At 41.9% G+C, this 70741-nt stretch overlaps 7 protein-coding genes across 10 annotated transcripts; 2 read left to right on the top strand and 5 right to left on the bottom strand.

Annotated features, from left to right (window-relative positions):
- On the top strand, window positions 6906-10160 carry LOC8074867 (CBL-interacting protein kinase 15). Its single transcript, XM_002441770.2, has 2 exons — window positions 6906-7195; window positions 8273-10160. Exon 2 carries the CDS (start codon window positions 8567-8569, stop codon window positions 9902-9904), a length of 1338 nt encoding a protein of 445 aa, XP_002441815.1. The 5' UTR covers window positions 6906-7195; window positions 8273-8566; the 3' UTR covers window positions 9905-10160.
- On the bottom strand, window positions 14470-16275 carry LOC8074868. The gene is made up of 2 exons (XM_002442739.2): window positions 15644-16275; window positions 14470-14937 (listed from the first exon to the last, which is right to left on the bottom strand). The coding sequence occupies exons 1-2, from the start codon at window positions 15791-15793 to the stop codon at window positions 14821-14823; spliced, it is 267 nt and encodes an 88-aa protein (XP_002442784.1). The 5' UTR covers window positions 15794-16275; the 3' UTR covers window positions 14470-14820.
- On the bottom strand, window positions 21430-27237 carry LOC8066945. The gene is made up of 3 exons (XM_021446130.1): window positions 25510-27237; window positions 24464-25392; window positions 21430-21799 (listed from the first exon to the last, which is right to left on the bottom strand). Exons 1-3 carry the CDS (start codon window positions 26836-26838, stop codon window positions 21646-21648), a joined length of 2412 nt encoding a protein of 803 aa, XP_021301805.1. The 5' UTR covers window positions 26839-27237; the 3' UTR covers window positions 21430-21645.
- Window positions 31934-35012, top strand: LOC8066946 (phosphoglucan phosphatase LSF2, chloroplastic). 4 transcript variants are annotated; one of them, XM_002441771.2, is made up of 5 exons: window positions 31934-32548; window positions 33626-33831; window positions 34006-34176; window positions 34255-34492; window positions 34563-35012. In XM_002441771.2, exons 1-4 carry the CDS (start codon window positions 32287-32289, stop codon window positions 34456-34458), a joined length of 843 nt encoding a protein of 280 aa, XP_002441816.1. In that variant the 5' UTR covers window positions 31934-32286; the 3' UTR covers window positions 34459-34492; window positions 34563-35012. The 4 variants fall into 4 exon arrangements, with proteins under 4 accessions (XP_002441816.1, XP_021302397.1, XP_021302399.1 ...); XM_021446722.1 differs by having other exon boundaries at window positions 34568-35012; XM_021446724.1 differs by having other exon boundaries at window positions 34606-35012.
- Window positions 35878-37486, bottom strand: LOC8074869 (translation initiation factor IF-2). Its single transcript, XM_002442741.2, has 2 exons — window positions 36617-37486; window positions 35878-36510 (listed from the first exon to the last, which is right to left on the bottom strand). Exons 1-2 carry the CDS (start codon window positions 37329-37331, stop codon window positions 36434-36436), a joined length of 792 nt encoding a protein of 263 aa, XP_002442786.2. The 5' UTR covers window positions 37332-37486; the 3' UTR covers window positions 35878-36433.
- LOC8066947 lies at window positions 37639-44833 on the bottom strand. The gene is made up of 14 exons (XM_002442742.2): window positions 44503-44833; window positions 44248-44412; window positions 41576-41677; window positions 41287-41373; window positions 41129-41197; window positions 40933-41029; window positions 40741-40846; window positions 40208-40415; window positions 39983-40096; window positions 39690-39821; window positions 39212-39292; window positions 38601-38717; window positions 38108-38207; window positions 37639-38003 (listed from the first exon to the last, which is right to left on the bottom strand). The coding sequence occupies exons 1-13, from the start codon at window positions 44767-44769 to the stop codon at window positions 38112-38114; spliced, it is 1641 nt and encodes a 546-aa protein (XP_002442787.2). The 5' UTR covers window positions 44770-44833; the 3' UTR covers window positions 37639-38003; window positions 38108-38111.
- Window positions 44995-47627, bottom strand: LOC8066948 (proactivator polypeptide-like 1). The gene is made up of 6 exons (XM_002442743.2): window positions 47370-47627; window positions 46899-47057; window positions 46222-46430; window positions 45820-46017; window positions 45676-45735; window positions 44995-45438 (listed from the first exon to the last, which is right to left on the bottom strand). Exons 2-6 carry the CDS (start codon window positions 47014-47016, stop codon window positions 45280-45282), a joined length of 744 nt encoding a protein of 247 aa, XP_002442788.1. The 5' UTR covers window positions 47017-47057; window positions 47370-47627; the 3' UTR covers window positions 44995-45279.

The following is a 70741-nucleotide window of genomic DNA, read 5'->3' on the forward strand; positions in this document are numbered from 1 at the left end:
GAGCTAACCATTGGTTGAGTACTTGGCTAGTTAGCTGGCCTATTAGTCCACATGTTTGATTAGCTAAGGATATTTTTACGAGTTACTTCCTTCGTTTTTTGACTATAAATCGTTTTGGCTTTTTAAATATGTAATGTATATATCTAGATGTATAGCAGAAGCTTTGTATATAGCTGGAAAAGCTAAAACAATACACATTCGTGAAAACAGCCCTTGATTACTACTGAACCGTAGTGGACAAATAAGATCCAGCAGCACATTTGGTGTCCTTGGCCCATCCATTGCGTACATGAACCGACAGGTGTGTGGTGCCCCCTGCCTGACTCAGCTAAGGATGAGGATGATCAGGCTAGACTTGTCCTGCAGATAAAGTAGTGTTCCTGCCTAATCGAAACCATGCAAAATCACGTTGTTTAGTTTCCAAAATATTTTGCAAAATTTTTTACGTTCTCCATCATATCAAATCTTGCGGCACATACATGGAGCACTAAATATAGATAAAAGAAATAACTAATTACCCAGTTTATCTGTAATTTGCTACACGATTCTTTTTTAGCTTAGTTAGTATATGATTGGACTGTTCATATTTTGCAAAAATTTTGGAAAGTAAGGCCTTGTTTAGATATAAAAAGTTTTTGGATTTTGACACTGTAGCATTTTCATTTTTATTTGACAAACATGTAGAGTAACTATGCTTAAAAGATTTGTCTCATGATTTACAAGCAAACTGTGTAATTAGTTTTTGTTTTCATCAATATTTAATAGTCCATGCATATGCGTAAGATTCGATGTGATGGGGAATCTTAAAAAATTTTTGGTTTTGGGTGAACTAAAGAAGGCCTAAACAATGCCATTATCGCAGGGAAAGCCGCTCTCAACAAGCTAACAACCTCCTTAATTGTGGGCGCGCGGCCTGGATTGCGTCCAATAATACCGTGTGCTGACGTGCTGTGTACAGTGTACTGTATCCCGATGGACGGCGACATGACATGTCTAGCTGTTGCAGCATGTGTGATGAATTGAAAGCTCAATCATGCATGTACGGCCAAGCGATGCGCTTGCAGAGCATATATCCGGTCGTGTGATGCGGTGCGCAGGAAACGCAGCGGCGGCAGAGAATCATCATCATCAACAACAGCAACAACAGTCAGCCAGGGACATATATGATTAGGCAAGTTGGTGGGTGTGGTTGCGAGCCCACGAGTAGTAACAGTCTTTAACAGACCTGACAATGGGTCACGCCCGACCTAGCTGCTAGTAACCAATCTGTCAGTTGGGTGTGAGTTCAAAATTTGTGATCTTACGCTTTTGTTTTGTTTTGTTTTGTTTGCTTGACCTGAGTTCGACATTTGATCAGGTCTACTGGTCTTTAGTGTTGATTTCTCGCGGTTCTATGTCTTGGTTAAGTTGGCATGCATTAAGCTAGGTAGCTCAATTCGTTTCATTATCTTTTTCTCCAGTGGATATATGCATTCAACGTTCTTACACTAGTACAAAAAATTTAATGGAAGCATCACTTTTGATTATTGGAGGCGAACATATGCAACCACATTCAATGGAAGACCTTGGTTAATCAAAGATTAATGGAGGCGGTTGCTTTTGCTCACCTCCATAAATCAAATAAAATAAACAAAAAAAGAAGAAGCCCGCATAGGCCTGGATCTAAGCTGCACGGGCCTCGATTTGGGCCTCGCATCGTCCTGATCGAATGTGCCGCCGTCAATCCATGGTCGCCGCCTGGATCTGGATCTCGGCCACAGCCACCGGGAGGCCACGCCACGCCACCTTGCCCGCGCCTGAGAGGAGGGAGTTGGGCCTGCGTTGTCCTAGATCCGCCGCCGTCGATCCGCTGCCACCACCGTGGATCTCGATCACGGCCGCCTGGAGGAGGAGCTGGGCCCCACGCTGTCTTGGATCTGCTGCCGCCACCGTGGATCTCGGCCATGGCCACCGGGAGGAGGGAGCTGGGTCCCATGCTGTCCTGGATCTACAAGCGTCGCTGTGGAGGGAGGCCACGCCACGTCGCCTTGCCTGCACCACAACGAGCTCACACCATGGAGGGAGGCCATGCCATGCCACCTCACCCGTGCCGCAACAAGCCGGAGGAGGCCATGTCCCGCTCGTAGCCGCCGTCAGGACCGAATCTTGCTAGGGTTGTCAGGTTGACTTGCCATGGGAGAGAGAGGGAGAGGAAGAGACAAGTGAGGGGCCGACCGAGATGAGCAACATCGAGAAGCTGAGAGAGCGAAACCTAAGTTCGTCTTATATACTCGAAGATAGAAATCGGGCCACGCTAGGCTTGTTGGGCCACGAACTTTTCAGAGGCGGGCCTTATAGTGTGCAGACCTCCATAAATCGATTTATGGAGACAAAATTTTTAGCGTGTCCGCCTCCTTTAACATTTAACCGAGGCTTTCTATTTAGGGGTCGGTTATGGCTCGTTTGGTGGGTAATAATAGAGGCGGGCAAAAAGTGTGTCGGCCTCTAATCAAAAAACCTCAACGCCATGCAAAAGAAATCTTGTACTAGTGTTAGTTAGCGGCGGATCTAGCGGTGGGGCAGACTAGGCTCAAGCCCTCATACCGCTTTCGTGTCAATGAGACCCATCTTAATTTTTATAATTTTTGTAAACAAGGAAGAGAGAAAGAGAGGCATTGGAGCTTAAAATGACTTGAGCTACTTCTTCTATAAATTTCTAGATCTGCTATTGTTCTTAGTATTAAATTTCTAAGCTCATTGGTGGAGCATGCCCACGAAACGTGCAACGGAGATGGCACTTTGCGCAAGGGTAAACATGGTATTTCTATAGAACGGAGATGTTTTTGGGTACTATGGATCGCGCATAGACTAAAAATTAAAAATTCTTGGATTCACTATTTGTTGTACTTCTTTTCTTTTGTTCAAAATTGGAAATGGTTTTAGTTTTTCTATATATATATATATATATATATATATATATATATATATATATATATATATATATATATATATATATATAACCTTTTTCTAAACACCTAGGTATACATAATTCGCAGCGGCATGCATGACAACTTCACCTGGCTACTCCTCGTCCAGCAACCCCGCTCCATCACCATGAACCACCATCGTTGCCGCCATATTGCCGACCCCAGGTCAAGCTCGCTGATCTTTGCATACACCACACCTCTTGCCTCCCTGTCTCCTCCGTTGGCGCCACAAGAACCCATCACGGTTGCGTATCCACATCGTGGAGCTAATCCATGGCTACAACAGTGTCTCCCCGCTCGACAAAAGTGCTCTACTGGAGATCCCTGCTTCTACCTGGGTTGGCTACCACTGGCCCCTCTCTACCATCAAGAACTGCATTGACTTGCGCATAGTGCCTTGCTTATCGTCCTCAGTCGCTCGACAGCCATGGATGGGGGACAAAGCTAGAGGTGCCTGGCTCCCATCTAGGCGTTGGAGGTGGGAGACGAAGCTGACGAATGGGACCCACCTGGTAGTGGGAGAGAAGCTACATGACCCGATTGTCAAAGAGAGAGAAATCCGGTTAGTGCTGCTGAGGGCAGGGCAGGGTAGCTTTGTCTTTTTGCAAGACGCCTCCACACTGGTACCATGACGACATGGCATTCCACGCACTCAAAAAACACTCATTTTTGTCAAACTCATAAGATTTCTTCTCTTCGGTGGCAAATTTGTTTTGTGTAACATCCTAGAGAGTGGCTAAAAGTATAAAAGCCCATAGATATGTTAAGGATTACTTGACAGTTCTTATAGCCGACTATCTTGGCTCAAATCCATTCAAGGAACACGTTACTCAAACAGTCAAACTACTCACCATCTCGCTAAAAGAGCCACAAAGCCCACATTGGCTTGGTAAGTAGGACCACAGGTTGTTTCATGATTGATCTTTGCATGTGTCTCTAAGACATAAAATAGAGATGGATCAAGCCACAACTTGGGCTTACATGAGGCGTGATCGTGCAAGGAGATATACCACATGCATCCTAGGATGAATTATGCCACCACTCTGGACAAGATTCATCGTGCTACTGTATTCGTTGTGAAGGAAACATAATTGAATCATAAGCGGCCAAAATAAAGCAACATAGACTGCAGTAGATGAGATTGATTTCATTGTACCCATTTATGGTAGATGATGTACGAGTCCCTGTCACACCCGGTTTTAAAGAACAAAATCAGGCTAGCCATATATGTGCCCAGGAAGTCCACACATACAACAACAGAAGCAATAATATCAAAAACAATGTTATATAGCGGAAACATACTTATAATTAACACTTACATCAGAGAATCGTAACACAATAACTAATCTTCAGGCTCAATCTTCACAGGGACGGCTAACTAATCCAGTCCACCTGTTTAATGATCTAGAGATATTTTGAGCTCCTAGTCTCCTTTAGAATTGTAAATCTCATATAGCTTTTTCTATATATCTAAATACATACTATGTCTAGATACATAATAAAAACTATGTATTTAGACAAGTCAGAAGACAAACAATTTAAAACAGAAAAGGTCATTGAAATCCAGCAGCACATATGGTGTCATGGTCCATCCGTTGCATGGGACAAAAAGATGTGCGGTGCCCCCCTCCTGCCTGACTCAGCAAAGGATGGGGATCAGACTGGCCATGCATGCGCTGTTTGTGCCTAATCGAAACCATGCAAAATCACATTAACAAGTTAACAACAACTTCCTTAGTTGTTTTTTTAATTTTTTTGATGAATAACAACCTCCTTAGTTGTGTGGATGCCTGGACTAAGCCCTTGTTTAGTTCATTCAAAAACCAAAAAACTTTTAAAGATTTCTCGTCACATCGAATTTTGCGGCACATACATAAAGTATTAAATATAAATAAAATAAAAACTAATTACACAATTTACTTATAAATCGCGAGATAAATCTTTTAAACCTAGTTACTCACAATATTTATAAAAAAACGAAAATACTACCGTGTCGAAATAAAAAATTAAATCTAAACAAGGCCTAAGTCCAATACCGTGTGCCGTGTACCGTATCCCGACGGACGGCGACGTGACATGCCTAGCTGTTGCACAGTTGCAGCATGTGCCAATCATGCAATGTACGAGCACGACCAAAAGGCGATGCGCCTGCAGAGCATATCCGGTCGTGTGATGCGGTGCGTAGGAAACGCGGCGGCGGCAGAATCATCAACAGCAGCAGTCCAGTCAGCAAGTCAGGGACATTATTGCCAAATCAAATCATTTTAATTTTTAGATATATAACATTTTCTATATACCTAGGTGGAGTACGTAGACTATGTGTACATACGTAATTAAAATCAGTGAAAAACTAAAATGTTTTCTCCTTTCGTTCGGCCTTGTTTAGTTCCGAAAAGATTTCGGATTTCGATACTGTAGCATTTTCGTTTTTATTTGACAAATATTATTCAATCATGGATTAACTAGGCTCAAAAGATTCATCTCATGATTTACATGCAAACTGTGCAATTAGTTTTTGTTTTCGTCTATATTTAATGCTTCATGCATGTGCCTCAAGATTCGATGTGACGGAGAATCTTGAAAATTTTTTGGTTTTTGGGATGAACCTAAAACTTTACAAGATTTCTCATCACATCAAATCTTATGGCACACGCATGGAGCATTAAATATAAATAAAAAAGAATAACTAATTGCACAGTTTACCTGTAAATCGCGAAACGAATCTTTTAAGCCTAGTTACTCTATGATTGGACAATGTTTGTCAAATAAAAACGAAAGTGCTACAGTGTCAAAATCCAAAAACTTTTTCGATCTAAACAAGGCCTAAATTATAAGCCAATCTGACTTTTCTAGGGTATTTAGATATTATGCCTAGATATATAATAAAATTTAAGTATTAAAAAAGTCGGAACAACTTATAATTTAGAATGGGTGGGAAGAGTACTTTAGCCGCAATTACAAAAAAAATGATTAGAGAGGATGGCAATTGGCAAGTATACTTACTAGTCCCTCTGTTTCGAACTATAAGTTCGTTATGATTTTTTTGTTAGGTACATAGTTTTTTTTATATGCATCTAGACATAATGTATATGTAGATACGTAACAAAAGCTATGTATCTAGACAAGTTAGAACGTCTTGCAATTTTTTTCTTTTTTTGGAAGCAATTACGCCTTGCAAGAATGAAGGGTTACAAACAAGATCACTGAATGGCCATCGCAAGAGATCCAGCACACGTGGACATGAGTCATATGGGTGGACAGGACAAGTGGTCCAAGATAGTACATGGAACAGGCACAGCTCAGCAGTCGAGGATGAGGTCGTGAGACTGACGACCAGACCAACAATCTTTGCTCTGTTAATAGCACCCCTAATCTGAATAACCGAAACCAAACCTCCTTCATCAGAGAGGGGGAAAAAAAGAAAAAACAGTCTTTTTAACTACTGCCTTGATTGCAGGTGAAGAATCAAACGAAACTGGCTTGGCTAGGGCCTTGTTTAATTTCGAATTTTTTTTTTGTTTTATGTACTGTAGCATTCGTTTTTTATTTAACAAATATTATCTAATCTTAGACTAACTAAATTTAAAAGATTCATCTCATGATTTACTGATAAACTGTGCAATTAATTTTTCTTTCGTTTATATTTAATGCTTCATGCATGTGCTGCAAAATTCGATGTGACGATAAATCTTGAAAAGTTTTTAGTTTTTTTAGAGTGAACTAAACAAGGCCTAGGCTAGTTTTTTTTTTGTCTTTTGATTAGGAGAACTAGTTTAGCACTAGTAGTAGCTAGCTTGAGTTGGTCCAAGGCTCTTGTGTGGTGTAGTACCCGGATGGCGACATGATGGGCCTAGCTGTTGCCCAGGTGCCGAGTAGTACCGACTAGGACAAGTTTCTCGCAGCCACGGCGAATATCCGAGCGAACCTGACGTGCGATGCGGTGCGCAGCAAACGCAGCAGCGGCCAGGGTCATTATCGCCAAATCCTATGATGAACCCTGCTGCTTCCCCTGACTCCCCTTCCCTGTATAAAGAGGAGGCTCCTTCCTCCTCTCATTGTCGCCGCATCCCTCCCAAGTCCCCCAAGCTCAGAGGAACTCAGGCAACGGCCATACATTCCGGAGGCCAAAAAGAAAGAAAGAAAAAAAAAAGTGTAGCCTCCGCCCCCGCACAAAGCTTTGGCTTTCCTGTCCTCGTCCTCCTCGTCCTCGTGGCGTCGCAACTCGCAAGGTAACACAACCAATCCATGCCTCTGTCTCCGTATCTTTCTATACTTGCAGTTTCATTCCTAGTTCATGTTCATGCCAGCCGCCGGCCGCCACCGTGCGTTTCCAGTTGATCTGTTTGATGTTTCTTTTCTGTAGTGTAACTGAGTTTCAGTAGTTCGTGTTCATGCCCGCCGCCGGCCGCCACCATGCGTTTCCAGTTGATCTGTTTGAGGGTTCTTTTCTGTAGTGTCACTGTTGTGTAAGGGCGCACGGCGTCGATTGTCCGACGAAACCTCGCGCCTCCTTGTTAGCTGTGGTGCCTAGATTCAGGATTAAAAGAAAGGGAAAAAAAAAAGGAGGCGGCTTTTCCTTGGTCTGCATCCCGCGGTGCCTCTCCAATTTCGTCTTGATGCCAAACTGTGCTTTCAGTCGGATTCCCACAGGATATATGTCCCTGCAGCCTTATATTTCCAGGCGTTAGGTTTGTGAAAGGCCAATTTTTATGGCCCCTTCCCTCTATCCACATAGGCTGCGGATTTTTTTTTTCCCCTTCCGTCGCTGTTTGTTTCAGTTTCCTCTGAACTAGTATGTTGTTGTGCATGAGAATGAGTGAATGTTTGAATGCAGAGAGTTACATCTTGGTGGTTGTTGCCATGATGCACTATGCCCTTTGCCTTAGATTTCCTTTCAACTATTGCTACTATTACTGTGCTGTGGCTTGGATTCTTATTAGAAATCAGAAGAGCATTCTCTGGGGCCCAAATAGCCAGTGATAACTCTGCAGAAAAAAAAAAGTGCATTCAGATTCCCTAGATCCTGCTTTTACCTTCTTTAAGCCTTCTATAATAATGAATGATGGTGTCGTTTGTTGGACTCTTCTAACTTGTCTTATTCCATTATTACCTGACACTTTTATACTGTATTGTTGATGATATTGATATACATACACAGTCAGCATTTTTTATATTTTCCGTAAAGCCTTTACTTGGTTGATTTTGTTGTTATCCGGCTCTTACTACAGTAGCTAACAGAAAACTATTTAGCTTTTCATGTGGTCCTCAATTGCAGAATCTAATAGTGCTTCCTATCTTTTGTGCAGATCACTGTATCCATAACAAGAAGCTAAATCCTCAGGGGATGCTGAAAGATGTGCTTTCATAGAAGAGATTTCTGCTGCAACATCAAGGACCTAGCTGCTCTGCAAGGTCTGCTAGCCTGCTCGTCTCTTCATGTGAGTGATCGTCTCACCTGCATCTGCATCAACTCCACACCCTTCAGACTCCGGCACGACCAAGCCATAAGAATGCTGTTCACCGTCATGGACCATGACATGGGGGAGGAGGGCTAAATCTTTGCTGTCCACCTGATTGGCAACACAACTCAAGATAAAGATATGGAGATCAGAGGGAAGACTTTGATGGAGCGGTATGAGCTGGGGAGGTTGCTGGGGAAAGGCACATTTGGCAAGGTGCACTATGGAAGGAACCTTGAGTCCAACCAGAGCGTTGCTATCAAGATGATGGACAAGGACAAAGTGCTCAAGGTCGGGCTTTCAGAGCAGATTAAGCGTGAGATCAGAACAATGAGGTTAGTGGAACATAAGAACATTGTTCATCTTCATGAGGTCATGGCGACAAGAAACAAGATCTATATTGTCATGGAGTATGTGAAAGGTGGAGAGCTCTTTGACAAGATTGACAAGAGTGGCAAGCTCACAGAGGCTGCTGCACACAAGTACTTCCAGCAGCTCATTAGTGCAGTGGATCACTGCCACAGCCGAGGTGTGTATCACCGGGACTTGAAGCCTGAGAACCTGCTGCTGGATGAGAATGAGAACCTCAAGGTGTCGGATTTTGGACTGAGCGCGCTTTCAGAGTCAAAGAGGCAAGATGGGTTGCTCCATACTACCTGTGGAACGCCGGCATATGTAGCTCCAGAGGTGATCAGCAAGATAGGCTATGATGGTGCAAAATCAGACATCTGGTCTTGTGGTGTTGTCCTGTTTGTTCTTGCTGCTGGTTATCTCCCTTTCCAGGGCCCAAACTTGATGGAGATGTATCGGAAGATACAGCATGGTGATTTCAGGTGCCCAAGTTGGTTTTCACACAAACTCAAGAAGCTGTTGTACAAGATCCTGGACCCCAACCCGAGCACAAGAATTTCAATTCAGAAGATAAAAGAGTCTACTTGGTTCCGGAAGGGTCCTGGGGAGATCCGTGCAGTAAAGGAGAAAATTCTTAGCGAGAATGCCACCACAAATTCTGACCCAGTGCTTGCTACTAGGCGCAAGAAGATTGCTCAAGAAGATATGAAGCCCCTGGCTGCCACAAACCTAAATGCCTTTGAAATTATCTCATTCTCAACCGGGTTGGACCTGTCTGGTCTATTTGTCAAAAAGGAGTGCAGAAAGGAGACGAGGTTCACTTCAGATAAACCTGCCTTGGCCATCATCTCAAAGCTTCAAGAGGTTGCAAAAGCACTGAATCTCAGGATAAGGAAGAAAGAGAATGGCATTATCAAGATTCAAGGGAGGAAGGAGGGGAGGAATGGTGTCCTTCAGTTTGACACTGAGATCTTTGAGATTACAGCATCCTACCATCTCATTGAGATGAAACAAACAAGTGGTGATTCAGTTGAGTACCAGAAACTGTTGGAAGAGGACATCCGGCCAGGGCTGAAGGACATTGTCTGGTCCTGGCATGGAGATGATCTGCAGCAAAAGCAGGAGTAGCTTCGGATGTCTCACATAGATTTTGTTCTGAAAATTCGTTGGATTTTCAGCTCAGAGTGATTCTGTTCTACATTTGATGTCTTATTTTTTTAGCAGCTATATTCTTTTTATGTATTGGAGGAGCATGGTGTTGATGTGAACCATTAGGCTATATATATTTTGTTGAGTTGTTGTGTTACATTCCGAAGATTGTTCCAGTTTTGTAATGGCTGTAAATATCAATAATGAAATTAAATGTTGTTGATCCTTAAAAAAAGAGTCGAGCTTTCCATGAGATGCATTAGTAATCAAATTAGTTTCAGTAAACCAGTCATGATTATACCAGCAAGTTTGTACCATGATTAAGGGAATAAACTCTTTGGGTTCCTATAGTCTCTAACATAGATGCTTTTATTATACCAGCAAGTTGTACCATGATTAAGGGAATAAACTCTGGGTTCCTATAGTGTCCAACATAGATTCTTTTATCCAAGACGAGGTATCATGATGGATGCAATGTATCTCCATAAGCAAGAGATGAAACACTGATCGTATAAATCTTGCCTGTTCTCAACAGTTTACTTGTTATTTTTTCTTGGCTCATCTGTATCAGTTGGAACTGCGGGGATATGTTAAAGTGATCGACTGACAGCAGGTAAACATGCACGGCGAAGTGCAGTTAAAAGTTTCTATGCACGGGGACAGAAACTGTAGGGATAGGACATCCGGCCAGGGCTGAAGGACATAGTCTGAGCCTTGCATGCAGATGATCAGCAGCAAAAGAGCTTTAGATGTATCATATAGTTTTTGTTCCGAAAATTCGTTGGATTTTTCAGCTTAGAGTGATTCTGTTCTTCGTCCGTGTCTTGTTTGTTAGCAGCTATGTTCTTTTTTTTGTGTTGGTGGAGCACCAGGTGAATGGTAATGATCTGAAGCATTAGATTATATTTTCCTGAGCAATAGTTGCTGAGAAGCTGAGTTCTTGAGTGACATTGTGAAAATCTTTTCATTTGGTAAACGAAATACAATGTTGTTGACCCATAAAACAGGGTGAGTTTTCCTGTACTATTCTAATGGCTACTATTTCACCTTAGCACCTGCATATAGCATGGCCGTTGCAGCATTTGACCACAGGTGAACTTGGAGATCTGAAAGTGTACTATAATTCGAAATGTGGTGTGCTATCACGTAAGGCTGAGATGTCTTCTTTCCTGTTTGCTTGATTCCAAATGTAAAGCACTGAACCTTGTGCTTATTAGGATCTTTATGCTTCGTTTAGAGTTTGTTCAGAAAAATAAATATCAACCTTTTGGTCCTACCGACATTTAGTGATGTGCTTTGAACCTCAATTTTCTTATTACCAGACTAAGGGGGTGTTTGGGACTGCTCTGCTCCACGTTTTTCAGCTCCGCTCCACGTTTTTTAGCAAACGGTTTCAGCTGCACGCACTCAGTTCGAGGAAAAAGGGTGGAGTTGTGAGAGCACCTAAAGAGGTACTCCACAAACTCTAGTTTTTTGTGGAGCTGCTCCATGGTGGAGTTTGTGGAGCAGAGTTTGTGGAGCAGTCCAAACACCGCCTAACATTTCACAAGTGAGAGGAATCATAAAAAGTAACTGGGGTTAATGGGTACTAGCAGACTTAGGATGAAGTGGACCAACGGAATCAAGGTAATATGCTACACACAAAAAGAACATATATGAAAAGATGAAATATACATCACATGTTGATATGTTTAATCTTCAGGCAATATTTAAACTCCACTAACTAGTCCACTTGTTCTAAAAAAGAAACTGTCCCCATCATCCGGGATTCAGGATAGATCCAACAGCTCAGTTTTCACATTCCTAAATCGACCACCAGAAGTACTTTCCAAGAGATAACATTAGTAATTTGGCACGTCAAACGTCGATCCAATCAGATTAGTCCTAGCGGACCAATAGCGGTTATGCCAGGTTGTAGAATGATTAAGGGATAAACTCTTTAGGTTCCTAGTCTCCAGCATAGATGATTTTGCCCAAGATGAGGGTGCCATGGCATGATAGATGCCTGATGCAAAGCATCTCCAAAAACAAGAGACAAAACGCTGACGCTAGACATAAATCTTTTGCCTGTTTCCAACATGCAAATAATTTACTTGTTGATTTCTTTAATGGCCTGGAATCCTGGATCATTTGTAGCTGTTGGTTCTGTCAGTGACGAGGATATGCTTAGCTCTGACTATGATACTCAGCTTGCAAACGTGTACTACAAAGTGGAGGTGAAATTTTTCTTACTAAACCTCCTTCGGAGGAAAAAAAAAAAGAAAAAAAGGATATTACTCCTACTATTTTTTTTTTTGAGCAATCTGGAGGGACCAAGGCCCCTACAGTAAAAGTTTTATTGAAAAAAACACAGAGCAACGATCCTCAGCTGATAGAGTAGATTACTTGGCTCTCGTGTACATTATTTTATTGCATATGCATAGATGGTGAATAATGATTGGTGTGGGAGTTCCCGGGAGTAATCTTTGCATTGTACTGGAAATCTAGCAAAAAAAAATTTGTTTTGTGTGTAATAGTTAAATAGAAAGCCTTAGCTTGTGATTGTATTTGAACAAATGGAGTGTCTGTGTTGTACTGTGATTCGCAAAAGAAAATGAAAACTTTAGCTTGTACCCTCCAATGCACAAACTCTAGTTTGAGATCTATAGTATGGACCTATGGATCTGTAATCTTCCATCAAACAGTTCCTTTTTCAAACAATTAGATACGATACAGCAAGTGATACTCACGTTGGCTAATAGAGATATTTCTCTGAGCTATAAGAACGACTATAAACCCATTTGGATCCACCAACTAAACTTTAGCTGGTCTTTTAGCTAAAGTTAAGCTGAGTCTATTAGCTGGAGGATTCAAATAGCCCAGCTAAAGTTAAGCTGAGTCTATTAGTTGGGAGAACTTTTAGCTAGCTAAAGTTTAGCTTTGAAATTTTAGCTAGCTAAACTTTAGTTGGGTGGATCCAAACAGTCCTTGTAGATACAACCCAAAGAATAATTGAATATTATCCTCTTGCAACACGCATGTTACTGAAACACAATCTTCAGAAGTTGGGTCCATCCAAGCCCAACTTGAGATGCTTCTGGCCATCTGGGCCACATGAAAAACGGAGCTAGTTCAAAGGGAAGGAGGCAGCAGAGACTTCTGAAATCGCTGGTGGCGGCAGCATCTTCTCATCAGGTAGAAGTAGAAGCGCTGGTCATCGGCAACCTCAGAGCGATGATCCGATTGGTTTCAAGACTCGAGGGGGAGGAATTCATGCTTGCTCTGCTCTGCTCTGAATTGCACCTACATGTTGCACTCATGACTCATCGTTGTGACTGACAAAACTTGCTGTACAAATTCTGTTGTACAAGTCCAATTCACCCATCACAGCTCATCAAGAGTCAGTACTGCTCTGATGCGTTGAATACCAAGATGTAACCGATCCGATCCAATTTTGCTTGGAGTTGATTGACAGCCACAGCTTCTCCAAGTTAGATGCTTCTAACTGATGAGAATGAGACGCGTTCTGAACTTCTGATACCATGCAAGAGATGCAACCAAACTATATCATCCTCTTCCAGCACTGTGCAGTACTGCATGAAGCCTATAAATCTTCGATGCAAACAGAAGAGGCTGACTGAAATCATCGCTGAGTAGGGAGCATGTTATTACAGCAACACAACATTCAGAAGTTTGACCTGATCAGGGCACATGACCCAGCTTGAGATGCTTTGACGCCTCTGGTCTGAGGGAAGAGGAATAACATGATGTTCGGCTCACCCAGCCTGAAGGTAATGTTTCTGCCTAAAATTCTAGTACCTTGAGCTATAACAGCAATTCGCTTAAGATTTTGCTTCATTGTCCAGAGTATCATGGGCACTGGAGTTTTCAGATTCCAGCAGGTTCTGCACCAGGAAAGAAGCACACTACATGCACAAGTAATGAAATAATGACGTTTCAGGCTGCACCAGTAACAGTAGGCTCAGAACTTAAGGCCAAGGCACCAGGAAATGGTGTTTTACAGCTCCGAGGAGGCAAGGAGCTTAGTGATGCCATCTAGTCAGACATTTCACAATACTGATGCCAAAGGTTCCTTGTGCGGCCGGTGCCATTCAGGCCTCAAACAAGACTCTCCAGTATAGTTTTGCAATGTTTGCACCCACATTTCTGCGTCTGTGGATGAAAGCTGTTCTTCATCTCGGCATCCAGATTGTAAATCTATACCCCTATGTGTTAAATACACGAGAAATTTATCCAACATCTGTACACATCATTGGAAGTTATAGACCAGAGTACCAAACACAAATCCCAGATCATCTTTTAACGAAAAACAGGCATGTAATAAGGATGAAAAAGGATGTTCGTATGCAAGTAGAATCACAAATACCAAAAACCAACAAGTGAACTTACAAGCATGGTAACAAAATGGAGAACCAAACCGTTTCCTCCAAACAACGGTATGGACAACACATTGTTTCACAAAACAAGGGTACACTTGCATTCAACAAGCTTCTTTAACAAACTAGCATATTGCAATCCAAAAATCTTATTTTCAGAAATTTCCATATTCCAGGTACTCACTTGTATTCTATATTTCAAGTCCCACATTTAAGCGTGGGTTTAGTTGAAAGACAAAACCTGCAAACCTTGACCCAAATCTCATGGCCAAAGTACACATTTCCAGCATAGCACCCACTTCCAGTCTTACACAACACAAGGCTCAACACATGAAATTTTTTGCAAAGTTACTTTAATATATAATCCCCGTGTAACATCTTCCACCATCTCATATTACACACCAACACCATTATACCAATATGTAACAACAACAGGATTGTACCAGACTACCAGTCTTCACCTATGTGGCACTCCATCCGCGAGATGAGATAATTTATTTATGAACAATTGAGCATTCGTCACCGGGCCTTATCGGATTCCGATTTCGCAGGTTGGGCAACAAGGGTGCGCCAGAGGTACCGCCCACTTGCCATGTCCACCATCGTCCAGAACCCTGTTTTCACAGCCGATCCAACCTAGATTTGCACACACACACACAAAAAAAAAATCAGATTCTGATGTAATTGTTATTAAAGAAACAATAATATTGTGCCTTTGAAATTTGCACACAAGGGAGACAATGGACTGATGATTCAATATTAAAATCAAGTAAACAATACAACAAGTGACCATCTCGACTCATGTTTCTATGCAGCTGATATTGTAAATAAATAAACTCAGACTCTAGATCCAAAAGCTATGTGCACATGACAAAGAATGGTGGTTAGCTGAATTCAGGCGGGAGGATGGGGAGTGGGCTCCCACAAATCCCAATGGCTGACAAGTTCCACCCAAGTAGATTGCTCAGTGCTCAAATCAATAGTTACATTGAGTAAATTTAACCATGTTAATTAGGAAATACAGTACTGTGCAAGAAGAAGACCAAGGCTAGCTTATCGTCCATGGAATGTCTGTATGCAGTGATAACTGAAGTCGTTGAAATTAGCTCGAGACTATGATTAAGCAAGTAAGCATACTACGTTTGCAAAATCCCCTAAACTGAAGGCCATGGACCGGCAGCTCATTGTGGCTGGCTCCAAATTGGAGTGGCAGGGAGGGAGTAGGAGTATTACCCTTGTGCGCCAGCAAGAAGCTGCCTAAGAATAGGGGAGGACGGAGCCGGAGGGGGGGCGATCGACAGCCCACAGCGATAGGAGAGGAGAAGAGGCGTTGATTGGTTACCTTGGAATGCAGAGGCAGGGGCGCCCGGGGGGTTTCCGACTCGTCGGCGTCGGCGTCGAACTGGTCGGGCTCGGCGTTGAGCCCCCTGATGAGGAAGAAGCCGGCGATGGTGGCGGAGAGGAAGATGAGGATCACCCGCAGCGGGCACATCTCTCCGGACTCGTGTTCCTCTTCCTCCCCCGACAAAAGGAATCGAACAATCAATCAATCAATCTGGCGTGGGTGGAGGGAAACCACCGGAGTCAGGAAAGCCGGCGCCTTTGGCTACGGACGGAGGAGAAAAGGAAGAGCAATGGCGGATTCTGGGCTGGGTTGGTGGTGGGGGATTTCTTTTGACCTTCTCCCGAGGCGGAGCACGCAGCCGCCCACCTAACGCCTTCTCCCCACCCCCAACTTCTTCTCTTCCCTCCAATAAACTAACAATTGAAATCCAACCGAAACCAAAAGGGGAAAGAAACCAAGCTCCGAAATGGCAAGGCGAGGCGAGGCGAGGCGCGGCGCGGAGGTGGACGAGCGAAGGGGAGAGAGATCTGCGCTGTTGCTTGCCTTCGCCTGTTCGCCACAAGGACAGCAAGAGGAGGAGGAGGAGGAGGGATGGATCCGCGGAGGAAGACGCCGGCCGCGCCGCGCGTTCCCCATTTATATTTATTTTCCTTTCCCCTTTGTGGTGGTGGTTGTGGAAAAGCTGGCAGAGGTTGGCGGGGCCCACTTGTCAGTTGCCAGTTGCCACGGCTGCCGCAGAGGCCACGTCAAAGCGCGGTGGGTTGACGGCTTCCGCCTCCGGGGCCCACCTGTCAGTGGCACGTACCGTGACGACGGCCCTGATGCCATGCGGCGGAGACCCGGTTCGTGCGTGTGCTTGCCGTTTTCCGTTTTTAACAGGAAAAATAAAAAAAAAAAATGTTGTGGCGTGTATGGCAGTGTATGCATGTCAACATGTGTGTATGCACGATGTGATGCTGGGATTTATTTGCAAACCAGTTCAAGATGAAATGAACACTTGATTTGGCACGGACGAATTCCTGCAGATGAAATTTCAGACATGTGCAGGGGCGGAAATAATTCGGTTTGAATAGCTTGATGAAGCAAGTTTTTCATTTCTTGCATAGTTGCATTAGTTAGAGTTCAAGAATTAAAATATGAAAAGGGAAAAAAACTACAACTACAACTCTTGCTACGGTGCTTGCGTAGGTCGAGTAGGAATGATGCGGAATTAATTGCGGATAAATTAAACGGAATGTCTTTCGCCTCGTCCACCAATCGACAAGATAATTTGTGTATGTATCAAAGAAAATCCATTGGACTTTATCTTTAACCGTATCTTTGCTAGATTTTTTTTCTTTTTGAAAACAAAGACAGTAGCTTTGCCGCTCAATTAAGACGAAAGAAAATTATGTTACAAGAGTATCTTTGCTAGATAACCCCAAACATTTTTCATTTCATGTAACTTCTTCTCTTCCCTTCAAGACTGTTTCAGCTGTTAGTGGGACTCAACTTCTACTTCCACGCTTCCTCCTCCTATGGGTCATGCGTGTCAATGTCAAACCATAACAAAGTGGTCCGTTGTCACGCCTAAGCAATATGTTATTGCGCTTGCAGAAGATTGACCAAAAACTACTTAATTCAATATTCCTTCCATTTCTTTTGAGTAAATCAATTCCTAGATAGAGTTATCTTAAATCTAGTGTTCTTAAGTCTAATCGAATTTATAGAGAAAAGAGCACCAAGACTTGTGACATCCATCAGTATCCAGATACGCCATGTATAGAATATATTTTCATAATATGCTTGTTTTGTCATAAATATTTATTTTCTTTTCTATGAATTCGACTGAATATGAAAATAAGTTTGACTTAAGATAACTCTAGAGATTAATTTATTCAGAGGCGCAGGAAGCACTCCCTTTATATCCTGAAATATAAGAGAATTTTAGTTATCTTAAGTCAAATGCTCCTAAACAAATAGAGAAGAGTACTAACATCTATATCATAACAAAGATGTAAATTATACTGTATTTAATAATACTAATTGGGTATCATAAATATTATTATTATCTTAAAATTTGGTCAGACTTAGGACAACACATGTATTCGGCGGGGTGCGTACCATGTAACGAGAAGTGCAGCAACTTAAGCAATATTTTTCATTTCAATCCAGCGCGGTTGGTTTATCCTATCGGTTGTTGGCACAAGTCAAGCATATTCTATGCAATGAATCAGGAGTAGTGCTAGTGCTAGCAATTAAGTGGTTGTCAACGACTCTGGTGATTAGCTAGAGTAGAGTAGACATGGAGCACACAATCAATCAATCATGCAAATTAAGCACAGCTACCTGTCGTCCTGGCATGCTTGCGTGGCGGTTCATCCCATGCATCCAGACAGTGTGCCCAGGGCGAGGGCGAGCGTAAGCCCATGTGCTAGCCCAACCAAACCCCAACAACTGCTTTGCCCTCCAGGCATATCCGATTAGACACGTACGACACGAACACAACAACGCCCACAAAAGTTGGTGAAAATGCACCAGCATATCCAAGATATATATATATATATATATATATATATATAATGTGCAAATTTATTTGGTTTATTATTTTAATAATGCTGAAGATACGATCGAGCTAACGGAGGAGAGGTGCTAGAAGTCGGAGACAGCACTCCTCGATCAACGGAGGAGAGGTGCTAGTCGTCGGATTCACATCGTTGAACATGTGTTGGAGTGAAGTAGAGTGAAATAATTTGAACTAATTCCACACCAATCAATACTAACACATGTGGACTAGGATGAATTCGATAGCATCCAAACAATGCTTAAGTAGTAATTCATATACTCGTGTGGTTAAATAGCTAGTTTTGTACCATGCTCTACCCGTTTTATGTGGATTGTATTAGGGAATAGGTTTGCACACAATGAGTTGTTGAAAGCCAATTTAGTTAGGCCTGGCTTGGAACCGCTTAGATAAGAATTGACTGCAACCTAATCAAAATTTTCTTTATAAGCTACAGTATAAAGAATGTGTAGCATGAATAATAGAGTTACGTTGGCAATCCTAAATCTAAAATAACTTGCGCCCTTCGTCTCCTTCAAAAGTTGCCCCTCCTCATAGCTTCATGGTCTCCTAGCTCTCTAGAGGCTTCCGCCTCGAGCTCCCTCACAAACCACCTACCTCCCTAGCCATGGTGCGCCACCACGGCCACCTTCCTCACCGACCCCACCACCACCACCACCTCGTGCCTCCCGCATGTCTTGGTAAGGGGTGACCGAGCAGGACAAGTACATGATTCTCGGCTCCCAGTTGAATCCCTGATTCCTTTTCACCGCCTAGTTTCTAAATAATTGAGAAAGAATCAAGTAGTTTGGATGAAATTCACGATTATACTCACCAAGAATCCAATTTTGAGTGGTTCCAAACCTGTCACTACATGAACCACTGATCACTTGACAACTTTAGTGAATCTCATAACATGTTGTCATATTATGTGATACTTCTACATATGTATATTCCCTCTGTCCCTAAATGGTCATGTTTGTTTCCAGGATGCTTAATCGCGTGCCACAATTGAGCGAACGTGGCTCCGCAGCTAAGTTTTGGGAATTGGGGCTCCAATTTATTTTTTTCAAACTCCACGTCGCGAGTGACTAAGCCTATTCGCTTATCTGAAAAGTCATGACTGAAAATATTGTGTTTTTTTATTCACTGTTTGTTGATTTATTATGATAGAAAGCCGCTGCTGAATGACTAACATATTCGGCAAATAAGCTGAAGCGAATAGACCTATGAGTCGTGTCCTTTTGTGGGGTGTCCGGCGAGAATATTCCGCTTATCTCGTTGAATTGCCACACGAACGAGGAAAAACACGGAAACAAATTGGCCAATATCTATCATCGGAGCGCTAAAGTCTCATCCAAAAAATAACTGTGGTTATCTATTAATACAGGTCAACAAGTAGCTGCACTATACTGCACCAAGTGCCTATCTCCCTATCTGGTAGGCAGCTTTATCCCTTTTCCCTCACAAATACTTGTCCATTCAATGGTGAAGCTACATAGGAATGCTTAGTGTTTTGCAAATGTTCTTGTGAATGAGTCCAAGGCTACAACGACTAATAAATATAGAGGGACAAAGGAAGTAGTTTTTTTCGAAAGGATGGCAAAAACCGTGATTTCTATTAGACGAATAAAAAGAAAAGAAGGCAAGTGCCTAAAACCACACAACTGAGGAGAGCACCGCTCATCCCACACCACTCAACTCACGCCACAAAAGCGCCAACTCAACTCAACGCTTGATCGGACCGGCCTCTAACTACTTATAACTTGGGCCTTGTTTAGTTCACCCCAAAATCCAAAAAGTTTTTAAGATTCTCCGTCACATCGAATTTTGCGACACATGCATGAAGCATTAAATATAGGCGAAAACAAAAACTAATTACATAGTTTGTCTGTAAATCACGAGACGAATCTTTTGATCCTAGTTAGTTCATGATTGGACAATATTTGTCAAATAAAAACGAAAGTGCTACCGTAGCGAAATCCGAAATTTTTTCAGAACTAAACAAGGCCTTGGTTAGATTGGATCTTCGACATGAGCCTCCACTTGACACCACTAGGAGCTCCACCATAGGAAAATAATTATTGTATTTTGATAAATGGAAAACCGCTGATCGATTTGACCGGTAAACCACTGGCCGTGGTGGAGACATGGAGTGCAGCAGGATAACATGAACAGCCGCCCTACTCGACGGCGACGGCGACGGCGATGGAGCTGCACCAAACTCCAGAGGATACTCTACTCCTGTTCTGCCGTTCTGGAAGTAGTTTAGCTTCACTAGCTCACGGCGTCCAACGCAGCATGCAGGTCAGTCAGCAAAATCTGCTGCCTGCAAGCCGCCAAGCACGAGCACGACATGGATGGATAGACCCTTCCTTTCTTTCATCATATGGCTCCGTTCGCTTGGTTATAAATCGTACTGTCAGCCAGCAATATTTACTTTCAGTTTTGACTTTTTAAACAATCGAACAGACTTAGGGCCTGTTTGGTTCCCTTTACTAAATTTAGCTAAAATTATTTTAGCTACTCTTGGGTGACTAATAGAACTAAACTATTTTAGCTTCTTTTAGTCAATGTGTGTGTTTGGATCTTTAGCTACTAAAGTGACTAAAGTTTAGCTACCAAGAAGAACCAAACATGACCACCTTAGTCTACATACATCAACCAATGGCAAAGCCAATGGATGGGCTTCGTCAAAATGGGTGCAGATAACATATAAAACTGGCGCACGCACGTTTTCACCGGCACAAACAAGGTACCGGGCCAGGTTTAGCTGCGTGGTCGCTAGTGGCCAGTAGATGCACACCAGTGAGTCACCAATGACTGATGGCTGAACCACTTGCAGGTTAAGCATGCATGGCCACCGGCCGCACCCACCACAGCTCCACATGCACCACTTCCCGGCCAGGCATAGTCACACATTACCATACAGCATGCACCAAGCTGGGTGTGCACCACTTCTCCCATGGCATGATAAACTCTTCCTTCTGCCAGTCACAAAAACCAGAAGATATGATAAACCCTTCTCTTATGCTACAGCATTCAGCATCCACCTCTCTCGCCTGCCTCCTCCACTACTCACCACTTACAAGAATGGATGTTAGTGGTGATATAAAAACCAAAATCGACCCAGAATCACAGCTGGTGACTGCCTGCCTGTGCGCGACAAGTACCCATATCCCCCATTTTCCAATGAATGCCAAAGTCAGTAGGATTGAAATGCGCAAGAGGGTAAAAAAAAAAAAGAAAAAAGAAACATCAGGACGCATGTTAACAGGTAAGGGTGAGTGCTAGGAAACAAAATGACGACCCCATATCTTTTTTTGCATCATCAAGGAACACAGTCCAGCTTATCTCCTCGGTAAGACGGTAGTAAACCCTACAAGAGAGGAGGCAAGGAAACCTTGGCTCCACAATTTTTTTTCCCCCTTCCTTCTATTATAAAAGTCTGTTCGTTCTATGCTGTCTCTTTTTCATTGAATGACCACAGTGACTGTACATCAGGACTTGTTGAAGAAAATAAGCCAACACCACCGCCAACATGTGCGCCGGACGGCGACAGGATATGCCCACCGCCACCTTCCTGAGCTCCATTCAGCGCCAGTTCCTCCCTGCATAAACAATAATACCAATAGTCATGAGCTCCGGCGTTTTCGCTTTTATCAATCAACAATAGTAAAAGAAAAAATAAACATGAGTTCAAATTATAACATATGGATTGTTTATGGATCTTCATCTTCTATCACAGAAAGAAAAGGAGGAGAAAAAGAAAAATCTACATCGAGTACATAAGTTCGAATACTTTCTCTTGCCTTCAAAAAAGCCTGTCTCACAATTGATTTTCATAGTTTTCCACCTACAATGTCTAGTGAAATTGCACAGTAGCCCACCATAACACCCAAAGGGCACAACACACATGGTATTAAGTAAAGATACCAGACGCACACAGTGTCATGCAGGTCATATATCCTCAACTTCAAGCTAACAGGTTCTGTGGTGTGAGCCAAGCCATAAACTCAAAACAAGAAAATTCAAACACTGATAGACTGAGTCCAAACTCAAAAAAACAAGCAAGCTATCTAGCACCTTGCACAAAACATGCAAATGAGACCTTTACATCTTTAAGCATCAAAGGGGAACTGCCCTACCCATGCAAACAAACAAACAAAAAACACTAACAAACAAGCTAACAGTTACCACCTTAGAAAACATTTTCCACTGCATGCCTAATGAAGAAACAGATTGAGCTGACACGCTATAATAAGCCTCATTAACAACAAGGTCAAACAGGATGCAGTCACCAATCATCAGTTCATCACTAGTGAATATTTCTATAAGAACATTAAACCTTGGCAAAATATAGAACAGTAGTTCCCCATAAATAAAACCATATGTTCAAGGATTGTGGCACTGCATAATCCACAGGACAATATTTAATTCTCCATTTTGGACTTGGAGTCAACTGAGTTTCATTCAATCTAAAGCTCATATTATTAATTTATCATGTCTTCATGGCCACAATCACACAAGAGACAAGACCATCCCGATCTTACTATAGACAAAAAATTTAAACTAAAAAACACTTGCTATCAACCAATACATAACAAATTGTCTGCAACAGAACAGCTTAGCCTGCAGCGAGATCTAATTTATAACAATCTAATTCTGGCTTGGATTTTTCCCAAGAGAAGCAGCCCATCAACTAATACATAACTCAACAAATTTTCTGCAACAAAACAGCTTAGCCTGCAGTGAGATCTAATTTTTCACAACCTAATTCTAGCCCCTAATTTTTCGCAAAGCCCACAACATTAAAATACACTAACCCAACACAGCCAACGAAAGATATGAATGTAGAAGGCTATGGTGTTGCAGGGTACGTCCTATCATTAAATAATGCATTCAGTCTGCTTCTCATTGTAAACACAACAGTTCACTACTTCAGTACCCCAAGCCATTGAAAAACAAATGTCACTATTCAAAAACAAATCCTGACAAGACCATTAGAATCTGAATAATGCATTGAACATTATGGTTCAACAGCTACATATAATTTTAGAAGAACACAACATTATGACCAGGGGCAGAACCTTAGCTAACAATCCAAGAGTTCATGATGACAATTAACCATCTGCCTACCCTTCTTACTAATCAATTTAGACTGAGCATTTGAGCAATGAATGTGCCTCTGAATTAGCTTAACAAAAAAAAATGCTTACCACAAAATTTCTAGCAGGCCTGAAACAAACTGTAGCCAACTCAATGTTAACAATGCCATTGTTGCAACAAAAATCTTGGCTGACTAGATTTAGTGTAATTGTGTTTATGTGCAGTAATCACAACCAGTGGACCAAATTATTCAACCAGCTCAGACACAATCCTAGCTAGCTAATTATTCAATATTCATGATGGCAGTTTGTTAATTCAACTGCAGTGTAGAATTGTTAATACCATATGTCCATACATCAAGGAAAAACGATCCATGAAAGTGAGAAATATCATAAACACATATCTGCAGTTTAAGTGTTCTAAAAAGCTTCAGGTGCTAGGCATAAAGCAGGTGGCGTCTGGACCCTAGTCATGGTTAAGCAGATGCTTGGATAGACTGCATGGCAATTAGGTGCAAGCAGGATGGTAGCGCCCAGTATATAGTCAGACACTTTTTAGTAGCAACTTTAAACACCAAAATTGATTTGACTGATTCATGAAACATATGCTAAAACCTAGAAGAACCCGAACTGCATGTACTTCTTATAAACAAAATACATGATAAACTTCCACCTAGTGATTGGAAAATAAAGAGCATGACACCTTTAAATTTTCAAAGAAAAAAGGATCATCCAAACTCACACATTCACATGGGTTCAATAATATGAGTATCAGTTAACACTCAGTTATACTTTGCTTTTCAATAGTCTCTCATTTCTATATACATAAATTCCTTGTTTGAAATAAGTAGTACTCCACGATTAGACATGAAGATTTCACACAACTATGTATACACAAATTCATGCAGACAACATTGAATAATTATCATAAAAATCTGCTAATACTCTGGTGCTTAAATGCATCGATACATGGACCTAAGGTAAAGTGGAAAACCTGAATGACAGCACGAAACAAGCATTGCATCTGGGGGAAAGACAACACTATTCTCTAATGAGTTATTATACCAAAATTCTAGCCGAAGTTAACAGTATAAGATCATCAGCAGTGATGTAACCTTTGTGGCAGAAAATCAACTGAAATGAAAAAGGACACCAGAAAGTACTTACTTGGGCCACAAATAACCAGGCGGCCCAAAGGGGTGTTCGCGGGCTGATTTGTTTGGAGACCCAAAAACCAAGTCGTTGTGTAATTTTCCTGGCATTTCATGTGAAAGGAACAGGCTTGGTGTATCAGGTGGCAATTGCTGGAAAGGTGCTTTCTGCATCCATGGATCACTGTCATTCAAACCAGTACCCAGGGAACTTATTGCTCCACCTCCGCTGCTGAAAAGGTTGGCACTATGGTTGAATTGATTTGTGTTTTGCCGAAGCCACTGACTCTGAGGACCTTGAAGACCTAAACTTTCCTGAACCAATGGTGTGCTCCACATTTGCCATGTGCCTTGTTCACTGCTAGTCTCAGGCAGTATGGAACCACCAGGTGCAATTGATGAGTGCGGGGGTTTGATAGGCTTTTCTTCAGCCGTACGAGATCTTGAGAGAGGAGACTCAATTGGTGAAGGCCTCCCATGTGATTCTTTAATAATGTCACTTGAAAGGAAGCCACAATCGAAGTCCGGAGGGAAGTTATCTAGAGATTCTGAAACTGGCCCAAGTAATGCAATTGCATCTGGATCATAGCATGGGTCCTCAAATTGCTCTGGTTCTTCAAGCAGTGTTGATTCCGCATCATCATAGAAGGGCATATGTCCAGCAGGAAAATGAGGTAGTGGGTTACTGGGAGGTGCTACATTAAGTGGTGGAAAACCTGGAAATTGCATGGACTGGCTTGAACTTGGCTTGTAGTCCAGAGGAGGATACTGAGAGAGAAATGTATGAGCATTGTTTATTTGAGCTCCATTTGGTTCTGGCTTCCGAATCATATCATGAACTGAAGTTGTAACATCAGGACAAGGGGACACTGATGCTGAACGACTAAACAGCTGATGCCATGACTTTTTAAGGCCAGTAGGGTGTGGCTGCACATTTGGACTAACCTGCATATAGCATAATTGGAAGATTTAAGATGGAAATTCAGGGTAAAAAAAATAACTAATGCAATTGGTTCGAATAACAAGAATTTACAATAAAATAGCAATGCCCTTGTTACTCACAGGTCGATTAAAATTAGTCCATGCATTTCTAGTTTCTCCAGCTGTAGCAGATTTGCCTGTAGCTTGTGTGGCTGCATGCTGGACATCTCTTTTGATTGCATTACCCTGGTCAGTTGCAGGAACTACAGGTCTACTAACCTTGCTAGCTTGAGGGGCAGGGGCCTGAGCAGTTCTGCCAAAGAAGGAACCACCGCCAAACCCTCTTGAAGAAGATAAAAAACCACCTGTCATACGGCCAAAGTATTTCGATCTGCTCTCCCCTGTTTTATTACTGTGATTGTTAGAATCAATGTGGTGAGCTTTGTAACCCTCACGCCTGTCCAAGTCACTCTTTCTGTCAGAGTCTCGCTTCCTATCGCCTTCTCGGCCCAATCTTCTATCAATGTCCTCGCAATCTGAATTGCTCTTGCTTGACCCCTTGTCCTCTTTCTTCTTCCTCTCCTGACGCCGCTTCTCAGCCTCCTTCCTAGCATCCTTCTCCCCAACAGGGGTAGCGCTTTTTGACCACTCCTTGGCCTCTGCCTTTTCATCCCTCAGCTTCCTGCGTTCCTCTACTAGCTTAGCCATCTCCTCTCGCTGCTTCCTTTCCTCCTCCTCCAGCATTTCCCTCTCCAGCCTTGCCAGTCTCTTCTCCTCCGCCTTCCTTCTCGCCTTCTCGGTCCTGCTCTCCTCGGCTTTTCCTCCATTCTCTCCTCTCTTTGCCAACCTTTTACCATCTATGCTCAAGCCCTCACCATCCCCTGAGGATGTAAATCTGAATATATTCCTCAATAACCACCTCGTTGCTGCCGAGCAAAAGGACGAAAGCAAGCGCCACAGGAATCCCAAGAAGGAGGTGTTGTTGCTGGAGGAGCAGCGCAGGTCCAGCCAATATCCACAATCCTGAGCACAAGGCCATCCGGTGGGGGCCTTCCCGGCTGAATTGAGGTCTAGCACGGGGCGCTTAGAGACATGGCCGCAGTAAGAGCACATGAACTTACCGCCGCCGGGGTTCTGGTCCTTGTACGGGTTGCTGCAGTTGCGGCAGCGCCGGGTTGCGGTCTTGCGGAGCTTGTGGAGCTCGAGGGCGTGGGCGCGGCGCTCCTCGCGGAGGCGCGCGGAGCGGCGGGCGCGCCAGAGGGAGAGTCGCGGGAGGAGGATCTCGTACCAGAAGAGGGTGAGGAGGAGGACGGAGACGCAGGCGAGGCGCGGGGAGGTGACCTCGAAGCGGTAGGCGGCCGGGAGGAGCAGCTGGGTGGCGGCCCAGATGACGATGAGCGGGACGACGAGCCACGGGAGCATGGTGGCGACGCGCCGCGACCAGCGCTGCACGGCGCACAGCGTACACATTGATTATCCGCCCGCCTCCGCCGCCCTCACGCCCTGCTGGATCGCCAGCGCCGTCGGTCGGCTCCAACCCTTGAAGGCGGGTGGGTGGGGTGGGTTGCTTGCTCGGTCGGTAATGCTGCGATTCGATTTGGGGGGAGGGGGAAGGAGGGGAAACCCTCGAATGGGGGCGAGGCAGCGGGGGGCCGGGGGAGGGGAACCAAAGGCGGCTGCTTTTTGTGGAGATGCCAGATGCGGGAGCTAGGAGAGCGTGGGAAGGGTGGATTCGAGGGAGGAGAGCTCGAGGTGGGCGATGGCCATGGCGAAAACCCTAGCTTTTCAATCCCTTTTCCTTTTTGGATTGCGATTGCCTGCTTGAATTTTTTTTCTCTCTCTCTACGTAGGTGGACAAGGAAGGGAGACGAAGAAATTCTGCAGGGTGAGAAACCAGATAACGCTTCATCCACTATCTTCCATTTGTGTCTAATCTAAATGAAATGAAAAGGCTTTCATTTTTTTTCCTTTACAAAAAACTCTCATGTTTATATATCTTCACTAGTCAGTTTGTGATTAAAAATATTAATTTAGACTATCACTAAATATAATAAGCTTTATGCGTGACGTAATTTAAAGCAGGAAATAATGAATTTCACATATAAGTCATGCATGTTTATTAGCATCTGTGGCGCACGTAAGGGCGGTTTATATATCTTCACTAACCGTTTTGCAAATGCAAACATTAAGTTAGACTATCGATAAACATAAACGGATATAAAATTTCCTGACATAATTCAAAGTAGAAAATAATGAATTTTACATATAAGTCATGTGTGTTTGTCAAGATAGTAATGCCTCATCTAGCATATGTGTGGCGTACGCCAAGGCGGTTTATATATCTTCACTAACCGGTTTGTGAATAAAACATTAATTTAGACTATTGCTAAATATAAACAGTTATAAAAATCATGCATGATGTAAGTCAAAGTAGAAAATAATGAATCTCACATATAAGTCGTGCACGTTTGTCAAGTTAATGGCTCATCTAACATGTGGTTGGCGCACGCTAAGGCAGTTTATATATCTTCACTAACCGGTTTGCGAATAAAAACATTAATTTAGACTATGGCTAAACATAAATAGATATATTATAATGACGTAAGTCAAAGTAGAAAATAATAAGTTTCATATATAAGTCGTGCACGTTTGTCAAGTTAATGGCTCGTCTAACATGTGTGGAACACGCAAATAGTGGTTTATATATTTTCACTAACAGATTTGCAAATAAAAACATTAATTTAGACTATCAATAAACATGAACAGATATGAAACTTATGCGTGACATATTTTAAAGTAGAAAATAATGAATTTCACGTATAAGTTGTGTGCATTTGTTAAGATAAATGCCTCATCTAGCATGTGTGGCACACGTAATGGCGGTTTATACATCCTCACTAACTGATTTGAGAATAAAACCGTTAATTTAGATTATCAATAAACATAAAAAGATATAAAACTTATGTGTGGCATATTTTACAGTAGAAAATAATGAATTTCACATAATAGGCGGTGTGCATTTGTCAAGATAATGTCTCATCTAACATGTGTAGTACACGCAATGATGGTTTATATATCTTCACTCACTGGTTTGTGAATAAGAACATTAATTTAGACTATTAATAAACATAAACTGATATAAAACTTATGCGTGACTTAAAGTACAAAATAATGAAACTTCACATATAAGCCATGCACTTTTGTTAAGATAATGCCTCATCTAGCACGTCTGGCACACACAATTGTAGTTTGTATTTTGCAAAAAAGTTGGTGTTAAGAAAAGCTTTCGGTTTTTTTCTTGGCATGGCAACTCTTATATTTATCTCCACTAACCAGTTTATGATTAGAATATTAATTTAGACTATCGATGAGTATAAATATAAACTTGCATGACGTAACTTAAAGTAGAAAATAATGAGTTTCACATTTCACATATAAGTCGTGCATGTTTGTCAAGTTAATAGCTCATATAACATGTGGTTGGTGCACGCCAAGGCAGTTTATATATCTTCACTAACCGGTTTGCAAATAAAAACATTAATTTAGACTATCGCTAAACATAAATAGATAAAAAAAACTATGCATAACGTAAGTCAACGTAGAAAATAATAAATTTCATATATAAGCCGTGCATGTTTCTCAAGTTAATGGCTCATCTAACATGTGTGGAACACGCAAATAGTGGTTTATATATTTTCACTAAAAGATTTGCGAATAAAAATATTAATTTAGACTATCAATAAACATGAACAGATATGAAACTTATGTGTGACATATTTTAAAGTAGAAAATAATGAATTTCACGTATAAGTCATGTGCATTTGTTAAGATAATGCCTCATCTAGCACGTGTGGCACACACAATTGTAGTTTGTATTTTGCAAAAAAAGTTGGTGTTAAGAAAAGCTTTCGGTTTTTTTTCTTGTCATGGCAACTCTTATATTTATCTCCACTAACCAGTTTACGATTAGGATATTAATTTAGACTACAATGAGTATAAATATAAACTTGCATGACGTAACTTAAAGTAGAAAATAATGAGTTTCACAATTCACATATAAATCGTGCATGTTTGCTAAGATAATGCGCAATCTAATAAGTGTGGCTCACGCAATGGCAATTTGTGTTTTTGCGAAAAGGCTGTTGTTAGGAAAAGTTTTCATTTTTTTTCTTATGTTATGGCAACTCTCACACTTATGACTTATCTCCACTAACCGATTTTCATTAAAAAATTAATTTAGACTACTGATAAGCATGAAAAAATAGAATACTTGTGCATGACATAATTTAAGGAGAAATTGTTAGGTTTCAGGTTTAGGGGGTGTTTAGTTAGGAGTGTTAAAATTTAACATATATTATAGCATTTCGTTTTATTTGACAAATAATGTTCAATCATAGACTAACTAGACTTAAAAGATTTGTCTTGTAAAATACTCTCATGCGTTGCAGGTGGGGCCCCCACAAATGGAAGTTTGTATTTTGCGAAAAAAAGTTGTTGTTAAGAAAAGCTTCCATTTTTAGTTTTTTCTTGTCATGACAGTTCTTACGTTTATCTAGCCAGTTTTTTATTTAAAGATAATTTAGACTACCCATAAGCATAATTTAAAGAGATATAGAACTTGTGTGTGACGTAATTTAAAGTAGAAAATGATGATTTTTACATATAAGTCATGTACGTTTGCCAAGATAACGTCACACACGTTTGCCATTGTGTGCACCACACACACGTTTGCCTCATCTAGCGGATGTGGCGCACCTTGCTGTGTGTTTACAAAAATGTTGTTAGAAAAAAAATTCAATCTTTTGCTTATGCCACGGAAACTCTTGTGTTTATCTCCACTAACCGGTTTGCAGTATATAATCTGTGCGTAATGTAATTTAAAGTAGAAAGCAGTAAGTTTCACATATAAGTCGTGCACGTTTGTCAAGATAAAGCCTAGTCTAACAGATATGACACACACAATGACATTTTGTGTTTTTGCAAAAAAAAAAGTTGTTAGGTTCTTCGTTCTTTATCATGGCAACTCTGATGTTTATCTCCACTAACCGGTTTGTGATTAAAAACTTCAGCTCACTACGATAAGCATAACGAGTTATAGAACTTTGAACTTATGCTAATTTAAAGTAGAAAATGATGATTTTCACGTATAAGTCATGCATGTTTGCCAAGATAACACCTAGTCTAGCAAATGTGGCGCATGCAATGGCAGTTTATGTTTTGTGAAAAAAAATGTTAGAGAAAGTTTTCTTTTTTCTTTTCTTTTATGGCAACTCTTGTGTTTATCTCTAGTTCTTCACTAATCGGTTTGCAATTAAAAGCTGTAACTTGGACTACTGATAAGCATAAAGAGTTATAACACTTCTATATGACGTAGTTTAAATAGAAAACGATGAGTTTTACATATAAGTCATGCATGTTTGCCACAATAACATCTGGCCTCGGCGGTGCGGCAGCATTGACAATTTGTGCTTTGTAAGAACACTGTTGTTAGAAAAGATTTTTGGTTCACTTTCCTAATAAGATTTCAGTTAAATCTAATTGATCTCGAGAAAATGCAAAAACAAAGAAATACAAATTAATACAAATTTCAGTGTTAACAACTTAACATGATTATAGTACAAGAATACCTTGACTTTCATAAGCCCTTGTGCTTATCACCATTAACCGGTTTTTTCCACTACAAAATTTAACCTAGACTTACTGAAAAGCTTAGAAGAGTTATTTGTGAATATCGGTGTGATACGAATACATGATGCTACGAACGGAAGTTTCACTTAGAGGCTGTGAACGCTGTAATGGCAAAAGTAGTCAAGTAACACCTTGTCTAGTAGATACGGTGCACATAATGTCAGTTTATATTTTGACAAAAAGTTTCTTGTTAGCTTAGGAAAAAAAAGCTTTTTATTCGCTTCTTAACGAGGTTCATCAATTAAGTCCATCTGAAAAGAAGGGTATAAGCATATATATACTAAGTGACTTCCACAAGGAAGGGTAAAAATAATCCTTTATGAAGATGGGGAGAAGCTCATGAATAGTCACGAGAAAACCATGACTAGATAGCATGTGTTTTATTATCAGCCATGGCGCACATAGCTAAGCCTGTGTTTTGGAGAACCTTTCTCTCTCTGTTTTTTTCATCGGGCAAATCTTTGGTAAATGATTTTTATTAGTTACATCTAATGATATAATTTTGTATGGGTTATGGAAATTTCTAAGACACGATTAAAATTATAAGTGGGTTTTATGTTCTCTCACATCGTCTTTGATTTTTAAGCTTACTCACTCCATCCATAAATATAAGGAACTATTTCTAGATTTTTTTTAAGAACAAAATAAGGTCTTAATATTGCTTACCACAGCGATGCGTTGCGGGTAAGCCTAAATATGAGCTCAAAGCCATGTCTTGCATTTTGTATGTCGTACTTTAATAACTTATGTTTCTCATTACCTATAGTCATCGTATAACGTATATGAGCCAGTCACGAATACGGATTGATATCTAAAATCAGGAAGAGTTTTTCTTTGTAAAACATGAAGAGACGCGAATTCCATGGTTCGAGCAGAGCTAAGCGGGTTTTAAACAACCCTGATTGTGATTTGTGAACCTATAGAGTATTGGCGATTACTGTTTCCATTATTTGCCAGTGAATTTCTCATCTAAATCAACATAACTTTGCATTTCACACTTTTTTTCCTCACAAATTCACTTTGGAAGCAAAGGAATGAAAGTTCTATATAAAACATGAAACATTTTTTGACAGGATAAATTTTCAGAACGTCTGTGTGCCGTTGGTTCTGGGCTTCTATTCAGTCCATTCACGGGAAAGCGATGAGGCCCAAGCTCCTTCCTCTCTTCTCGACTCTTCCCCGTTTCCTCACTCCACGCGGACCAGACATTGAGATCCTGCAACAGCAACAATGGCGGCCATGGCGAACACCTCTCGTCTCCCCACCCCCTACAGCCTCCCAACCGTCAACATCGGCGGTAAGTGCAGGAGGCTAGCTATGGCCGCCGTCAGATGCGGCCCCGGCGGCAGCAGGAGCCACCGGAGGAGCCTTGGGGTCTTCCTGTGTCGATCCTCGTCCACGGCCGGAGCCCAAGGGAGCACGAGGATGGAGGACTATAACACCGCCATGAAGCGGATGATGCGTAACCCCTACGAATACCACCACGATCTCGGTACTGACTCGTTCCATTAGTACTGCTTTTCCTTGTGATAGCCCCTTGTCGATTGCTACAGATGTGGAAAATGGGTAAAGGCTGGAGCTTGACGTGTGCTGGACTGCTGGTAACTTATCCATAGGGATTTCAGAAGTCATCTTAGTGATGCCACGCAATTAATGTGGTCCATAGGGATTTGCTTGAAGATAGGATTTTGGTACATAGCCTCCAATTTTCTTGGTCAAGTTTAATGTATATGATATTCTTTTCGAGATCAGTCGTAGCTAATTTTAAGACCGCATATTGTGAGATGATGTCATTGCCGTGCTAACAGGGCTTTTGGATACTTGAGCCTTTGTATATCATGAAAATTTGTTGCTTTGGTGGTAAAATGTATATTTGGTTGTGTAGATATTTGTTCATGTTTTGTACTATTCGTCCACATTTTCCAGTGATCAGTGTGGCTGTTGGCGCAATTTTTGAATTGATTTCCTGTTTCTTGATGTGAAGATTCTATGATCAGGAATTGCTCATTCATGATAACAAGATGCTCACCCTTCTCTATTTAATGCAATAGGCACACTCTTGTGCCGATTTGTTCAAAAGAAAAAGACAACAAGGTGCATAAAGAAGCTTCATTGGCATTTAGGGAGCTTTGTATTACCAAATTGTTGCCTATGTATTGCCGAACACACGAAGAATATTGCCAACTTGAAGGAAAGAACTTATCTTGCAGTGTTGTTAATTGATCGTCTAATGTGTTATTGTTGATAGTTTGCTTGACTAATTCCTAGACCTGTTTGTCTTACAAAGAACATTGGTAGTCATTATTCTTATTAAGTTTATAGTAGTTCAGAAAAGTTAGTCTACTTCTCATTTACCAAAATCTTTTCTTTTCTGAAATATTAACATCACAGGTAAGTTGTTGTGAAACTCTCACTTTATAGTAGCAAGATAACAACTTTTTGTGAACATTTGGGGGCTCCTTTATCAGAGTCAATTACATCTCCTTCTTTGGTTTAAGTTGTTTTTTCTCCACAAGATGCTATACTAGATGCAATAATAGTAGGATTAATTATTACACTTGGAATATAGGTATGAACTATGCTGTCATAAGTGAGAGCTTGATTGTTGGCTCACAGCCTCAGAAGCCTGAAGATATCGATCACTTGAAAGATGAAGAGCGAGTAGCCTATATTCTTTGTTTACAGCAGGACAAGGACATCGAATATTGGGGCATTGATTTCCAGTCCATTCTCAATAGGTGCAAAGAACTTGGCATTCAGCACATCAGAAAACCGGTGAGCTTCTTATGCCATTGAGTGTGTATAATTCTATATGCCTAGATTTCTTCTGAATTTCTGATAATTTTAAAAAAATACTAATTAGTGCTCCTCTTAGCTCGGTCTGCATTTCAGTTATTGATACTAGTAGCACCTAGCCTCTTCTATATGCTTACAGTTGCTTGGTTGCAGGCAGTGGATTTTGATCCAGATTCATTGAGGTCACAATTGCCAAAAGCAGTTTCGGCTCTAGAATGGGCTATATCGCAGCGCAAAGGGCGAGTTTACATCCACTGCACTGCTGGACTTGGGAGAGCACCTGCAGTTGCAATTGCTTACATGTTTTGGTTTGAGAATATGGATGTAAGTTTGTTCCATATCATCATTTGCAGAGTGCTACAAGACTAAAACTGCTGCTGCTTATCTATCCTTTACATGCAGCTTAACACAGCTTATAAGAAGCTAACCACCATAAGACCCTGCGGACCCAGTAAGAGAGCTATCCGTGCTGCAACTTATGATCTAGCTAAGAATGATCCATCGAAAGAGCCTTTTGAGAATCTTCCAGAACATGCTTTCGAGGGCATCGCGGACTGGGAGAGGAAGTTAATTCAGGACCGGGTGCGTGCTCTTCGCGAAGCATGAGCAGAAGAAAAATATTAATAATAACCACTTTAAGGTGAGTGTACATTGCCAATACACTACACATACAGTCTATATTGCATCCCTATAATAATACCTTCTTACAGAACAGGAGCAGAGTGAACTCACGGTAGATCCAATTATCCTTAGCAGCATAACTTTGCAAGTGCAACTCCTTTCACACATCAAGAAGGGAAACTTAGCTTTCCAAGGACTGCGCTTCATCACCTGATTATTAGATGTTGAAATGAAGAGATTTGATCAAAATGCTCTCTATAAAGCTTATACAAGGTCGTATTTGTTGATGGGTAGTTTGTAATAGCTAATAAGAAGGGAATAAAGAGGGCCTTACATGAGCTTCTGAGTTGCACCTTTGTGGTGATTGCGAATGGATGCCCATCCGTTAATAGCGAATTGTAAGTTTATTGTGTAAATAAACCTGTGGATGTATGCCACGGTATAATATTCATTTTAGGAACATCACTTGATTCATTTCTGTAAAAAAATATTTGAAGATTTGGCCAAATTACAAATCTACCATATCTTTGGCAAGTCCACTCTTCATGTGCAGTTCACTTTTTTCTTTTTGTTTCTTTTCTACTTTGCTGCGTAGTACTATCTCTGCATGCCCCCTGTGTGTTTGTTGTAGTATATGGTTTAACTTATGTCTACAAAGAAATTGCCATTCCTGGAAGGTTGGGAACAGGTAAGCAGCCGCTGTGCCAACAACATTTCTGTCCTGGTGCCAAGCGATGTTCCTTTATCAATCATGCTAACTCCAATCAGCTAGTAATAATAGTATGATGGCTGTCCACACCCTCCCACCCCACACACACCAAAAAAAAAAAAACTGGGAAGGAATGAAACATGCAGTTTATATTTCGAAAAAAAGCAAAGGGAACTAAAATAAAGATGAACAGAAAACATCTGCACAGCTTTTGGGGAAGCAGCTGGAAATTTGCAGAGAAATCAAGATAAAGAAGATGCAGAGTGCGTATGTCGTCTCAGTCTGCGTGCGCTCAAACTTAACAGGGGATGATCACTTGCCAGTTGCTGCCCAAACAGAGGATGCACTTCTCACTCTTGATAGCTCATGCAGGAACAATGAAACAAGTTGAACAGATCCCCAGGGTTTGATTTGTTTAGCACAGGAAGAAGGCTGTCTTTGACTATGCATGTCCCAGAAAGTAGCCATCAACCATCACCAAAATTGAAGCACTCTGCATATGTTTAGGCCTGCTATGCTTGAATGATCACTCATTGATCCTTGGAACAGACTGAATCTTCATTTCTTCTTAATTTTTTTAGATGTATGTATTTTGCATCTTGCTGCTGTTATTAGGAGTGTCTATTAGTACGGAGTAAGTTGCATCGACAAAGAATTTGCCATTCCAGTAGGAAATTTGTTTCCTGCAATTTCTTTTCTTTTCTTTTTTTTTGTTTTCTTTTCTCAGATAACTGGATCATAATGTTCTTTAGTTGCGGACGATCGGAACAAAACGCTGAAAGACATACAATTACCTAGATTATATCGTACTATATAAATATATTCTTCCGTGTAACAGAGCATTGTCTTACATGAGACGGTAATAAATTTCTGAAGTGCGAGGTACATCCACGGCCTATTAATATAATTTCTGATAACTTGAAACTATCATGTATATGTATGTATGTATGTATATGTGTTAAACTATATGTATGGAAGCATGCATGTTCTTGAGAGGCAGGCATGCATGCAACTGCTAGTAAGTTTGATCTTGTGTACTTATATATGAACTAAATATATGATTCTGACTGAACCATTCCTGTCCGGCCTCCATTCAGATTCAAGTTGCTCATCATCAAGGCGACAAGGCTGCTGCATATATGGAAAAAGAGAAGACAACATCAGACATCTACTACTTCCACGATGAGCAACATCATGTGAACCATGAACTGAAAAAGCAAAGCTGTTAAATCTTGACGAAGAACTAGCAGATTATTCCTTGCCTGAATTCGGCTTCTCCCAGACGTCAGGAATGCGGCCGACGGGTGGCGGGCTTTGCTGCTGCCCAGCTGCATCCATCCATGGCAGCATCATCATGCAATGCAACGGGGGTCAGTTACGTAATGCTCGTCCATGGAAGAATCGATGGAGGAGGAAGGGAGGAAGACGACTCACTGAAGCATATGTAGAGGACCTGTGGCGGCAGGACGACGCCGCAGGCGATGGGCAGGTACATCATGCGGACGGGGTCCACGGGCTTGGGCAGCATCTTGTTCACGTCGCCGAGGATGACGGGGCACAGGCACCGGAGCGTGTGGTCGTCGCCCTCCGCCGCGCCGGAGCTGGAGCTGTTGAGGAACGCGCCGAGCCCCGCGCAGCACTCGCTCTGCGGCGTCGGCGTCTCCGACTCGCTCCCCGTCAGGAACGTCCCGCACGTCATCAGCCCCGCCAGCGGGGTCACGCAGTCGGTCGGCGACGACGGCGTGGAGCCGCCAGAGCCAGAGCCAGAGCCGCCGCCGCCGCCGCCCACGCTGCCACCCAGGCCGGGGAAGCCCGGCAGCTGCGGCACCACGGGCCTGACGCAGGGCGCTGGCGACACTGGCGCCGACGACGACGGCACGCTGGGCACGGGTGACGGCACCACAGGGGAGGAGCTGCTGGGCACCGGCGGCGACGGTCTGGCTCTCGGATACCCCGGGAACACCGGGTTACGTGGCCTGCTGCCCGGGCGGCCGGGGAACCGGAGCGCGTCGGCGTCCGGCGCGTTGCTCGCCGCCACTGATGGCTGCATTGACGTGAGCACGGCGGCGGCGACCAGCACGGTGGCAATGCACTTCGCCATGGATGATCCTCCTGCTGCCTTCTTGCTACTGATGATGATGGCTTGCATTGGATGGATTGCTGTGACAGATCGATCAGATCAACCACAGGATGAAATGCAGCTAGATGGCTAGAGAGGTCTGTGCTTGCCCATCGGATGATTCACTGCCTCGTCTTTATAGTTCAACTCGTGTGTCATTTCTTATACGGTTAGCACGAAGAACGTGAGACATTGTTCTACTGCTACTGTCGATAAAGAAGTGTTCATGTTGCAGAAAGCAGGCATTTTTCTGAAAAAATTATGGAAGAAGGTCAGGTGTACCACCACCTCGCACAATCTGTGTTTGCAGTCTGGGATCTGTTGGAAGTAGGTGAAATGCAGAAGGCTATGTCTGTCAGGACAACAGTAGTTCCAAATGGCAGAGCAATGGCCAACAAATCCGGCCCTACTACATCATTATATCATTATAATAACTCACAGATTACATGCTAGAGTTCCCTACAGCGCACATCGAGATCGAATACTGAATTTGTATACTGTTCTAATCTATACTATTTCTCCCCTCTCGTATGCTAAATAAACTCTTCTGTAATGGTTGATACTATATACTGAAGGTTTGTCCATCAATTAAACCTGAAATTCCTTCAGAATGTGTAAACTAACTATTGGTGACAACCTAACTTCTGGCCATGTCTGTTCAAACATTCTGGAAGCGCATCTCCAAGGACACTCGCAGCAGCCCTGTGTTCAGTCAAAACTCAGAACCCTCAACTCTGACTTTGCAGTGAGTACAAGAACATGAAAGATGAAGGGGCACCATTTTTTTGGTTCCTACATATATTTACCTGCTTAGGAATAGGACGCGGCAGAAGCAGCCTGAAGCCTGGCAAGATTAGTCTGGAGGCGGCCCAAATGAAATGCAATGACAAGCCACACAAAGCAGAGCTGGCATTTGAAAAGAAATACAGCAAACTGTTAATTGCTACCTCCCAGAACTCATAATAAACAAAAAAAACATGCTGGGCACAGACAACCTTTATCAATACTTTCAGGTTATCTAGTTCAGCACTAGCTTGTTTCACATGTATAAAGATACTTTGTGCAAGTGATAACAAGGATAGAAGGGAGGCACTGTGAGTGCAAATCCCCTCCTCACTCAGAATGGCACTAGGGCTAGGATTATAATGTCGATAAAATTTCCTCGGATGTATGGGGCATTACATTTGCCATTCCGAGTGATGCAAGACCCGTGGACCACCCTGAGCCACTATTTGAATATAAAACAACACATACCACACTAGAAACAAAGTAATCAACTGACCACAATACAATTCATACCGGCAGTGCAAACAGGGTGACCTTGGATGTCTTCTTCTCAAGGCTACTGAACAACCACCTGTAAATTCCAGCGGCTGTTGCATCACCAAGCCTCTGGACAATCACATCAATACAGACCTACATAAAAAGTCAAATGTATTTTCTTCTAAATTATGGCAAGATGGGTAAAAAGCAAGAACAATGTTGCATGGTTTACCAATATGAGAAAAACTGTGGTTAAATGATCTGATGCTCAAAAAGTCAAAAGGTAGGCAGGCAATCGCAAAAACCGACTCTTTCCAGTTAAAAGGTCTAATGTATCTGAAAACAGACTTTTGAGTTTATTACTGTTATTTAGTAACTTCCATTTTTTTAGACAATTAGCTTTCTATCTTAAGAGAGCTGTAGATGTCATGAAGCTGCAATGCTGAATGATTACTTCACACCAAGCTATGATTTCATTACCATTTTTTTTACAATATTATGGAATAATTATCTTGTGTGTGAAAGAAGTTATGACAATAGGAAAGATGGGCTAATCACAGTGCCTGGTCATTTTGCAAGTACCAACTCATCACCCTTTTGTTTCCTATAATCAAGGTCTTAGAAGGTTCCAAGAAACATCTTTTTACCTTTGCTTTGTATTTTTCATCCTGTGAGACAACAGTGAACAATAACTCCCTTCCAGGTCTTGTCAAAACATAAGTAGTTACCTGCAAAGAGTCAAGGTTAGTTATATTCTTGAATATAGCTGAATTTAGAAATGACAGGATGGAGTAGGAAGAATAATGGATAGAGGTACACAACAGGCTCCTATTATTAAACTACATTTGTTATTTTCTTGTGACCAAAACTGGCATAAATAGATGAAAAATTTGGTTGCAGCAAGAATGCTACTGCCTCAACTTGTGAGATGCACAAGCTCTTTTGTATCATGTCTATATAATACTACCAACTAAATTAAAAAAACAAGATTTGAAACCTCTCAGAATATGCATATTCACCACTAGATGATAATGACTACTCTGCTTTCCTTAATGTAGTTTGATCTTGCTGCATGGTTAGCATGTTGGCATCTACCTGTCAAAAAAATAGCTATTAAATTGGTACCTTTCTAATTGTTTCAGTGACAGCCACGGCAACCCAAGTTGGCCATACAGCAAGGGCAACCAAATTTGAGGCAGCAATAAAGGGAGATGCACAGATAGCAACTGTGATACCAGCTACTGTAAGAATATGACCCTGAAATATTTGTCAAAAACATACCAATAATTAGTTAAATAAAAAAAGAATGTCTGCAAAAGGACTAGGCTTCATCAGTTTCACTTTTGGTTTGATTTATCATAAGGTACTGGGGCTACTGGAATAGAGTGAACTGAAAATAATCAATAGATGCAAAATACCGTCAAAGTGAGCTGTCCCGCAAGAATAAAAACTGCTATAAAGCTGTTTATCAGAGCAAATGTTCTCCTTCTGGCCGTTGGGCTTGATATTGTAGTAGCAACTATCGTCACTTTCTGAAAATCATGGAGAAAAGGTAATTGGCTCATTTGTATTATGATTATGACATGCAATAAAGAAACAAGCTCAATGATGCATGGCAATACACATATACAGAATAACCATACCTGAAAGTAAAATACAGATGAGACAACTGCACTTAACCAAAGAAACAGAGATATGTATATAAGGTAGGGTGATCGCAAGATCAGCCAGAAACCTTCAAACATTATGAAAAATTCAGATTTGGATTTTTGAGATTGGGTAGCTGATCTAGGTGAAGTGACCAGTGAAGACATTTCATCATCAGCCACGGTATTAGGAGATTGTCCTGCCCTGCAGTTAGCAATAGATTGGAATGTCTTAGATGCAACCCACGAATATGGGAAGCAGCAAAAGATAAAATAAAATCATCAGTGAAGCCTATATAGTTATTGCAAAAGCTGACTTTTCTAATAGAGGTCTGTAATACAGATTTTCGAATAGATTGTCACAAAGATATAGTTGATCATGAATAGAAGGAAAATGTTTGCAGCTCAAAGTTTTATAATGGAAATCGACCCAGAAATGTTTTCTATAAAACATACAGATTTCTGAGGTCAAACTTATCAGGGAGATGAATGGATAACATGTAATTTTAGTGTCCAAAAGGATTTCATACCCTGTTTGACATAATTCAGTCGAAGCATAATTTCCATCATCAATACAAATTCCTTTTGATGACAGAGCAGCAAGTTCCATCAAGAGTGAAGAAAATAGAAGCAGAACTGAAGAACAATTGGGAGATGTGAAGTCGCATTCCATGAAACATTAGAAACTAACTCATTAATTTACTCGAGAGAATGATACATACATGGTCCTAGCCATGCCATACTTGCAGCAAACAATGAACCAAAAAGTTGCCCTAGCGTAGCACCAGCCCCAATAAAACCAAATAATCTTGAACCTGACTGAACTAAAAGAGAAATAAGAAACTGAAGAACACGAAAAGGGTTGAACAGGCAAAGTAATAAGAACTACATTATTATTGGCGCAATAGTAAATGGTACCTCACTGTCCATGACATCAATTACCCTTGCCCAAGTTGACGATATTGTAATGAGATTTAGCAAAGCAACCTTCAGATGAAGCGAGTTATTCAAATCAATTATCATCTTGAGTATTGAAAATATGAAGAGCATCACGTCATTATTAGGAAAGGACATACCCAAAGGAACAAACTTATTCTCACAACTATGTAGAACCAGCTCTGATTTCTCCATCCTGCAGGTTTATCTGAACCTCCTTCACTTGACTTGAACATTGGACAAGAGAACAAAGGACAACAGCTTTTTTGTGTCAGGAATTGTTGCTCAAGATTCCAATAAAAGAAAATTTGACACACATAGGAAGTGGTGAAATGAAAGAAATTACTCCTGGACAGTTTTTCAGAGATTGAAAGGAAATGGGGTAATATTGATGGATATGGACAGCAAACTTTCATCAGCATCTATTACCTGAGAGGTACCAGATCCGGACTGCCCTGGTGTAGAGGTATACCAAAGCACAAAAAATGCAAGAAGAGATATGCTGAAAAACCTGTGTATCATCACCAAAGCCTGAAAAAGATATATACATGATAACATTAACTTGTATTCTTATTTCTTGTAAAAGAAATAATTGTCATGTAAGACATTGTTTAGTTCAACCCAAAAACCAAAAACTTTTCAAGATTACCAATCACATCGGATCTTGCGGCATATGCATGAAGCATTAAATATAGTCAAAAACAAAAACTAATTACATAGTTTGCCTGTAAATCGCGGGATGAATCTTTTGAGCCTAGTTAATCCATGATTGGACAATAATTGCCAAATAAAAACGAAAATACTACAGTACCCCAAAACCAAAAAATTTTAGGAACTAAACAAGGCCTAATTTCTAATATGTAAATAGTTCTACAAGACTATCTGCATTCTGAAAATGGGAAGTTCACTAAAAATGAAAAAACCAGCTAAATCAATACTAAAGGTGGAAAATCTTTTAAGGGAAACTGGCCATGATCATTCAACTAACTTCACTATTTTTATACTTAAACAGCAAGTGCAGCAAATAAGTCAGTGTTCCAGTGTCACCTTTAACAGCAATGCACAAAAGCACACAAATAATGAAAGAATCCTACAGAAAAAGGAGGGCCAGGTGCTGTAAGGAGTCCACCTACATCTTGCAACATATAACAAAGACAAAGATTGCATCTTTAGAACCTAAAACAATAAAAAAAATTCCTAATTTGTGTACATGAAACAGGATACCACGAATCAATCGTGGGGGAAATGATTGAACCGGACCAGGATGGTGGAGCCAGCCATCAATTGCATTGTGCTCATCTCTATTGTACCAATGGGGCCATTGCTTGATTTCTATAGGATTAACAAACGCATTATATAGGGACCAGCTGACCAGTACAGACCCACATTATCAATTCATCACCGGGGTAATCTCTATATATGATTCATGCACCAAAAGCGGGCTAATGGATATGGCCACGTCGCCCGCGAACCCGCTAGCCATTGGATCCCCATAACATCCATTATCAACCGTCGGATCGGACCTTTAACATGTCAAGCCAAACCCGAGCAGTGGATCGGGCCTCCCGCCTATTAAAAACATACCAGGGCAGTGGATCGGGCCTTTGGGCTCCCCGCCCATTAAAGCATAGTAGTGGATCGGGCGTCTGCCCGTGCCCTGCCCGTTACACATAGATTTGGATGTACTGGAATCATCCAGAAGCTGATGTCATCCCCTCCGCATTGCCGAGCCCTCCGGCCACCGTACCTCGGCCAAGTTGGAGAAACAATCTCAACCTGCATTCACCCCACACCGGCCACTGGACGAAGCTCGCTGGTGGATGAGGAAGTCGGCACCTCTTCCGCCACGGCACAGCCTCCGCCTCTGCTTGTTCGAGGCCAAGCCCAAGCACTGCCGCAGATAAGAGACCATCTGCCCTGCAGCTTACTGCTGCTGCCATGGTGCTGCTGCTCTGCTATTGCCATGAAAACACGGAGAGTTGAGGGGGAGGAGGGAGCAATGGCCTGCTGGTTGTGCTTGTTGCTTGCTAATTTGGACGAAGAGGAAGCATCTACGAGCGACCTGCTCTATGGAGAAGCGAAATGGATCTGCTATTGCTCCCCTTTCTATGGATGAGAAGGGAGGGGGGAAATGGCATCCTGTTTGGGAAAGGGGAAGATGCTACTAGCTGCTGCGGTGGTAGTGCTGTCTGTTATGTGCAGCAGTGCAGTGTCTGCTGCGGATGGAGTTTGGCTCAGCCTTTTACGTGCTACTGTGATGACCTGATGGAACATGGGCTCCAGCACCAATTCTCCTCTATTTTACTAGTAACTTAAAGTAGTTTTCAAAATTGAATTTGTTTTGTTGCAAACTAGGTCAATCAATGTGATTGAGCCGAAATGGCTGAAGTTTCTTTTACCAAGCATCATATAATTCAAAGGGTTTAACCGCGTTTACATGGCCCAGCCGGAAGTGATTAAAAAAACAAAAATGAAGGTAGGAGATGGGGAGAGAAAAGCTTCAATAAGCATGTAGCACAATTTGAAGGTAAATTATGACTTATGCTCCTTAATTGGGCTCTAAAGTATTCATATTGAAGCTTTGTCATATGTAAATTAGTATCCAATAAATATATTCACCAAATGTAATTTTCAATATTCATATTCATACAATTGCGAAGAGTGTATTAATATGCCAATAAAACTTTATCAGGTTTGGTCAGCCATGAAGAGAGGACAAGCAAGACCAATAATAATACTGTTGTTCCACTCTATCCAAGTCCATTTGACCAAAAAATTTCTAACCCTAGGATGGCAGTAGAAAAACATACTGTTCCACCTTCCTTTACTTAATTAATATGAATAGTTTTATCATGCCCTTGCATTCACTAAGTCCAGAGTATATGATAGTCCCATATTTATATTGTATCATTGATCCAAGTAAAAAAAATAATGTTTTGACATGATTTTTATTTGTACATAAAACAAGGACCATCTATAATACTGCATGTTCACTGGCCATATGCGGCAACGCCGCAATCTTTTCTAGTTAATTTTATGATTCCCCAAACTAATGGATGCACACGCAAGTGTGGGAAGGAAGGTGGCACGGACAGACGAACCTTAGGTTTGGGTATGGAGGGGAGGGAGAAGGCGAGGGAGGCGATGGGGGCAGCGACGACGGTGAGGAGGAGGGAGCCGGCGAAGAGGCCCGGGAGGGTGTCGAGCCCCAGGGAGATGGCGCCCTCGTCCCGCAGCGGCAGCACCACGAAGTAGGCGCTCAGGATCTGCGTCTCTCCCACACAAAGAATTCAGACGGCGTATAGTAACCTTGCAGCCTTCATCAACGGCGAGAGATGGATCGAAGGTTGGCTTACGAAGAAGAAGGTGGCGGCCGCGCTCATCAACGGGGGGATCTCGTGGGGGCGGACTGCCACGAGAGAAGCCACCGCCGCCTCGGCGCGCTCCCGGATGAGCCGGCGAGGCGTCGCCATTCCCTTGCTCCTCTCCGGACGGCTTGGGTTGACTCTACTCTTCCGCATCCGCAGTCCGTAGGACTCCTGCATCGGCCGGCTATGTGCTTGGGGAGTCTGGAAGATCCAATTGTTTATGCCCAAAAAAATGAGCAAAAATTTCAATCTCATCAAAAGTGGAACTGCATGATTAGTACATCATTTTCGTAGCAATGCTTTCGTTGATCGAAGCACCACTGAATGAAATGAATCGTGCTGTTTTGATGGAAGTTTCTGCTGTTTCTAAAATCTCTCGAAGTACTCTGAAATTTCTCGTTCGCACTCTGAAATCTTAACCTTTGATGCAAACAAAATACTCGGAGAATACTGCAGCATCTGCAGTTTACATGCCAACAGTGCTGAAATTTTCTGGATATAAATTGATTGACTGCATCCGTAGCTCAAGGCAATGTGTTTATGATACAAATATTTCCCCCCTTCATTCCTCTGGATGTCCATAAAAATTTACTTTAAGACGATGTGATTATTATGATACAAGACGAAAAGAATGCAGGGCACAAGACACGTCCTTCATCATGCATTTATATATGACAATAATATATATATGTACAACACGGCACTTGGATGGACACACTATTTCCAACCACTGCTAAACGCTTCGCGTGTTCTCCAATCTTCAATTCAAGCGTCACTCAGCAACGCTCCCTGCAAGACTGAGCTGAAGGTCTTCTTCTGGCTGGCTGGACACGCCTGGACGAGCGCGCAGACATCATTCTTCTCGAGGAACTTCTCACCGTTCACCAGGATGAGGGGAATGTATTGCAGGACCAGTCTCTTGCACTGCCAGCAAGAAAACAAGATTAGCGCATGCCATCACAAACCAACTGAGCAAGCAGAAAATGATTCCTAATATAAGTTGTTCATGTACACCTCTGTTTTTGTTTTTGTTTTTTGTTTTTAAACTTAGCATTACTGCAAGACATTCGGATTGTTTATTCTGACAGGGAAGTGAAAAAATCCTACATATACTGAGTTGTGGGGTCAAAAGTCTTCACATCAATGAGCCAAATAACTTACCTGCTGGACGTGACCTTCAATCTTATTGCACTCCTTGATAAGAATCTCAATTATCTCAATCTGCAGACAACAATCAAGTGGAAAATGTCAGACACAGAATGGCAACTCATGGTAGGGAATACGTAAATGGCACGAAGCTATTACCTCCGCATCTGGATCTTTCAGTTTGGACATAATTTCATCAAGCAGATGGTGGCAAAACACACATGTGCTGTTACTTCTCACACCAGAGAAAAGAGCTGTGTTCCTGCACAGGCCATACTGTTTGCAGAACGCTTCTGGTTCGATCTCTGTAATCTTGGCAAAAAGGAGTGTTGCATAAGAGTCCATCAATTCAACACACTGCAGAGATAGGGAAGTTGTCAGAGAAAATTCCAATAAACCTACAATAGTATTTCATTTTAGGGAGCACCTTCCCAGCATGGTGTGTAGTATGGAAATCAAACGTGTATGCATTTAATATCTTGCAACCACGGCAGTATTTTAATTTTCAATACACACACATCTAGTTGTAAGAATAAACAAAATATGTTCAGAGATGATCACCTTCTCTTCAAAGGAGAATGACTTAGAGCAAGCGTCATGAAGGAATTCCATGACCTTATCTTGTGTCTGTTTCTCACTGAGATAATTGACAGCTTCGCTCATGAAGTTCTCACAGGCTAAGCATATTTGGCCGCTACTCTTGAGATGGACAGGAGTCTTCATTGAAGAAATTTGTTCCTTCAAGGTTGAGCCATGATCTGGGAGTTCAACTGCGCAAGATGAAGAAAAAGTGAGAAAGCAATAACTTGGGCATCCAATCTGGAGGCAAAAGATGCAGCGCTACTAATAAGGGGTGTTTGATAGGTTGACTTGGATGGATGCCATGATGTGCCTATGTTATGTTATGTTATGTAGTATATATATGCTACCCTAGCAACTGGCATAGGAGGATCAGAAAATAAAACATGCTCAATTTCAACTTATTTAGTAACCATGTTAAGTACCCTAAATATCTAGACATCCAACTGCTGCACCTTTGCGGTAAAGGAGATGTACAACTGTACATAAGCAAACCATGACATGATGATATTTTCTATCTATCTATGAAATAACAGTAATAAAGAGTGCGGCCAACGGTGATTATAGTTTTGCAGCATACTAAGTGAGTATAAGTCAACGGTGCTGATATGGAGTCCCCGAGTGAGAGCATAACATATAAGGATGCCAAAGTCTGTTACCAGCATCGTTGGCCTGCGCAGCAGGTAGTACAAGACGCCTGGCCTCTGCAGCAGGTCCGCAGGCAGCGACGAGCAGCAGCAAGAGGAGCGTGAGACATAAAGGCGCTTTGGAACCCATCTGAAATTGTGTGATGAATTCGCGATGGTTTCCTTGTCAACCTGCCATGGGAAGAAAATACATCACATACGGTACAGCGCTTCAAAAAATCCAGTAAATTTCGGTTAGCCAGGAACCGAAGGGCAGCCCCCCGCTTCCAGATCCAGCAGAACAAGGGAAACCAACCCCGGCGAGAGATCGAGTGGGAAGCCGATCGGCGAGGGCGATCGGGCGGGGGAACGGAGAGGCAAAATCAACCAAACAACAGATCGACCAATGGGGAAGAACCCCAAAAATCGTCGGCGAGATAGCAGATTACGGACTGGGTGGGGAAAAAAAAGCAGCGATTTGATGAAGAGGAAAGGTCGCCTCACCTGAAGGTCGAAACGAAATCAACCAATCGAATCGATTCGAGGAGCAGCGATCCCGGACGAGGGCGGAACAAGACAAGAACTTGGGGTTGTTAATATGGGCGGCGGGCGAGCGGCGGCGCCGCGGTGGGGGAGGTGGCGATTTCCTGTCCCTGTCGGCTCCGGTTGGTTGTTGCGGTTGCGTACGGGATTCCAGTTCCGTTCCGTTGAGGTCGTTTGGCAAGCCAAGAAACAGAGGGTACAGGCCCGGTCCGGCCCAATATGTCCAGCCCACCGGACAACCCAATATCTTCTTCTCCAGCTAAACTATCTCGCCGTTCCAAGAAAATAAAAAAATAAAATAAAATCTGTAGGTCCCTTTCAAACTCTGTAATATTTTGATATTTTCTGTCCTTGCGCCTGTTTAGATTGGAGATGAAAAAATTTTGGATGTCACATCGGATATGTCGGAAGGGGTGTTTAGAAACTAATAAAAAAATAAATTACATACCTCGTCTGAAAACTACAATACAAATCTATTAAATATAATTAATCTATCATTAGTACATGTGGGTTACTGTAGCACTTAAGGCTAATCATGGACTAACTAGACTTAAAAGATTCGTCTCGCGATTTTCAACCAAACTGTGTAATTAGTTTATTTTTTTATCTACATTTAATATTCTATACATGTGTTCAAAGATTCGATAGGATGGATGAAAAAATTTTAGGTGAGGAACTAAACAGGGCCTAAGAGGAATAGCGTAAAAATCTCGATTCGGAAAATGAAGAAATCACCGACCAATCGGTACTTCTACTACTGTGCTACTACACTAGTGTAATAAACTCTATATTCATGTAATCTTCTGTAACGGAATAGGAGATTCTCATTCACTTATTTTGCTAGTTTCTCTTTAAATCACGTCATATAAATGGCCGCACAACCATAAGTTCATGTGTAGTTGCAGCTGAACTGTCCCTTCCGTTTGTGTTTACACCTCATGCGACGCCGGCTCTCCATTCTCAAACGTCGCTAACAATTATTTATGTCAGTTGGTAAGCAATTATTCTCATATTAGTAATAATTGCTATCATCGGTAGGTCAAATGTTGTAATTACACAGCTACTAATTATTATTATTATAACTATGATGTGTGTGTATATATTGGGATGAGACTATGTCCTCACAACACACAATTCATCTACTCGTGCCACATTGTTGTGCCGCCTCGGTCTTGCCCATCGTGCCGTCGACATGTCATTGGCGTCGGAAGAGTAGGTCTTTGAAGCCTACATCCTCTCGTGTCCCTGCATGGGGTAGGGGTTGTATTGGGTTTTGGGAAAGTAACGTCACGACTGCTCGCGAACGTCTTCTTTCTCTACGCTAGTGTTTGCGAGTATCCATCGATGGTATGTACTTTGTCTACTTTTACGCTATTTCTAGTGTCGATAACCCCACAATAAAAAAATGTCTATACCTTCTCTATCATTTATTCCGGTGTGTCCTGTTACTAGTATTAGTGTTTTTGAGTTTGTCCCATATCATAGTGCTCATCCACTAGAATATGTATTTGAGTTAGGTTTAATTATGTTGAATCGCACACCTTTAATAAGTGTTATTGTTCTTTTTCTTAGTACTAGGATTAATTTATATTCATCACTAAATAGCTAATTATTTCCAACACCTCCGCCCACTAGAAGGGCTACCCGTATGAGTTGGAGAGCGTGCGGCAGCAACATGAGGCGTGGAGGCGGAAGGAGTCGTAGTAGCGACGACCTTGTGTGTCGGCCTCTCGGGTGTGTCCGCGGCAGCGTCTTGCCATTGCCATGCTTTCCTCGGCGACGGCAAGCAGGCAAGGGAAGTGCGCCCAGAGTTGAAGGCTAAGGGCGTGTTTGGTTACCTGCATCCCCCTCAATCAGGCTCCTAGGATGCGGCTGGTGCAGGCCTGGCTGGCCTAGGAAGAGAACCAAACACGCCCTAAAGCAATGATGCAACACTCTTCTCTAATATTTAATATTATTGGGGTCGTTTGGATCCTTTCATTTTGGAGAAATTAGAATCTACTTAATGGATTAGGACATTTAGCTTGTAATTTGACATTTCATAACTTTCCAAGTTCACATAAGTATATCTCAAATTCATAAGGCAGATGGAAATTAGTTTTTATAGATCACCATGCTATGTTTTTACTCTCTAACTTATAGCACGCTCTCCAACTCACTTCCCTATAGTAGAAATACAATGTAATAAGTACTTCACTTATATGGCTAACAATAATACGTAAATATATTTCATATAAAAACATACTAATTTAATTAAGATGTGTCTAAATTATAACTAATAGAATGAATTCAATTTCAAAGATCTAATCGAGCCTTAGTTTTTTTTAAAGATTCTGTGGTAGTGCAATATCCTGTTGATAAAAGGCGGCAGCTGTACTGCTGCTGTTTGGATAGTGAAATGGTGATGGAATCAGCTGGTTGGCAAATTGCTGCTGCCTCACTTTGTCGTTTTAATTACCAATTACAAGCAGCTACGCACACAAATCCTCTCGGCGAGTGAGCATTGTTTTCTCCACAAGTCCATACCAGCCAGCGTCGTCCCTTCTTTCAGCCTATAATGGTTAGACATGTGAGAAAAAAACATTTTGTTTCTTTGATTTCTTTTGTAATAAAATTTTCTTAAGAAAATTCTGTTGTACCGTGCAAGCTATCGCATACAAAATATTTTTAATGAAATGTTACAGCAACGTACGGAGTATTCTCTAATTAGCATTTGTTTTTGATACTGTGCCGTTTTAGACTGTTGTCAATTGATTAGGGATTCAATGGCAAATTGTCAATTGTGATTTTTGTCAAATAAAAAAATATCGAATGTGTCAACAGAAAGATCCCAGCTCCTCGTGAGACATTTTGATTTTGAATTCTTCCTCTATGTTTTCATAAATAAAATTGCTTTCAACTAATACTGATCGATTGCACCTCTTTGAAATTGCACAAATTAAACCACAAATGAAAAATTAATGAACGATAAATTTGAAAATTTTGAGATTGTACCTCTCATGAGAAAGTGGTGTAAACAATTTTCACACTGTTAGACTCAATGTGGTGCAAACTAGTTTCGCACTTAAAGGAGTGACCTTGGTTAACCTACTTCTCACTTTAATGGAAAACAGAGTAGCCAAAGTTTGATTTCTGGCTCGAGTGACTCGTGTGTCACACGACGACAGAGTAAGGGCTCAATTCAATGGCCGATCATTTGAAATTGTTGTGTTTTTCACTCTCAATCGGCCATGATCCTCTCATATATATAGAGAGGGATGGTCTTATCCTAGAAGAAAACCTCTTTAAGACTTATTTTCTAAGTTTCACAAGTTTGGAAGAGTTGGGATCGAGTTTGGACTCCCCTGATTCGGACTGCGAAAATCAGAAGTTTCTGATAGGGGTTAGGAGTTCTGATTCTCACGCAAAGCCAGAACTTTCTGGAAGTTGCGGTAGGGGGTTAGAAGTTCTGGTTTCTGCACAAAGTCATAATCACACAATAGACATTTTTGGTTGTCAACAATATTGAATGCTTATTTTCATGCAGAAGAGAGGGTAATTCTTCTCAATGATTGAGTGCAAAATAGTTGAATACAACGCCTTTTTTGAAATGCGCATAAAGAGAAACATTCCCCAGAACTCCACGCTCCAACTCAAGAGCTGCGCCTACTTGCAAAGTAAACAACTCAGGTGCTTGCTTGGTGGCACTAGTTTGTTGCCAGTAGTTTGCTTCCAGTTTGATGACCGCCAGGAGCTTCGGGATGTCATGGGTAACTTCATGTTTCTTTCTTTCCATAGAAGCTATGTTATTACATAAATGATTTCATGAGATAGTGTATAATAGGGAGCTCGCTTTCCCCCCTAGTCCTAGTTGGAACCCCTCACAAGGATGCCATCGCTAGGAGTAAACTCCTCATGGATAACTCTATGGATAGCCATTCTCAACATGCAATTGGTTCTCCATGTGGTATTCTACAGGACCACTCCCTATTGGCTCTCCATGTGGTACAAGATAGGTAGTCACTCCACAAAAGCTGAGAATAGTTTTGGATTTTTTTAGGGAACAGGAGGGGTTTTTAGACCCCCTAAAAAAGGTCAGCAAGAAAATCATAAAATTTATACAAAAGCTTCTAGCCATAGATCAAATCAAACTCTTTTGCACCGAGTGAGAGATATTCCTGAAGGTCATATCATTACACATAGTCCAAATAGACCAGCACATGCTGATCAAGAATAACTCAACCTCAATTCCATAGCATTGGATGGATCAAAAACTATCTAAACTTGAGAACAAGAAATTAATTAATCTACAATGAGAAGAAATCAATTTGTGGATCCAGTCTAACTTAGCCTCCCCAATGTGGATCGAGGCATCGACCTTGGAACAAATAGTAGAGAAAGGGTCAGACGGGGAGGAGGCATTATGGGTAGAGGAGGGCCATTGGTGTCGAGCATAGGTGATTTGGCATATACGAGGAGGCTCGCTGGCGTCGATGTGCTAGGCTAGTGCACTAGCATCAAGGGAGGAGGAACCCAGTCATTGGGCTGGTGTGATTTGGAATAAAACAAGGAGGAATTAGGTGGAGACAATGTGATGATGGTATGTACACATTGATTGTCATCTCGGTACGTTTGATGACCGACATAACTAGAATGACTTATTTGGGTTCAGATTTTTGGGAGGGCTTTTGGACTAACTAGGTTTTGAAATAAAAGGGGATTTTAACTAAGGTTTCATACAAGGATTTGCTTTTACTCCACTAGCTATTTCTCAATGTATTTTACAAGCAATGCTAATTCTTTGTCAAGAATCCTAAAACCTCTCTCTCTCTCTTCTTTCTAATAGCATGGTACTTTCATGTAGTAGTACCAGTAATTGTTCTTATCCTATAATTCTTAAATTCACCCCACATGACAAAGTAAAATAAAAAAACTTGAATTCATTTCATTGTTGTTTTGTCTAGGTTCTTGCAAGGCAAGAACAACCAATGTGCTTTGATGGATTCGATGCCTATGAGTACTTCTATTCAGTGAAATGACCCTAAGGCAGGAAAGGACGGTCTACCATTTGTGCACGTGCGTGCACACAACACACCCATGCAAGCACACCCATCTGCAAACACACGAACCCACAGACAACCACAACCACAACACAACCATGCCTCTGCTTGATAATAATTCTTGTTATGGTTTCCTTCAAACACCAATGTGGTTTCTCTCTAGATATATTATTTTTTATGTATATTTTATAGAAAACCACAAAGTCTTTCCTACCTCCACCAAGCAATTAATATTGTTATGTGTCGTCAACACCGTATGTGTATAGATGTGACGTGACCACTTCTTTTTCATACAAAATTTCAAGCCTTCTAACAAAATGTTCTCATGCAAGGTGTTGGAACGTTCTAGGAGGAGATCTTTGGTGCTCCAGCAGGTTCACCCGTATTAGTGTAAATAACCTTAGCGTTCTCCCCTATTTGTGAGGGTTTTCATTCTAGATAAGATTCTAGCACCTTCAAAATTTCCAACTTGGATCCTAAAAATATTTGTAAAAGTTTTATGGTTCAACCTAGAACATTCTACCCCAGAAGACTCAACTAAGATAAGTATTTGTTATTAAGACATGCTTAACCATTACTGCTTGTTCTGAAAAAGTCCCTGTTTTTCTTTCTTTTCTTCAACATAGTGAAAATATTGTCCTCCTTGGGCTGACAAAAGTTGGAAGTAGGAGAGTGATCCATATATCAACTTGGCTTATGATATTCTTCTCCATATTTGGTATTTCTTTTATTTAGTTGCCATGAGTGACAACTCCTTTGCTCAAATTATGATGTCCCATTTGTGCAGGTGCGTGCACAAAACACACCCATGCACGTAAACCCACCCGTAGACACACAAACCCACACACAACCACAACCACACCACGCCACCCCCACCACACTACACTCATGCAATATTAATATGTAACTTTACATTCAATTGTGTGTGCCTGCACTATTAGCCTATTTAAACCCCTCTTTGGCTAGTGTTTTTTTGCAAGCACCATCATTCACAATCCGCTGAAGAAGAAAAGAAACTCTTCAGTTTCTAGGGCCGAAGGAGGTCTGAAGGAAAGAAAAAGGGGAAGCACAATAGAGACTAACCCCATGTCCTTAGATTGATGTAAATAGACATAGAGGTGTATCTTCTTCCTCCTAACCCCTATACTTTTTCTTAGCCTCTTGATAATAACCCTTGCTTACGGTTTTCTTCAAACACACACTAATACAAAAATATTTGCGAGGCACTGCCCAAACATTAACGGAGATGGTTACAAAATCCAACCGCCTCAAAAAATGCCTAAGGACTTTCGGAGGCAAACATTTTACTTATGGAGGCAGTCACGATTAACCGTCTCATAAAATACATTTACGGAGGCGGATTTTTTTTTTGAGATTACACAGTACAACGCAGACACTCAACACGCACGCACACTCACCCCTATGAACACACGTACGCAAACCCTACCCCTATGAGCACCTTCGAAGGACTGAGCCAGCAAATCTTGAAGTTCACGAAGTCACCACAGGCGCCTCGCTGTCGACGGGCACGTCGCCTACCACTTAATGCATAGCGCCGGAAAATTCTGGAATAAATCCAGAATAAAGTGCCGCACCCAGGATTTGAACCCTGGGTAGGAGCCCCCCAACCAATGGCCTTTACCGGATATTTTATTTACAGAGACGGTGATTGTCTGCTTCCTAAAATCAATTTAAGGTGGCGGTCAAAAACAATCACCACCTAAAATCGTTTTACTAAGGCAGGCCTTTTAAGGCATCCGCCTCTAGCGGACCTCTTCTGTTAAACATGTCCAAGGCCGAGGCCTTGTTTAGTTCCGAAAAGTGAAAAGTTTTCGGTACTGTAGCACTTTCGTTTGTTTGTGATAAATATTATTCAATTATGGACTAACTATGATCAAAAGACTCGTCTCGTGATTTACAGCTAAACTGTGTAATTAGTTTTTGTTTTCGTCTATATTTAATGTTTCATGCATATGACACAAGATTCGATGTGACGGGAAATCTTGAAAACTTTTTGGTTTTCAGGGTGAACTAAACAAGGCCCGAGCCAAAGCCCAAATCGGGCTTCTATCGGGCCTGTATAAGAGCAGCTGTTAAGGTTTCCTCTCAATCTCTCTCAGTCTCTCCCTCTCTCAATCGAGTGCCTGACCCTCCCTCTCCCCCTCGTGCGGTGCTCCCCTCCCTCTCACTCTCCAAATCGGATCCAGCCTCCAACCAGCCATCGAAGGCGGCAGCAGGGGCATGCATCCAGTCGCCTGCAGCAACAAGGGCGCAGATCCGGCTACCACCGAGTGGATTTAGCCACTAGTGGTTGCGGGTGCATGGATCCTGCATGAGCAGCAGCAGTGGAATGGATTTGGTAACCACCGAGTAGATTCGGCTCCCGGTGGCTGCAGGTGTGTGGATCCAGCATGAGCAATGGCGAGGGCATGGATCTGACCAAGATCGAGTGGATCCAACATGGCATGCGCAGGAAGCTGGATCCAGCAGTTGGGACACATTCGACGCGCGTGGGGATGACGATCTTGACTGTGGTGGCTCTGGCGGTGCAAGGGCGGGTAACGGCTCTTGGTGGTGCGTAAGGGGGTGGATCTAGGCAGTGGGCTAGGTGGGATTTTTTTAATCATGAAATTATATACGTAGGAAGGCAAATCCGCCTCTGTAAATCGATTAACCGAGGCGGAAAAAGCAACCGCCATTGCAGGTCTAACATAGACCTTACAATTGAGGTGGTTGCGTTGCCCATCTCCATTAACCTGAAACATTCGCCTCCAATAAGATTTGTGTAGTAGTGACAAAATTGTTTGTTTCTTTATCTAGATATACTATTTTTCTGTGTATTTTATGGAAAATCACAAAGTCTTTCCTACCTCCACCGAGCAATAGTTTCTGTTGTGTGCCAAACACCATATGTGTACAGATGTGATGTGATGACTTCTTGTGCTTACAAAATTTTAAGCCTTCTAAAAAAATGTTCTCATGAAGGGTGTTGGAATGTTCTTGGAGGGGATCTTTAGTTCTGCAGCAGGTTGATCCGTATCAATATAAATAATCTTAGCATTCTCCTCTATTTGTGAGGGTTTTCATTGATAAGATTCTAGTACCTTCAAAATTTTCAACTTGGTTACTAAAAATATGTGTAAAAGTTTTATTGTTGAACCTAGAAAATTCTACCCCAGAAGACTCAATTAAAATAGGAATTTGCTATTAGAAGACATGCTTAACCGTTATTGCTTGTTCTGAAAAAGTCTTCTTTTTCCTTTCTTTTCTTCATTATAGTGAAAACATTGACCTCCTTGGGCTCAAAAAAGTTGAAAGTAGGAGAATGATCCATATATCAACTCGGCTTATGATATTATTCTTCATATTTGGTAGTTTTTCATTTGGTTGCCATGAGAGAATTCACAACTCTTTTGCTCAAATTGCGATGTCCCATTTGTGCACGTGCATGCACACAACACACACATGCACACAAACCCACCCGAAGACAAATGAACCCACACGCAACCACAACAACACCACACCACCCCCACCACAAGACAATCGTGCAGTATTAATACGTAACTCTACATTCAACTATGTGTGTGCCCACACTAGTAGCCTATTCAAACCCCTCTTTGGCTAGTGTTTTATGCAAGCACCATTCATAATCCGCTGAAAGAGAAAAAGAAAGGCTTCAGCTTCCAGGGCCGAAGGAGGTCTCAAGGAAACAATAAGACTAAGCACAATAGAGACTGACTTCATGTCCTTAGCTTGATGTAAACAGACATAGAGGAGTTTGTTTTTCCTCATACCTCCTTTTTTTTCTTAGCCTCTTCATAATAATCCTTGCTTATGGTTTTCTTCAAACACACACTACTACAAAAATGATTTTGCAAGGCAGTGCCCAAATATTAATAGAGGTGGTCACAAAATCTAATCACATCGGAAAATGCCTAAGGATTTTTGGAGGCTGACATTTTTATTTATAGAGGCGGTCACAATTATCCGTCTCGCAAAATGTATTTGCGAAGGCGGTTATGATTGCCCGCCTCCGAAAATGATTCATGGAGGTGGTCAAAAACCTATAATCAATTTACCAAGGCTTTTCATTCTAGATAAGATTCTGCCACCTTCAAAATTTCCAACTTAGATCCTAATGTGTATAAGAGTTTTATGGTTGAACTTGAACCTAGAACATTCTACCACATAAGACTTAATTAAGATAAGAATTTTTTAATTAAATGACATGCTTAACCATTACTGTTTGTTCTGAAAAGTTATTTTTTTCATTCTTTTCTTGAATGTAGTGAAAACATTGGCCTCCTTGGGCTGACAAAAGTTGGAAGTCGGAGAGTGGTCCATATATCAACTGGGTTTATGATATTCTTCTCCATATTTGGTAGTTCTTTTCATTTGGTTGTTAGAAGAGAATTTGCAACTCTTTTGCTCAAATTGTGAAGTCCTATTTTTTCTGGGAAATTTTGGGGCCTTCTTTGCATCAATTCCACTACCAGTCTTCGCAGCAATTTACTGCATCTTGTTTGGCATTGTAGGTGAGTCAAACTTTCTTCTTGTGTTTTTACATAGTTGTATAGATGGAGTCTAGAGGCAAAACTTAGTGCAGATTCGTGATTCCTAGACTAATTATCAGTTGTTTTTTTCTAATGTCAGCTGCTGTGAGAATCTCATTCATGCAGTTTGCTAACAAGAACTCAATGAGGAACATACGCTAGGTTATCGTGTTGTCAAGTGGATTTTGCCATGAACACATTGTGTATCATCTCTCTCTGATCTCTCTTTCGCCAATATAGAGATAGACACAAAGAGAGTTATGAGACATGTTTCCTTGTTGATGGCATTGATTTTGAGGCGATCAAGGATAACTGAGGTGGCAATTCTCAGGATGCATGTGACTTCGTTTCACTTCCTCTCAAAATGTTGTAAAAAACACTCAAGAAAACACACACATATGCAATTCTCTAAGATGTGTGTGTCACACGCGCGCGCGCGCGCACACACACACATGCACGTGTGCATGCATCTGTTAATCATTTCACTATGCTTGTCTTTATCAAGTGGCTTGCTATTTTCTTAACTTTTGTTTCTGTTTGTTTCTAGAGCTATGACTTGAAAGTGGGTATCCACTGTGATGGGTGTGTGAAGAAAATAAAAAGGATCCTACACAAGTTTGATGACAACAAAAAAAGTTCGAAAATGTAAATTTCTTTATTCTTTTGTTACATTTTTATATGTTCAACCACTCTACTTTGTCTTACCGTACGTTCTTTTCTCCTGATATGTGTATGAGTGTTGTGTGTGTGCGCGCGTGCATGCGCACGTGCATGTGTCTAGCTATTCCTTCTTACACTCGCGGACCCAGTGTCCAGTGACCGTGGGCACTCGTCCGGGCTCCTGGCATCGGCGTACGCTAATGTAAGCTAGTGTATTTGTTGCGTTGAGGTTTGCAATAAGCTAAAAAAATACAATTATCTAATGAGCTACCTCGCTTTGGTTGCTGGGTCCACGGCTGCCTTCTTATGTTCCATGCTTAGTTTATTATCATGCAGCAAGCAACTTGACAACCATTTCACTGTGCAATTCTTTAGAAAGGGCTTTACTATTTACTTAACATTTTCTCTTTCTATTTGTTCCCAAACTTGTGACTTGAAAGTGGGCATCCACTGTGAAGGCTGTTTGATGAAAGTTAAGAGATAGTCCTACACAAGATTGATAGATACAAAGAAATCTTTTATAAATATAAATTTCTTTATTCTTTAGTTATATTTCCATTTGTTTAAACACGCAACTTTTGTGTTGTATGTGAAAACCTTTTATAAATGGTTTACCAAGGCAGACCATTTAAGACGTCCACCTACAAAAATAGAGGTCATTTTCGGTGGTGGGCATATCTACCTCGGTTAATAGTGGCTGAGGCCCAGCTAAAGCCCAAATCAGACTTCTATCGAGCTTGTATAAACAAACCATTAGGGTGTCCTCTCAATCTCTCTCTCTCTCTCAGTTTGTCCCTCTCTCAATCGAGCGCTCAACCCTCCCTTTCTCCCGTGTGCAGTGCTCCCCCTCCCCTACCTCTCCCTCTCCATAGCTAGGATGCAGGGCAGCGCCCCTCCCTCTCACCCTATGCGATGCGTGGCGCTCCCTCTCTCCCATGCGACGCACCCCTCCCACTCCATAGCCAGCAGGTAGGGCAATGCCTCTCCCTTTCCTCGACAGCTGGCATGCAGGCCGGCACCCCTCCCCCTCCCTCTCCCTCTCCTGATGCGCGGCGCCTCTCCCGGTGCAGATCTGGCCTCCAACTAGCCACTGGAGGCAGCGAGGGCATGGATCCACTCACTAGTGGCAATGGGGAGCTGATCCACCCACCACCAAGCAGATTTGGTCACCAGCAGCTGCAGGCGGATCTAGCACGAGTAGTGGCGAGGACACGGATACAACCAAGTGAGCCGATCCGGCGGCAGCGCACGCAACGAGGCTGGATCTGACGGCTGGGACAACTCTGGCACATGCAAGGATGATGGGCTCGACTGTGGCAGCTCAAAGAGCACAAGGATGGGTAGCAGCTTCTAGCAGCATGCACGGGGGCGAATCCAGGCACGAGGCTTGGTGGCCTTTTTTAAATTGTAAAATTATTTATGCAGACGAGCATTCGTGTCCGCCTCCATAAACCGATTAACTGAGGCAGGCAAAGCAATTGCTCTGTAGGTCTGCATTAACACAGACCTTTCGACGGAGGTGGTTGCGTTGACCACCTATATTAACTTGAAACGCCCGCCTCCAACAAGATTTGTATAGTAGTGACAAATATGTTGTTTCTTTCTCTAGACATATTATTTTTATGTGTATTTTTATATAAAACCACAGTATCTTCCCTACCTCCATTGAGCAATAGTTTCTATTATGTGCCAAATACCGTATGTGTATGGATGTGATGTGACCACTTCTTGTTCTTATAGAACTTCGAGCCTTCTAACAAAATATTCTCATGCAGGGTGTTGGAATGTTCTTGGTGGGGATCTTTGGTTCTTCAGCAGGTTCATTCATATTAGTGCAAATAATCTTAGCGTTCTCCCCTATTTGTGAGGGTTTTCATTCTCGATGAGATTCTAGCATCTTCGAATTTTCTACCTTGGTTCCTACCCCAGAAGACTCAACTGAGATAAGAATTTGTTATTAAAAGACATGCTTAACCATTACTGCTTGTTCTGAAAGTCCCTTTTCTCTTTCTTTTCTTCAATGTAGAGAAAACATTAGAAATAGGAGAGTGATCCAGATATCAACTGGGTTTATGATATTCTTCTCCATATTTGATAGTTTTTTCATTTGGTTACCTAGAGAGAATTTGCAACTCTTTAGCTCAAATTGTTATGTCCCATTTGTGCATGTGCGTGCAGACAACACACCCATGCAGCACACCCACCCGCAGACACACGAACCCACACACAACCACAACAACAACACACCACCCCCATACCACCACACTCATGCAGTATGTAATATGTAACTTTACATTCTACCGTGTGTGTGTCCACACTAGTAGCCTATTTAAACCCCTCTTTGGCTAGTGTTTTGTTGCAAACACCATTCACAATCTGCTGATGGAGAAAAGAAATTAAAGCCTTTAGCTTTCAGGGCCAAAGGAGGTCTCAAGGAAACAAAAAGGGTAAGCACAATAGAGACTCACTCCGTGTCCTAAACTTGATGTAAATAGAGATACAGGAGTATCTTCTTCCACCTACCTCTTATGTTTTTTCTTAGTCTCTTGACAATAATCCTTTCTAATGGTTTTCTACAACACAAAATCTGTTATTTCTCTATCTAGATATTATTATTTGTGTGTATTTTATAGAAAACCACAATGTCATCCCTACCTCCACCTAGCAATAGTTTCTATTGTGTCAAACGTCGTATGTGTATAGATGTGATTTGACCATTTCTTTTGGTTACAAAATTTTGAGCCTTCTAATAAAATGTTCTCATGCAGGGTATTGGAATGTTCTTGGAGGGGATCTTTCGTGCACCAGCAGGTTAATTGTATCGAGTTCTCCACTATTTGTGAGGGTTTTCATTCTAGATAAGATTCTAGCATCCTCGAAATTTCTATCTTGGTTCCTAAAAATACGTGTAAAAGTTTTATGGTTGAAACTAGAACATTCTACCACATAAGACTTAACTAAGATAAGAATTTTTTTTTATTAGAAGACATACTTAACCATGCTTGTTGTGAAAAAGTCTTCTTTTTTATTGTTTTCTTCAATGTAGTGAAAATATTAGCCTGGGCCGAGAAAAGGTAGAAGTAGGAGAGTGATCCATATACCAACTAGGTTTAAGGTATTCTTCTCTCCATATTTGATATTTTTTCATTACGTTGCCTGGAGAGAATTTGTAACTCTTTTTGCTGAAAGTGTGATGTCCTATTTTTGCAGGGGAAATTTTTTAGGCCTTCTTTGTATTAATTCCACTGCCAATCTTCGCAGCAACTTATTGCATCTTGTTTGGCATTGTAGGCGAGTCAAACTTCCTTGTGTTTTGACATTGTTGTATAGATGAAGTCTAAAGGCAAAACTTACTGCTGATTCATCATTCATAGACTAATTATCAGTGAAGTTTTGTTGATGTCAGCTATTGTGGGAGTCTCATTCATGCAATTTGCCAACAAAACTCGATAGGAACATACACCAGGTTGTCGTGTTATCATGTGGATTTTGCCATCAACACATTCCCTGTCATCTCTCTCTCTCTCTCTCTCTCTCTCTCTCTCTCTCACCAATACATAGATAGACGAAGAGAGTTTACGAGACATGCATGTTTCCTTGTTGATGGCATTGATTTTGAGGTGGTCAAGGAAGAGTAAGGTGGCAATTCTCAGGATGCATGCGAGTTTGTTTTGCTTCCACCCAACTCAGGAAAAAGCATGCACATGCAATTCTCTAAGATGTGTGTGTATGTCACACACGCACGCACAGACACATACACACGTATGTGTGCATGCGAGTGTTAATCGTTTCACCGTGAATGTCTTTATAAAGTGGCGTGCTATTTTCTTAACTTTTATTTCTGGTTGTTTCTAGATCTATGACTTGAAAGTGGGTATTCACTGTGATGGGTGTGTGAAGAAAATAAAGAGGATCCTCTACACAAGATTGATGATAACGAAGAAAAGTTTTAAAAATGTAAATTTCTTTATTCTTTTGTTACATTTTGATAGGTTCAACCACTCTAGTTTCTCTTATCGTATGTTCCTTTCTCTCGATATGTGTTTGAGCGGGTGTGTGTGCGCGCATGTGTGTATTTCTTCTTATGTTCCATGCTTAGTTTTTTATCAACAGCAACCAGTTGACAATCGTTTCACTCTGCAATTTTTCAGAAAGGGCTTTGCTATTTTCTTAACATTTTGTCTTTCTGTTTGTTCCCAAACATGTGACTTGAAAGTGGGCATCCACTGTGAAGGCTGTCTAAAAAAAGTTAAGAGTGGGTTCTACACAATATTGATGGTAACAAAGAAATATTTTATAAATGTAAATTTCTATATTCTTTAGATGCATTCCCATATGTTTAACCACACTACTTTTGTGTTGTGTGTGAAGATCTTGAATGTATTGGATTGTTCTATACAGGTGTGTACCAAACTAGTATACACACAGAGCAAGGGAAGGTGACTAGCTAGATGGACATGGACACTGTCTTCAAAAAGTTGAAGAAGGATGGCAAGTCTTCCCAGCTATGAGAGCTATGGGATGCAAATCCTACCATGCCAAGCGAGGACCAAAATCTAAAGCTTGGTGGCAGTGGCAAGGGCAACAAGTAGCTTAAAATGATGTTGGTGGCAAGGGCCTTCCCAGAACCTGTCACAACCCTACTGTTTTGTGCAAGTTCTCCAAAGGCACGACAACAAGTGCTCACTAAGGGAGACATCCTTGCATGTGTTGAAAACCCATGTTGGATCAACTATGCAACTCTAATCATCGCCAAGACATAAGCACACTAAGTAATCTAACCATGAATTAGACCGAGCATAACACAACCATGAATTATTAAAAGAATAAAAGGAGGCATATGGATTGCATTACGAATTGAATAATGAGAACAACTTTACCGTAATATGATATTTGTTTGATACAAAAGCATTTTATTGAACTCAAGATAACTACATTAAGTTCATATAAACATCTTGAGATCACTTCCAACCACTACATTGGGCTGGTCTGCTAGGGTCCATCGGACCATACACTATAATGAATCAGATAGTCGCGGGTGGGGTGTGTCCTGGTGGTCCATTGGTGGAGGGGAGGAAAAGGGGGTGCGAGCTAGTTAAGTGGGCTAGGTTCCCAAGGTCCTCTTATTTGCTTACACCCTCATTTTATTTCTATTACCTAAACACACACACACGCACGCACGTGCGCGCGCGCACACACACACACACACCGAAAGAAGAATAAATAGTAGCACAATTTAGCATGGTTGAACATATGAAAATATGGCAAGAGAATAAAGAAATTCACATTTATATAAGCTTTATTTGCTAGAATCTATTGCTCGAACTAGGACATGTGCAAGCCATTGAATCAACATTGATGTGTTGATCAAACTGGTACTATGAAGTGGAAGTTATCTCCGTAAGTGGTTGTGGCACTGACCATTGAGTTATTTGCCTTGCTTCAACTAGTATCTTGTTCTCCTTCTCTTTGACTTCTAGCCACTTTTAGAGCTCTTGCATCTCAATCTACCTAATTCTAAGATATTAGCATTCAACCACTACATCATGTGTTCGCCCATCTCCTTCTCAATAGCCTCTTTTTCTTCTTTTTAGAGTCTAGAGACTATTGTAGCTCTAAGTACTCCATATTCAGCCTATGGACAGTATCCATTATGCGCATGCATAAATGGTTGCCTGTCCTTTCTCGCCATAGATAGCTGAAAGCATCAAGGCCCCTTTGTTGGGTTTTGATGATTAATGACTAGACGAGGTCATTGTGACTCATGTGTATTTGTAGAGACAATTTGAGCTAGATCACAATAATGGTGATTGTTTGGGCAATTGATGGTTTTCATGCCCCTATTGATGGAATTTGTTTTGGTTTTCAAAGGACGAACTAGTTCTATGTGTCGATTAGAGTTGGGAGACACAGAGTAGTTTAGGACATTAGTTTTCCTTTGGACATACATAATGTAGGGTCGAATGGGGCATCATGCCCTAGCTCAAGGAACCATCGGACCAAAGGTTGTTGTTCGATGTTGCAGACAAAGCGCGGCTAGTGTTTAAGGGCATCTGACCCTGGCCCAAAGGTCCATCGGACCATGTGTTCCATGGACTATACACTGAGGGTTTGTTCTACAAGGCATCGTACCAAGCTGAAGAGGGTGCATCAGACCATTGGCTCTTGGGTCTGATGGAACTCAGAGAACTTCCATAGAGAAATTGAGCACACAAGCTTGTTCGGTGGGGTCCGTCGGACCATACACTACAATGAATCACGTAGTCGCGGGTGGGCTTTGACTTGCTGGCTGAGTGGCAGAGAGGAGGAGAAGGGGTGCGGGTTGGTTATTGTGGGCTAGGTTTCCAAGCTTCTCTTCTTGTTGCTTACCACTTGTTTTATTTCTATTACCTAAAACTTGCATACGTGTGTGTACACAATCACACACATCGGAAGAAGAAGAATAAACACTAGCACAATGTAGCGTGGTTGAACATATGGAAATATAACAAGAGAATAAAGAAATTTACATTATTATTAATCAAAGTTTTTATTTACTACAATCAATGAATCTATTTCTTGAACTAGGTGAAAGCCCTAGTTTGGTTTTGGATAATTGATGAAACCCTAGTACTAACCTCTATGCTAAGTGTGTATAGACTTAATGAGGTTGGTACATGCCAAGTGAAGGAGCAAGTGATGATCATGGTGATGATGGTGATGACCAAAAGGTGATCAAGTGCTCAACTTGAAAAAGAAGAAAGAGAAAAACGAAACCCTATGGAGATCAAGGCAAAGGTATTGCTTAGGGTTTTGGTTTTGGTGATCAAGACACCATAGAGGGTGTGATCACATTTAGGATAGATAGCCGTACTATAAAGAGGGGAATTCTTTGGCTAAGCGGTTATCAAGTGCCACTAGGTGTTATTGTTCATGTGCATGCATTTAGAACCTAGTGAGCTAACTTAACTCCTTCAAAGAAAATGATTGTGAAAATGCTAACACACGTGCACATGTTGGTTCACACGTTGTGGTGTTGGCACACTTTGAGAAGGAGGTGGAGTTTCAAGGGTAGAGAGAGGATGGGTTCCTCTCTCCCTCCCGCAGAGCTTGCAAGGCGGGATTCGGCGCTTTTCGAGAAAATGAAGTGCATTTTTTCTATTGCGCCGGAGGAAAATTTTGGAGTAGTCGCGGGAGTGTTTCTCGCTGAGGAACACTCACCGGACGCTGGCTCAGAGGCACCGGACGCTGTGTCTGAGCGTCCGGTGTGCAGGCTGCCTGACTCGGTTAGGGTTAGGCACCGGACGCAGCTTGGAGCGTCCGATGGTATGCGTCCGGTGTGAGGAGGTTTTGCAAACCTCTCTGCGTATGAGTCCGGTGAGCACCGGACGCTCAGGGTGTGTCCGGTGGCTCGCGTCCGGTGACCCTGCAAGTTTGCGGAACTCTCTGCGCATGAGTCCGGTGTGCACCGGACGCGTCCGGTGCTAACTTGCTCAGCGTCCGGTGCTCTGCAGGTTACCGTTAGACTCTGACACGCGACTGACGTTGGAGCACCGGACGCTGGTGTTGAGCGTCCGGTGCCCCTTTAAGAGCGTCCGGTGACCCCGCGTTTTGCCCAGTGAAAGAGCCAACGGCTCTATTTGTTTGAGGGGTCTATAAATACGTGTTTAGCCAGCTTAGGGCTTACACTCTTGTCATTCTAACATACTTGACATCCTTGTGAGCCTAAGCAAACACCTCCCACTCATCTCCTTCATAGATTATACATCTTTGTGAGTTTGGGAGTGATTCCAAGTGCATTTGCTTGAGTGATTGCATCTAGTGGCACTTGGGGATCGTTTTGGCTGCGGTTTTCTTGTTACTCTTGGTGGTTGCCGCCACCTAGACGGCTTGGAGCAGTGGAGGAGGATTGGCACGAGTTGGTGATTGTTCGTGGCCATCTCCTGGTGATTGTGAGGGGTCTTGTACCTTCCCCGGCGGAGAGCCGAAAGGTAACTCTAGTGGATTGCTCGTGTCATTGAGTTACCTCACTTGTGGGTGGGTTCTTGTGGTGTCCTAGTGAGGACGAGGTTCGTGCTACACCTCTTAGCCACCGAACCACCAAGTGTTGGTCGACACAACGGGGACGTAGCGTGCCGGCAAGCACGTGAACCTCGGGAGAAAATTGTGTGTCTCCATTGTGATTGTTCATTGGATTTATCCCGGTGATTGGACTTCATATTATTGATTGGTTCATCCCCTCCACGCGGTGGTATAAAGTTCAAACTATCTCTCTTACTTTCTTGCAAACTAGAGTAGCTTACATACTTGTATAGAAACTTTAGGTAGCTCTCTAGTGTAAGTAGAGACTTAGCTCTTGTGTGCATAGTGATCATATCAACTACAATTGTTGGATAGGTGGCTTGCAAACACCCCTTTAGAGCTAGAGCAAAAAGCTTCGCTTTGTTATTTACTAACCTCTTGCTCTAGCGTTTTTTTTAGAATTTTTAATAGGCTATTCACCCCCCCCCCCTCTAGCCATATTAGGACCTTTCACTAGGACATGTGGAAGCCATTGAATCGACATTGATGTGCTAACCAAACTGGTACCGTGAAGTGGAATCTATCTCCATAAGTGGTTGTGGCACTAACCCTTGAGTTATTTACCTTGCTTCAATTAGTATTTTATTCACTCTCTCTTTGACTACACTGTCCACTGCTTCAAGCCACTTTTGGAGCTCTTGCAGCTCAACTAGATCAATTGACATTAGCATTCAACCACTATATTGATCATGTGTTCACACATTTCTTTCTCAATAGCCTTTTGCAACCTTCTCTTCTTTTCTTCGTTTCAGTGTCCAGAGACTGTTGTAGCTCTAAATACTCTATGTTCAGCCTGTGGACAGTACTCGTTAGGTGCGTGCATAAATGGTAGCTCATCCTTTCTCGCCATAGATAGCTGAAAGCATCAAGGCTCCTTGTTGGGTTTCAGTGATTAATGACTACGCAAAATCATTGCGACTAATGTGTGTGTTGCAGAGGCAATTTGAGTGACGTGATGATAATGGTGATTCATTGGGCAATCGATTGTTTTCATGCCTCTATTGATGAAATTTGTTTTAGTTTACAAATGACAGATTACAAGGTTAAGGACTGACTATTTCTATGTGTCAATTGGAGTTGAGAGACACTTAGGATAGTTTAGGACATTGTTTTTCCTATGAGAAGGAGGGACTAATTTGATTGGTGTTTAACTTTAGTAAATAATTTGGTGTACAAAAAGTATAGGAAACGAATCGAACGCCACACGACGTTATACTTGTCACATCTAAAAATTATGATATGTGGTAAACTATTATCATCAACCAAGTAGGTTTTCTTTTTTTCCTTTGGGCGACACTTCTTTCCTAATATATAATTATCAAAATTTCAATCCACCAAAAAATTCTACCATCAGGCCTAATAATAAAAAAGCAAAATTTCAGCCCTTTTTTTCATCGGGGCCATTTTTTGTCTAGCCATTCTAGATATGATTTGCTCTGGAGCCGTGCCCTTTCTTTTGTAGCTCTATCTCTCCGCACTCAGCTCTAGGTGGCCAGTATGGTGCTAAATGACTAAATCTTTGCCTCTTCTCCCAACAAACACACGCAACGATCGTGGCCTGCGGGCAGAGGGTCGGGTGGCCTAGGCGATGAAAGTGAAACTGGGCCGCGTTGTATGATTGTGGTTCACATCACGTTCGGTCCATCGCTTAAACTAGGTTGTTGACTCGTACTCATTTGGAGGCCCAAAACGGCATCGAGTCCGGCCAACAGCTCCACCAGCACCTCTCATGGCGGGTACTCGTGGCGATGGGTGCCAAGGTGAATAATCTTTCGTTATTCCTTTTTTTCAAAAAAATGTAAATTATATTTAAGCTTTCTTTAGTTCATGGATCAAACCATAAACTCAGATCTTGAGTGATTTGTTATCCAAATCGGTATAAATAAATATACTCCCAAGCTCTATGTATATACCAATGCAATTCTCATAGAGATACAACATGAATAGTCAGAATAGATCTCCCTCGTAATCATCTATGGACAAAAAAATCTCTAATATTCGGCAATGAAACTTCTAGCTGACTTATATGAAAGATTGGAATTTTACAATATGGGGAGAAACAAGGAGAGGATTCCCTGGTCTTCTTTTTTTAACAACTTTGTTTCTCCAGTTGCAACGCACGGCATATTTGCTAGTTAACAACAAAAGATGAAAAGATACTACTACTCCTCAATCCTTGAATATAAGGTGTGATTTAACTTGATATGGTTTTTGAAAATATATATATTGACCTACGATTTTCTCTTATAATATATAACTAGTAAATATGCATGTGCGTTGCAACCGAAGAGAGAAAACTATCAATCAAAAACATTAATGAGAAAATTACGATGAGATATTACATATCTAGTTTTTGTGAACTATATCTATTTATTTATTATCCATTTTAGAAAAAAAGAATAGCTTTATTTTATTCTATGATCACTATGGTATGTATCCATAATAAATAATATAACGGTAATGCTTGTATTAAGGCGCCTGTCCACGTCGGATGGACCTGCTGGTAGGTCAGGAGGCCCATAGGGCATTCTTATCCGCTCCCCTCCGAATTCTAAAAAAAAGAAAAATAATTCACAGCACCGCTGCAACCTCTGACTAAGCTCCGCACCACGACGAGCCGGCGACCGCACTCCTCCGTGAGCTTCCTGTCCGTCTTCTCCGCACCCCTGCTCCCTCCCATGGCCGCTGGCGCCCTCTTCTTCTCCTATCCCAGTAGCGCCCTTACCTACCTTGGCGCGTGCCCTCCCCACCCTGGCGTCTCCTTTCACTAGCTCGGTGGCTCCTTCCCCCACATTAGCGTCCTCCTCCACCGGGAGCCCCCAACGCCTGCAGATCCGACGATCCTCTCTCCCACACTGGTGGGATCTATGGAGCACAACCAAGATCCACTCACCTCCAGCGACATCTTTGGAGGTGGCATGGGGGTGTTGCAGGGGAGTCGAGGGCTCTCCCCCACCTAGGCACGGCGCCCTCCCCACCCCCGGCGACACCCTCTCCCACCACGACGACCGAGCTCCCCCCACCCCGGCGGCCATGGCGCTCCCCGCGCTAGGCTCTCTATCTACCCCTATGTTGCTATTGTATGTTTCAGAGGTATGTTGCAGTTCAATTATGTGGGTGTTTCAAAAATAGATCGGGGGATATTTGCACATGTTGCAAATGTTTTCAATGCATGTTGCAATCGTTTTGTTTGAAATATTTCATACGGTAGCAATTGTTTTGATCTGGATGTTGCACAAGTTATGCACATATGTTGCAACAGTATGTTCCAAAATATTTCATATGTTCTAGTATTATGTTGCAGCAAGTGTTTTAATGTAGCTTCATCTATTTTTGAGGCGCACTTACACATGTTTCATGTTGTACGGAGAGCCAGGGACGCCGGAGAATGGGGTGCGGCAACATTGGATGTGGACGTGGCACGCTGGGGTGTCTGGCGCCACGGGCATGATGGGGTGGTGCGCCTGGGGGTCTAGGTGAACAAATGGGGGACGGGGTGGGGTGGAGGAGCGGGCATGTCAGGTGGGGGGGGGGGCATTCCGATGGAAGCTGGACCCACGCGCAATGCGTTAGAAATAGAGGAGTTACGGGCGGGTAAGCTTTCATGACAACAACGTGAGCGTTCGGATCGAATGTCCGGGCGCTAGCAATTCCCATAATATAAGGGTGTACGTTTGTTGCAATGACTTTGTGCCAAACGCTCCATGGTTGGAGTCAGAGCTAGAGTCGAAGGCCTACCTGCGGGGTTGAAGCTGTATGGGAGGATTGAAGCTAGAAGAGCTCCTCTGTACTAAACAGGCATAGGAACGCAGTCAGGAGCTTTTCTCTTTATTTATATAAATAATATATGCTTCGTTTCCCCACATCAAGAAAGGTCTGTAGCCGATAGGAAATTAACTTGAGATTGAGATGACCGTCGTCGCACCAATCAGATTCTTTCTTCTCGGCTCTTTTGTAACACAAGTTAAGTTTAAATCTGCCTCCTTTTTCCCACATATCGAATGATCCATATCATTTATGTTTTAAATATCATGTACATTTACCTTTCCTATAATTTACCTAATCTTTTCCATTTGAAACTCTTCAACCAGAGGATTTTTGGAGTGCATAGACTTCGCACGAGAAACACGGGGCACGCATGGGCATGTCATAGTGTTGCAGGACCGGTGCACTTTCATGGTGAGTTGATAAGAGCAACCGATCCTGAACCAGGCCTTTGTCACTCGTAAAATCTTAACTACTCCGTCTGTCGGTGCATTCTAGGACATATTATTATTAAGAGAAAATATAAAAAAACATATGTGCCGCTATTTTATTTTCTAAGAAGACGCTATCATCAACACGACTAGTGATGATTGACTAATAAATAGAAAGTATTTGATGCAAAATGAATTTAAGTCTTCTACAGTCTTATATTTTGTTTGAAAACAAATTTTGAATGCTGCAATGAGTTATATTATAGGACGGAGGGAGTATCTTGGATGAACTGTGTAGCTATTTTGATTGGATTTACATGGACTTATCTTAATCCTTTAAATCATCTTTCTGCTAACCTATATGTCCACATGATGGCTCAAATCGCTCCCTGCGCTGGCCTCCGCTTGCGTCGCATGTATCGCTCCTGGGGAAGCAATGGCACGAGTGCCCTAGCCGAGGAGTGCAAAGGCGGTGGCACTGGCGGACCTCACCTGGCTGATGGCATGGGCACTCCTAGCAGCCTGGAGGCGTGACTTATTTGTCTGATGTCTTCTTTGATTCTCTGTAATGTTATCGATTCAAATTTTTCTCTAATTTTCTCTTCCATTGATTCTTGTATGGATGCAGATGGAATTGATTTTGGTGCTTGTTGTAGAGGTCGGCAGACCGACATTGATTTTATTATCGATATTTTATTTCTCTAATTTTTCTCTTCCATCGATTCGTGTATGGATGTAGAAGGAATTGATTTTGGTGCTTTCTACGTGTGACTCTTTTTGGACTTGATATGGAATCTGGAATGGTTTGGTTCGTTGCTGGGTAC

Source organism: Sorghum bicolor, chromosome 8 (genome assembly GCF_000003195.3).
Source record: "Sorghum bicolor cultivar BTx623 chromosome 8, Sorghum_bicolor_NCBIv3, whole genome shotgun sequence".
NCBI classification, from domain to species: Eukaryota; Viridiplantae; Streptophyta; class Magnoliopsida; order Poales; family Poaceae; genus Sorghum; species Sorghum bicolor.

Coding starts and splice junctions, on each gene's coding strand:
- LOC8074867 (XM_002441770.2), top strand. CDS start 8,567: ATGGAGATCAGAGGGAAGACTTTGATGGAGCGGTATGAGCTGGGGAGG.
- LOC8074868 (XM_002442739.2), bottom strand. CDS start 15,793: ATGTGCCCGCTGCGGGTGATCCTCATCTTCCTCTCCGCCACCATCGCC. Junction 14,938..15,643: donor CCCTGCCTCTGCATTCCAAG/GTAACCAATCAA, acceptor GTGCAAATCTAG/GTTGGATCGGCTGTGAAAAC.
- LOC8066945 (XM_021446130.1), bottom strand. CDS start 26,838: ATGTGTACGCTGTGCGCCGTGCAGCGCTGGTCGCGGCGCGTCGCCACC. Junction 25,393..25,509: donor GGACTAATTTTAATCGACCT/GTGAGTAACAAG, acceptor TGCTATATGCAG/GTTAGTCCAAATGTGCAGCC. Junction 21,800..24,463: donor CCTGGTTATTTGTGGCCCAA/GTAAGTACTTTC, acceptor TTGTTTATGCAG/GGAGGAACTGGCGCTGAATG.
- LOC8066946 (XM_002441771.2), top strand. CDS start 32,287: ATGGCGGCCATGGCGAACACCTCTCGTCTCCCCACCCCCTACAGCCTC. Junction 32,549..33,625: donor CGAATACCACCACGATCTCG/GTACTGACTCGT, acceptor CTTGGAATATAG/GTATGAACTATGCTGTCATA. Junction 33,832..34,005: donor TTCAGCACATCAGAAAACCG/GTGAGCTTCTTA, acceptor GCTTGGTTGCAG/GCAGTGGATTTTGATCCAGA.
- LOC8074869 (XM_002442741.2), bottom strand. CDS start 37,331: ATGCAAGCCATCATCATCAGTAGCAAGAAGGCAGCAGGAGGATCATCC. Junction 36,511..36,616: donor GGTCCTCTACATATGCTTCA/GTGAGTCGTCTT, acceptor GGATGGATGCAG/CTGGGCAGCAGCAAAGCCCG.
- LOC8066947 (XM_002442742.2), bottom strand. CDS start 44,769: ATGAGATTGAAATTTTTGCTCATTTTTTTGGGCATAAACAATTGGATC. Junction 44,413..44,502: donor CGGCCGCCACCTTCTTCTTC/GTAAGCCAACCT, acceptor GGAGAGACGCAG/ATCCTGAGCGCCTACTTCGT. Junction 40,847..40,932: donor TATGGCATGGCTAGGACCAT/GTATGTATCATT, acceptor ATTGTTCTTCAG/TTCTGCTTCTATTTTCTTCA.
- LOC8066948 (XM_002442743.2), bottom strand. CDS start 47,016: ATGGGTTCCAAAGCGCCTTTATGTCTCACGCTCCTCTTGCTGCTGCTC. Junction 46,431..46,898: donor TGCGCAGGCCAACGATGCTG/GTAACAGACTTT, acceptor CATCTTGCGCAG/TTGAACTCCCAGATCATGGC. Junction 45,736..45,819: donor TGAAAGATCCAGATGCGGAG/GTAATAGCTTCG, acceptor TGTTGTCTGCAG/ATTGAGATAATTGAGATTCT.